The sequence below is a fragment of the Panicum hallii genome, chromosome 9 (assembly GCF_002211085.1).
Source record: "Panicum hallii strain FIL2 chromosome 9, PHallii_v3.1, whole genome shotgun sequence".
Lineage (NCBI taxonomy): Eukaryota > Viridiplantae > Streptophyta > Magnoliopsida > Poales > Poaceae > Panicum > Panicum hallii.
The window spans coordinates 3659956-3727296 of record NC_038050.1 but is presented as its reverse complement, the minus strand read 5'-3'; the positions used below and the strand labels follow the sequence as shown (position 1 = coordinate 3727296).

The window sequence follows — 67341 nt, the reverse complement described above, 5'->3', positions numbered from 1 at the left end:
CCTGTGATGACGGCAGTCCTCTCCGTCTTCAAACAGGCCTGGCAAAGACCTCGGTACGTCGCAGCAAGCACTGCCGATCCCCAGCTCCACCCAGGTACCTGGCCCGGCTCCGCATCCGCAATCGCGCGCGCGTATTGCATGAGCACCTTGTCCACGTAATTGCCGGTAGAGTTGCAGAAAAGAGTCCAGCCGAACAACCATAACAGATACGCCTCCAGGTATCGTGACACCTCGTACTGCCCAGCCAGAGGGTGCAGATCCTGAGCCTGTAATATATTTGTTCAAAACTTAGAGGTACTCACATATGATTCAATTAAATTAAATAAAAAATAACTGGACGTACCCTAAATTGTATTACCCAACTCTTGGCGGGGCCGGGCAAATCAGGTACGTTCACAACAAGTGGCGGGTTCGCGGGACCAAACCGCTCCTGCAGCTCCACCCTCCAGAAAGGTGGCACGGCAACCGGGCCAACAGCTTCACCCGCAATGGGAAGCCCGAGCAGGTACGACACGTCCTGCAACGTGGGGGCCATCTCCCCGCACGGCAAGTGGAACGTGTGCGTCTCCGGACGCCACCTGTCCGCCAACGCTGCAAGTAGAGAGCGGTCCAGCTGCATCCGCTTCTTCGCGCCACCGTCTTGACCGTCGCCGGCCTGAAGCATACGTGCGAGTGGCAGCAAACCAGCCTCACGTAACCTGTATATTTTGCATTATGGTTACAATTATCTTACACGCTATACATTAGTTTCGTAAAAAAAATATAAAGTATCACCTGTCAAGCCAGCGGTCGTCCAGGTGCAACAACTCCTTTGCTACACGAGGGCGCAACTCGTGAAGCTCCTGCCCCTCCACCGCAGCCAGGTACGACCTGTGCCGTTCATCGATGTGCGCGTCAAGGAGCTCTGGTGTCTGCGCCATATCTGCATGAAAAATATAAGTACCGTAAGACACATTCCTACGAACAATTGAAAATACTATAACTATTTATAATAGAACTAACCTAACAAATATTTGTAAAAGCTATTCAAAATACTGAAACCTATTCGAAATATAACTACCCTAAAAAATATATCTAAAAACTACTGCAATTATAAAAACTATTTAAAATATAACTACCCTAAGAAATATATCTAAAACCACTGCAATTATAAAAACTATTCAAAATATAACTACCCTAAGAAATATTTCTAAAAGCTATTCAAAATACCGAAACCTATCGAAATATAACTACCCTAAAAAATATATCTAAAAACCACTGCAATTATAAAAACTATTCAAAATATAACTACCCTAAGAAATATTTCTAAAAGCTATTCAAAATACCGAAACCTATTCGAAATATAACTACCCTAAAAAATATATCTAAAAACTACTGCAATTATAAAAACTATTCAAAATATAACTACCCTAAGAAATATTTCTAAAAGCTATTCAAAATACCGAAACCTATTCGAAATATAACTACCCTAAAAAATATATCTAAAAACTACTGCAATTATAAAAACTATTTAAAATATAACTAGCCTAAGAAATATATCTACCAACTATTAAAATACTCAAAACTATTTAAAACAGAACTATCCTAACAAATATTTCTAAAAACTATTGAAAATACTTAATTCTACGTATAACTACCCTAACAAATATTCGTAAAAATAATTAATAATTATACGATTATAATACCTCCAAACCGACGTGTGGACAGGGCTTCGCCGCTTCGCTCCTCTCTTCCTCTCCTCTCCTCCTTTTCTTTTTTCTGATTTTTGATGAATTTTATGAGAATTAGGGGGTGGGTGGGGGCTTAAATAGTGGGGGGGGGACATCCCGCCCGTTGGAAGGGCGGGATGTCGCCTGACTTTTCGCAAAAAGGCCCCTGCGAAGAGGATTTCCTCCCCCCGCCGACCCCCCGCCCGTTGGATGGGCGGGATGCCTCATCCCGCCCTTTCATTGGGCGGGAGGTACCCATTTTTCGAAATTTCCCAAACCGGCACCCTTTTTTTGAATTTAAATTTCTTTTTAACCCTTTTTTAAAAAAAATTCACATGTTGCCCATGGCAAGTAGTAATCCACAACAGCCACTGTGCATCACGCTGGCAGATATTACAAGTGGGCCAAAATGGCTGCAAGGCCGCGCATCTACTACGTACGACCCATCCATGTCTCGATCGAGCTGCTCAAGTTCTGAAGCCGAACGCCGTGTCAGACCCATCCCCATCTTGGCCACGGTCCTAGCCACCGTGGCGCAACCCGATCCACGTGTCGCCGCGCAGCAACTGTGATGATGGTGCCCGGTCCTGCACGGCGATCTCGATCGTGGCAGCAGCGCCAGCGCGACCGAGGCGAATCGAACGCGCCATGCCCTAGAACAGAAACACGTCCGGCTCCGTGAAAACCTGATCAACGTTACTTGGACGTGCTTCAGGGGTGCGCTGAGCATCGTCAGCTGTGGTTAAGACTTGAGAACTGCGACGGCGATTGCAACCGAAGGATACGTTCCCGTGATGCCACTCGTCCCCAAGTTAGGCAGCAGCGAATTGAAGTGCGGAGGCACGGCATTGAGTGCTTGGTGGTGAAAGAAATCAAAGATAAGTTAAAAGGAACGTCGTCGTCGAGGTAAAAGCAGAGCATGCATGCACCCAATTGCGAGAGCTGGACTGCTGGAGTTTGTCAAGTGAGCTGCTGGAAGGTGGCAGTTATAGCTAATACGTACTAGTATTAACTATTAAGATGATGCACTTGTTCGGTTATTGAATGGCAATAAGCTTGCTGCACATGGCTAAGTAATTATAGCAGCTTCGATATTACCACACAAAGAGAGAGATATCCCAATATGCACTGGATATTTAGGCTAATCACAATGGGAAGTTTCATATCCCTGTCTCCAAGAATACCACGTCAGCTTGGAGGATGAATGAAACACTATACCTCAATGGAGAGTTTCATTTCATTTCACTGTTTCCAAAGCTAACCAGTATAATTAAATGCTAGTTGATCTATTGGCGCACGGGATCCCCATGAAACAATAACAGTCATAGTGGTCGTTTCACGCCATTTCCAACGTCTTGGAAACAAGTTAGCAGAGTGTCGTGGGGATGAAACTGGTTCCTTCTCTCTCCTCGTTAAATCAGCGCCACATCATCAAAAATACTGATGTCATAGTAATTAATGTCATAAAACTCCCCCATGAAACCCCCATTGTGATTAGTCTTAGATTGTCATATCAATAAACAGAAAACAAGCACCGATGCACTCAATTAAGGCACTATCTGCTCTTGTATCCAAAATTACACCACGATCACCAATAAAATCGTTTATATGATTGGTCCATTCTGAAAAGAAAAGAAACAATCAAATCTCAATTTAGTTCCAAAAGAAGGCATACATGCATAGACTGAAGGTGTATAATAAGTTGAGTAAGTTCATGTGCATTTCTAATTTAGTATTCCCGTTCCAAACAGAACAGTCAAATCTCCTCTAACAGTTGGACGAGACTCCGCTAAGCCCAGCTTTCTTTGAATTTACAAGGAAAATTGTTGGAACATGTGTTGCACACGGTCAAGTAATCTATGGCATCTTCGATTACGAGTATGAGAGGACAAACCAATTTCGAACGACCTGCATCGACTGATCCGGCCCAAACTACTGGGGCAAGATCGCGGCAAGCCATCGCATAATCCTTCTAGCGCCTAGCCACCGCTGAGTCGCTCTCCTCCTGGAGGTTCAGCAGCCCTCAAACAGAGGGAGAGCGGGATGCGGCTGCCTCGATGTAGCAATCCGATCCAAGGATCACCGGTAGACTCGCCCACTGTGATGCCAGCCTCAGCGGCTGAGCCCGTCAGCTTGTGGGATTGTCAGGACCAGCGCGACTGAACCGATGACAGCATGCCGACAACAACCTCATCTATTCTGCCGTGCAAACCTAAGCTTGGCATTACAGCACCAATGTTACTTGGGCGTCTATCTCTCCTCTGCAGAGCTTCGACTGTGGTGCCGAACCGAACCAGATAGTTCAGAGGCGGAACATGTTCCACTGATGCCACTCATTCCGAAGGCAGCAGCAAAATGAGGATGCACGGCTTCCATTGAGAGCTTAGCTAGTTGTGGAAAAAATAGGTAAAAGAAACGACGAGGTAAACGAAAAAGGAGTATTCACCCGATCGCGAGAGCTGGTGGAGTGTGTGAAGTGAGCCACTGGTTGGTTGTAGTTATAGCACAGAGGTGGAACATGTCGTCTTGTTTTTGCCATTTATCTGTTTTTGTAGATAAAAAAAAGTTTTACACTTCAATTAATTGTTTGTTTGTTTGCTTTGGTGGGGCATAATTACTTCTGATGCGTGCCTATCAGTTGGAGCAGGATTTCTCTTATATTGTACTGAACAGCAAAAGATGATGCACCTGACCAAGTTCCCATATTATTGAAAGCAAAAATAAACTTGTTGCATATGGTTATAAGTAAGTATTTTATATGGCAACTTCTGAAGTTAGGATGAGAAAACGGGAAAGGGTTTGAGTTACAGACAGATGCGGTTCATGTTCCGGCTGATGTCTTTTGGCAGAACCATTGCAAAAATTATTGGTCGACTCATATGCAGACGTTAATTAAGATGTTTCCATTTAGTTTAGTTTAGTGCGTCGCTTCCTGGTAACAAAAACACAACCAAAACTTTTGGGAAGAATTGGATGAACCCATATCCAATTGCGGCCCCATCAGTGCACCAGTCGTTGTTAGTAGTCTCATATCGCGGCCAGGGTAAATCCATGCTCGAACATAGCATGCAGTTGGTCCCATAGACGTGCTTGACGAGGACAACGAGCACACACCATGGTGACGAGTGGCTAGAAGAACAAGACACAGTGGACTACGCTTTCTCGATGCCGCTCAATTCGAGGTTCGTGACATGCTGATGCACATGTCACGTTGACGTCCACCAACAAGCAAGTGCTACATTTATTTGTTTTTAGATAAAATGCTTTGTTGGGTTGTATCCTGAACAGATGAGAGATGAGGTAGAGAGAGTAAACTAAATGAGCAAGAGAGTAAATGGCCAAAAACCCTCCTCCAAACACCAGGGCTCTATATTTATAGGGAGAAAAATGGTTGTTTATATTTATTCCGTTGGTAGGACCGAATATTACAAAATGGTCTCTAAATCTTAGAACATGATCTTTAATCACTGCAACTAAGTCTCTAGACTTCTAACTTAGTCTCTTTTATACACAAAGGTTCCCTAGTCTTAGGTGGCCTATGACGCACCCCAACATGCTTTACACTTCAATCAATTGTTTGTCTGTTTGTTTTGGTGGCATAATTACTTCTGCTACGCGTCTATCAGTTGGAGCAGGACTTCTTTTATATTAGACCGAACAGCAAAAGATGATGCACCTGACCAAGTTCCGATATTGAAAGTAAAAAAAAAACTTGTTGCACATGATTAAGTAAGCAATTTATAGAAACTTCTGAAGTTGGGATGAGAAAACGGGAAAGGGTTCGAGTTACACACAGATGTGATCCATGTTCAGGTTGATGTCTTTCGGCAGAACCAGTGCGAAGCTTTTCTCTCATGTTTTCCTGAAGTTGGGATGAGAAAACGGGAAAGGGTTCGAGTTACACACAGAAGTGATCCATGTTCAGGTTGATGTCTTTCGGCAGAACCAGTGCGAAGCTTTTCTCTCATGTTTTCACACAAAATTTCAAGATGAGAGTAGCAGCGAAGTTACACTGGAACGGATGGAGTGTTATACTGTGCCAGTCATACAAATATAAAGCTAACATGCAAAATCACTAAGCAAGTTACAGCTATAAAGCTAATTTAGTGGCTAGCTTCCGATAAATAATGAAACTACATGCCAAGCCTCTGGGAAGAAAAGTATGAACCCATCCAAGCGCGGCCCATCAGGGCAATAGAGTTCATCAGAAGAGTCCCCATACTCGCGTTGCTGCTATGATTCTCAAGGGGGTGAGGATGACTACCGTCTCCGGTTTCTCTCTCAAGCTCTAGGTATTGTGCAGCTGTTCGCCGCCACGGTCTCATGAAGCGCTCGACGACGGAGATACGAGCGCAACCTAAGTCAGCAGACTGTCTGTGGTGCTTGCACCCTGGAGCTAGCGATCGACATGCTGATGCGCTTTTGTCACATTGACCTCCGATACACTGAGTGGTAGAGGTGAGGAAAATAGCTAGGTAAAATAGGATTAAAAAAAATGTGCCGCGTGGGAAGCAAGGCGAGTGCCGGTACAGTAGTTATATAGGAGGTAGCTTACACAAGCGAATATATAGTTTAATTTTTGCTACAATATTTAGAGATGAAAATAAGAGAGGTGACATAAATGAGCACTCGCTGCATCAACACTAGTTCATAAAAAAGTCTGAAAGAACTTTTGAGCCTTAAATTAAAACAGGACGTCTTGTAAGTTTATTATTCATGGGACTTTAATTCTAACCTCACGACAGAACATGTTGCACATGGCCAAGTAAATAATCCACAGCAGCTTCGATTACCATCTACGTGCTAGCCTCTGATGATATATATTTCACTGCATCATCAACTATCTCAGTGGGCGGGTGGTTCGGCCATCGCCAAGAAGCTCTCAGCTTGCAGGAAGCAATGTCAGGTAGATCCTCATCTTGCACCTTGGCTATGCAAAAGTTTCACAGCCGTGGAACGATCTGATTCAAGAATCACCGGTAAGCGCATCCACTGCGATGCCAGCGTCAGGCCCTCAACCCACGCGGTTGTCTCGGCTTCGGCAGGGATTGCGCGACTGCACCGAGCGCGCCATGCCGAGAACTATTCACTTTCTGGTAGGGTGTAAGCCTAAGGTCGGCACTACAGCATCAATGTTTGTTGGGCGTGCGTTCCGAGCATCAATTGGCGCTGAACCGTGCAAATAAAGTAACCTGGCAGTGGAATACGTTTGCCTGATGCCACTCGTTCCGAAGCCCCCCCGCCCGCCCCCCCACACACAAAAGACTGGCCCGGAGCCACTCCTTCCATTGAGTGTTTAGCTTATATTGGTGAAACAAAATGTAGGTGATGAAAACAGGAAGGTAAGAGCGAGGAGCTGCACCCAATCGCGAGAGCGGGGTAGCAGTAGTTGGCTACCGGTAGGGATGAGAGGGAGTGGAGATTATTAGTTTTCAAAGCTTGCTCTCGCGATTGCACCAGAAAAACATTGACCATACATGTATTATTTGTTGTTGCTATTCCCGGGGCAGCCACCAACAAGCGTGGTCGGTTATGTGCAGCCTGAAGCTGGAATGATTAAAGTGGCACAGACTAAGCTGAGCATCTGCCCCATTATTTCTACCTCACTTACTGTTTCACGTACTAGCCACAGAACAGTCAGATTTACTGGAGAGCAAACCCCATCGTCCAAGCCTAGCTCATCGGAGAACGATGAGTTCATTTGAGTTTCAGTGGCTCCGTTCTGGTATTTAAAGCGTAACCACCTAAAATATTTAAAAGATTCAGAAACCTATCTAATTTTTTATTACTCGTATTACTGTATCGAGGTACGTGCATATAAAGAAAGGGTATGATTCTCTAAGGACTAAAAATAAGTTCCAACCTAGAGACTAAAAAAAGTCCCACCATGTTTGGTTCTAGGGACTTAAATCATTAAATGTAATGGTGCAAAGTCAATTTTACCTCTAGTGCAAAGTTATTAAATAGGTCGGGAGGGATAGGTGCGGGATGGGGGTGGGGGTGGATCTTGGACCTAGTAAATAAGAGTATCCCATGATAAAAGCTCCTGTAAGCAATAGTTGTTTGACTTATGGGCTTGTAGACACCATAAGTTCCAATAAATTATTATGTTCGGCATTTTAAGATTTATTGGGACTTAATTTAAATCTCTAACCATAGGATCTTATATTATTAGATTTGAATAAAAGTAGTTATGACTTGTATATTAGTACGGAGGGAGTACGCGCAAGCAATGGATGAACGTATACCATATTTTTTGACCACTGAGGGTTAGTGGTGAATAATAAAATAGACAAGACAACTCACAGGGGGCACAAAATGGGCAAGCGTGCACGCATATCCAAGTATGCAACTATGCAAGAGCTGTTGTGTGGGGATCGAGGCGCATGTCGACGGTGGTACACGAGTGAATATATATGTACCGTTTCATTTGTATTTGGAATTTGCCAAAACCGATAGGCTTGTACCAGCTCCTTCCCCGCGTCGCTCTCTCCCACGGGCGACTCGGGGGCTCCTCGCCTGCGCCGCTAAGGTCCGCCCCGAGCCCTTCCGTTCCGTGGCGATCGGATCCTGTTAAATCATGATCGTGATTTTAATAATTGCGTGATAATATAATTAATAGGCTAACGAGTCCGTGAGCTCAAATGTGTAAGATTCAAGTTTATAGAATTTTTAGGCTATGTACAAGATAGTCCACATCGCTGTCAAAATACCCCAATTGCAGTGATAATGCCTAAATGATTGCAATGACGAATTGGAGAAGTGCCAGCAAAAAAAGAACGACCGGTTAAAATATTGCACCCAGTTGGTGCATTGGTGGCTGAAACAACAATCAAGTTCAGAACAACCTAATTACACCGGTTGAACCGACGCTATAAAAATAGATACGCCGGTGCAATGAGAAGATGATATGGCAATCAAGTGAAAAAAATAATAGAGGCACCGGTCAAATTGAAGGTACAAAAGAAGACGTCGGTGCAAGCGTGTTGTATTACTCAGTACGTATATTTTGGTGCCAGAAGGATTTCTAAGTTTTCGGCATCTGTTAAACCAACTGTCGTGGATGCATTGTATCGGTAATGACGTCAATAGAGGATAGTAGTTGGAGTTCAACGGCCAGTAGGCAGGCTGAATGTGACCGGTTAAACCAATGTGGCAACCGGTTTAACCGATGCTTTAAGCTTTTTGGCAGAAAAGTAAGTAACGGCTAGGTGTGGAATTCTAGCCTATATAAGATCTCATGCCGGGTTATTTGGGGTTGCTGCAGTTCGTGAGAACCTACCTACACTCTGAAGAAATTCTTCAAACCACCCAAGAGCTTATTGATTACATCCTTAAGTTTAGCACAAACTTTGAGAATATTAATGCTAGTATTAGCTCTAGAGAGTGAGAGAGCAAGGCGTTGCTGCTTTGTGTGCTGGTTCTTGAGTGAACCACAAGTTGTATTTTGATGTGCCGGCTTTTTGGAGTCTTGGTGGCTCGCCGGCAAGTCATCGACCCGCTTGGTGTGGAGCAGCGACGATGGTTTTTGTGCGGGGGATATGGAGACCCCTTCCTTCGTAGAGAAGCTTCTTAGTGGAGAAGGCATCGACGTGATCGGGAACTTGGCGAGAGCCTTGGTAGCTAAGCCTTATTGGCGAGTCAAGAAGAGTTCTGGAAGAGACTCGGTAACTGGAAAATAATACTCTTACTAAGTGCTTCAACAACGTGAACTAGAGGTGATTTTATATCTACCGATACCACGGAATGAATAAATCTTCGTGTTGAGAGTTTGCTTTCTCTCACCCCTTCCTTTAAACTTCCGCATTTCTTTCTACGAGTAGTATTTTGATAGGATTAGCTATAGGTTGCGAAAAAATTTAAGATGAGGTTTTCACACTAGTCGAACCCTAGTTGCACATCTAGATTATATAATTTAGCTTATTTTTATGCTAACTAGGTTAAAATTTTAAATTTGCTTAATTCACCCTTTCTTTTTAAAGATACGAGTACCGATTCTTTTAGCGCTCGCTGTTTGGTCGGCGCTAGCAGCCCTGCCAGTTTCTGGCCTCCCTTTTACCGCCTGCGAGGAGTCCCGGTCCACAGTTGCGCGGTTCCAAGTTTTACAATCTTGGGGCGACGACCCCAGGCTGCTGGGTAGTTTTCTTCGCTGGTGTCGTCGACGCGTCTCTACGCTCTACAGAGGTCGCTGTCGTCGCCTCGTCGTTGCTGCTTGCTGTGGTCCTTGTCACCCCTTGTTCTTGGTCGCCCCCGATTGTGTGTTTGCTGGTGCCGGCTCCGCACTGGCCATTATGCTCACCGTTGTCTCTGCTCCGTGGGGGTCTTTGCGCCGGTCGTCGTCTTCCTATTTGCTGCTCCGGGGAGTTGCTCGCCCTGCGTGTGTGCTTCTTATCATGACCATGGTTTGCCTGCTATCGTCGACTTGTGTTGGGTCTTCGCAAGGTGTTGTGTGGGAATGGGATTGGATGCCACTTTTTATCATGACCATGGTTTGCCTGCTATCGTCAACTTGTGCTGGGTCTTCGCAAGGTGTTGTGTAGGGATGGGATTGGATGCCACTAGCGATCAGCTCTGCCCGATATCTATGCTGGTGCTGGCAGCAGCTGCGTCCGCAGACGTAGCTTACCCTGTTGGGGGCGTTGTCATGGTCATCAAAGCTCTTTGGTCTCATCGGGTGAAAATTTAGTTGGCTATTGGAGCGGACGGACGACGGTAGCGTTCATAACGTCATATTCTTATTGAAGACGACGTCTTGCATGATCATCCTCATCTCCTTTTCGGTGACCATAGCTTTTCTTAGAAGTGGACATGATCTTTTGTTATCCGCAGTATGTCTTTAGGCTGTATTTGTGTGGGCAGTGCTTGGGGGTTTCTTTGATGATGTTTGATGTTGTAGTGCTGTGTTATGTGCCACCGTCTGTGTGGCGGCTTTGTAATACTGCGCTTCAAGAGTACTCTCGAAGTTACGTTAATGTAATTCTCTTCCCTTATACGTGCTCAGGCACGGTCACAATCATTTAATGTTTGTTTCTTTAGATAAAAGGGAGATGTGACATAAATTACCTCTACTGCATGTAGATTAATCAGAGCAGGATGTCATTTTAAAAAAACCACGGAACTTATTGCACACGACCAAGTAATTTACAATAGTTTTTTATTAAAATTTATAATAGCTTTGATTACAGAAGGTCTCATAAGAATAGAGACTTGTGAGTATTTGCGTTATCGGCTGACCCGAAACTAGTGGGCTAGAATGGGGTACCGTGCCCGCTTGGTGTTCGGCCGTTGATGCAAGCACCTGATCGCTCGCCGTGTCGTGTGTACCTGCGTCGACTGCCTTGATGACGCCCACAAGGAGATCCTAGTCTCTTTGCTCTATACTGCGTGAGCATTACTTTGGCCTCCCACTATGCCTCTTCATCCCCCGCTCCTCATCTGCCTACTCCGCCACCACCTCCTCGTCGTGCAGCTGCAGCCGGCCCTAGATCATCTCCTTCCTCCTCTAGTCGAAAGGAATGCGCTGAGCGCTGCAATACAAGATCGGCACGAAAGATCGCGTGGGACACATTCAATTTCCGTGATGCCTCTCATTCCCAAGCTAGCGAGATCGATGCAGATTCAAAAATATTGAAGAGAGAAGTAGGGAGGTGAAGGAGCCAACGCCCAACCGCAGGAGGTGGAATGTTGGGAATGAGCCGCTCGTTGATGCTAGTTATTATAGCAAAGAAGTGACGTGCCATTTTATTTTATTTTATTTTTACTTTGACTTGCTTTTTTTTTGGAGGGGACACTGTTGACTTGTTTTGGGACCAAAGTGAGAAAGCCGATGTAAATCAGCCCTACCAAATGCAAACTGGTTAAAGCAGGCTCCTTTCTTTTGAACCACGCACATAGTAGCGATCTTTCACATGGCGAAGTTATTCGCACAAGCTCCCAATACGGGTATCAGGCAGAGGTCAGAGCGAGAGGGAGACAGGGCAGCCATTTCTTTCTAGTTCCTTTCATCTCACGAGGACGACCTCAGCTCTTTCCATCATCAGGACCCAACATTTTTTCCCTTCTCTTGTCTCTGCACCAGGACAATTCGTTGCGAACCAGTAGGATCAGCATGTTGCTTCGTCGAGCATCTACTTTGCTTGTTTCCCAGGATTAGAGCATCATCCATGATGGCAAATTTTCAGCACTGACTAGGCCGACTAAGATATTTTCCTAACGCCGCTCATTCCTAATTAAAGCGCACAGCTCATTCCTAATTAAGCTTGGCAGTGAGGAATAATTAGGAAAAATCCGGTTCACACTTTCAAACTATCGTAAAGATCTGATTTTCAACTTTTAACTACAAAACCGGATAACATAGACCATCAAACTATCAAAACCGGGCAAATTTGGTACTTTGGATGGTTTCAAAGGTAGTTTTCCATTTTATGAAAATTAAAAATATTTAAATTTGAATTCAAAATTCATAAGTAATTCATTTAAAATAAAAATAATATGACATGGGCATCAAAAATTTTCTAAAAAATGTAACCTATCTATTGACACTCTACTTGTTAGTTATTCGAATCCAATTTTTTTATATTCATAATATTTGATTGCTTGTAGTTATGCCTATTATTCTTAAATAAATAAGATTCAAATAGAGCAATAATAGATAGGTTATATTTTTAGAAAAAATTATATAATAGTTTCATACTTTTCTAATTTAAAATGAATTAGTTTTGATTTTGATATAGTTTCAATAGTTGGATAGCCTCTGGTACCCGGTTTTGGAGTTGAAAGTTGAACGATAGTTCGAGAGTATAAACCGGATTTTTCCTAAATAATTAATAGGCAAAAGAGTTGATGCGAATAAAAGAGCACAAGAGCAAGCACCAAGATCTCAAAGTGCTGGGAGCAGGTTTTTTTTGTGAACGATGAACTAGATGCATGCGTACTGGTTCGGTGAGCCCTAGTTTGAAAATGGCAGGCAGAGGCAAACGTAACTGTCCTTCATGAATGCACTACCTACATAAAGCTGGGTACAGCGGAAAAGATAAGTTATTACAGTTACGGTTCATGTTCAGGCTTATGTCTTTTGGCAGAATCACTGCCAAGCTTCCTCTCATGCTTTCACCTAAAAAATCAAGATCAGAGTTGCAGAGAAGATGCACTTGCATAGGTGCGCTTGCTAGCAAGGCTAGCACGAGCACCAACCACACTTAAGCACTGACGGCTGACGGCTCCGACTCTCCAATACGTTTTCCCAAAGCCTCTCATTCCGAAGCTGAAACGACAGCGATGAAGAGCCTTTCAACCCGCGGTTGTTCGACATGGATGAGCTGACGGTGAGACGGCGACAGAACATGGTGGTGAACTGCAGAAGCATCAGGCCGTAGGAAACTGGGAATACGCTTTCCCGATGACTCTCGGTCCGACGACGCTAGCTAGCGATGTGCTAATGATGCACGCATTGACCTCCACTGGGTGTTAGTGGTGAACAAATCAAAAGAGGCAAGACAAGTAAGAGGACAAAAATGAACCGCATGGCTATGGTGGTTCACAGTTCACACGAGTCAATACATATATAGACCATGTCATTTAGTATTAATTTTTTTAGATGAAAGGGAGATGCCTGACATAAACTTCCTCTGCTGCATATTGATTGATCAGAGCAGGACATCTTTATTTAAAGCCTCAGAGCTTGTTGCACATGGCCAGTAAGTAGTATTTTTTAAAAAAAATATCGTGACATATATTACTGAACGTTCATGGCCAACAAGTAGTGATAGAACAAGGGACGAGAGAGAGAGAGAGTTGCGAGGACCTCCGCTGTGGGCCCATGGCCTGACCCAAAACTAGTGGGCTATGGGTATCCAGCCCGCACGTCCAAGTTGCTAAAATATATCACGTTGATCTAACAATGCAGTGCAAGTTGAAGCTATAAATGTAACATGCAAAATTTGTGGGTCAATCAACATGCAAATGCTAATTAAAATGTTTCTATTCAAGTTCAATTTAGTGGCTACCTTCCTAGAAACAAAATGCGGGCCAACCTCCTGGAAGAAAAGATGAACATGCATCCAAGCATGGCCCATCGGTAGAACAGAGCTTGTGTGGACAGTCATCTCCTCCTCTCTCAAAAAAAAAAAGAAGAAAGGACAGTCGTCTACACTCCGGCTGCGGTTATGATTCTCAAGGGGGTGACTGCAGTTTCTGTTTTCACTCATGTTTCAACTTAAATCTTTGCTCCAAATTCCAATTGGGATGTAGCTGTTCATGGAGCTGTTATTTACAGCGTGTATGGCTGCAAGCCGAGCCGTCGCAAAAGGCCACGATGGCCCTTAGAAGCTCATCGTCATCTCGTCCTCCCTCCTCCTCCGTCTCCAGCGGCTCTCCACAGCCAGATCCGTCACTACTATCGTACTCCGTTTTCATCTCCGGCGGTGTTCATCATGATGCCCTACCTCCTCCACCGTGTATTGATTGTCCTCCGCGGCTGGCGTCCCGCCGTCTCACCATCCTATCCACAACTCGTCACCACTGCCAGTCTGCCACCACCCATAAACCCTCCTTCTTAGATTGGAGGCTCACCGGAGGAGCCCTGCCTCTAGCAACCCTAATTTGAACTCTCAAGTTGGCAGCAAAGGCAAATGTTTAGCCAGTGGCAGAACTCGGGAGGGGGGGGGGGGGGGGGCGGGGTGTTCCAAAAAAAATTTAGTACCCCCAGCCCATGAAGGCCCGGTAGCCCAGCTACGTTGTTTTCCCTGAAGTTCAATTGGCAGCCTGGCAAGCTCGCAGCCCCCGACGTGCGAGTGTGCGACGTTTGGTTTCCAAATCAATCTACTATTTTCGCTTCCGCCTGACTCCTCACGACTCGCCGCCTCCCCGACGCGACGCCGCGCACCGCGCGCGCCGGACTGCCGACGACGTGCCAGGCGCCAACGACGGTCGACGGCGAGGAGGCAGCCGGCCAGCCGCGGCAACCGATGGAGGGAAACGACGACGGCGAGGGCGAGCAGGAGCAGGTCGCACTCGCAGACATCACGTCAGCCGGTGAGCACGTTCCTCATCCAACTCAAACCAATGTAAGCAAGATCCTATTTTCTTAATCCATATCCCCTAAATTATCTCCCCTCAAAATAGCATAGAATTTTTTGAAAAAATTATACCAAATCCCTGTAGGAAACCAATGCAAGGGCTAAAAGAAAGGTTACACTTTTTTCTTTCTACAAGAAGTCACATTTAGAAGAGCAAAATAATAATGATATGGTTAATCAAAAATCTCAATTAAAAGAAAATGAATTAGAAGAGGATCTAGCTCCAGCTCCACCCAAAGTTCAGAAATTAAATTCATATGCCAGTGTTCTGTTTGTAGAACGTGATCTTGGTTTACGTTGTTAAATTTAAGACTATCCTCTTGATGAACAAGATTAAGATCGCAGAATATACATTATGCATGGCCCGTTCCAATTCTAGTCCCAAATCTCAACGACGTTGCTTTCAATCACAATGAAGGTCATCGATGTGCATTTTCAGCAATGAAAATTAATAAGACTGGGCGACGAAACAATATGGAAGATGAATTTTTTAAGAAATTGCTTGGTAGTCTATATTAAAAGAGAGATTGCAATGAAGGTCACGACAGATTCGATTATCGATGCTTTCCATGCGGTGAAGAATCGCGCCGTGAAATTTAAATAAACAATTAAGATATATTGACCACTTTTGCAAATTCTTTGCTTTTGTATATTGCCATTGCGTAATTTATTACTATATTTTGCTAGCTAGTGTATGCTTGCGTGGATAATGAAAACTTTGGATAAATTATCAAATTCTTGAACCACTTATATTGTTTATCTGGCCGCCCTTAGTTTTATCCCCAGCTCCGCCGCTGGGTGTGGCGACGACGCGTGAGGGAGATGACAGCGAGCGGCGTTTCCTTGTGCAACAACTCTGCTGGCAGTCACGTGCGTGATAAATGGAATCAGCAGGGGTTCTCCATGGTCACGTGGACACGCTTGACGAGGGAGAACGATCACGATCCATGGCGGCAACCGTGAGAGACCCTTATGTGGACTACCCTTTCCCGACGCCTCTCGATCCCAAGCTGATTCACATGTACTAGGTCACATTGACCTTCGCTGAGTATTATTTGGAGGTTAGAAAACAGGTGAAATATATATAGGATTAGAAATGACGTGCGTTATGTGAGGCAAGGCGAGTAGTGCCAAACACTGCCGATACTACTAGGTATTTATATATAGGAGTAGCTTACAAGTGATGAGCACATCGTCTAGTTTCTGTCATCATTTTGAGATGGAATAGAGATAGGTGCGATGAATGAGCACTCGCTGCATACTTTTGGAGCTTAAAACAGGATGCCTTGCTTGCAAATCATTTATGGGATGACTTTGTGTTAATTTTAAACATCAGGGCGGAACACGTTGCGCGCATGGCTAAGTGATCCACAGCAGCTTAGGGCTATGATTCTTGGAGGACATTTCAGTTCACTGAATCATGATGAACTGTGTCTGTGGTGTGGGCGGGTAGTTCGTTCGGTGCCTCTCCCAAGCTTCCATGGAGTGTAGACGTACCGCAGGCTAGCTTGTCAGACCCATCCGAATCTATCCTCCTGTCCACGCAAGGCCGTCGCGACCGTGGAGTCGCGATCTGATTCGGGGATCGCCGCTGCCCGGTGGGCGCACCCGCTGCGATGCCGGCGCCTGTCCCTCGACCCACGCGCTTCTCTCTGATTCCCCGGGTAAAGCTAGGCTTGGCATTACAGAACCAACTTTTCTTGCGCGTGCATTATGAGACTCCACAGCAGCGACCATGGCGGCGAACTGTAAGAGGGTGCCTGCAGGTCGGATACGTTTGCCTGATGCCGCCCATTCCGAATTGAAGGCAGCGAAATGCTTCCGTCGAGAGCCTTTTTTTGTCCTGCTTTGGTGGTTGAAGAAAACAGGTGAAAGAAACGAGGTAGGAAAGAAGCATGGACCCGATCTTCAAGAGCTAGTGTGTGTCAAGTGAGCTACTGGTAGGACTTGCTTTTATAAGTAGTACAGGGACGCAGAGAAAAAAAGAGACCTCTATTGCGGCGCGTAATACTACCAAGTTCATAATACTTGGTAGTACGGAGTAGTCCATTAGAAGGGTAAGGTTGTCATCAGTAACTTAATTAATTTTTGTAATATTTTGTATTTTATCTATTGTAATTATTTTTAGCATATTATAACACTTTTAGATCGTTGCATGATGGGTGAAATCTTACAGTGAAATAATTTTTTTCATATTAGCTTTATACTATCTAGATATACTACCTCATACTACTGATCAATGTTTATCTAGATATATTACCTCATACTACTAATTAATGTTCCAGTGATATAGAAAAATCTTGACCGTCCGATGCTTACATACGAGTTCTTTTTATACGAGATTTTTTAACAGTAGTATATAGTCGTATTGTGCACCATAACAATTTAAAAAAATGACGCACATGAGTACCTGACAAAGTTCCGTAGCAGTCGCTTCGACTTATGATGATGATGGTTCAGAGACCTGACATAAACTGTCCATCACTGTAATCTTTTCCCAGCACATTCTCAATTACTTCTACTACGTACATACAGGAGGGTACAGCGGAAAATGTGAGTTATTACAGACAGATGCGGTTCATGTTCATGCTGATGTCTTGTGGCAGAATCACTGCCAAGCTTTCTCTCATGCTTTCACCTAAAAAATCAAGATCAGAGTTCCAGAAAATCTGGGGCGCGCTTGCTGGCAAGGCGAGCACGAGCACCAACCACACTGAAGCACTGACGGCTGACGGCTTTAACAGTTTAACCTGACTCTCCAATTGGCTTTGCATGGTTCATCAGGCCACGAGTCCGTCTTTTCAAGAACAGTCTTTGCACGATCGTTGGCTACTTTTTCTCTACAAGTTTCTAAGCAAAATCGTCAAACTCGAAATAGCACTGTTGTTCGACATGGATGAGCTGACGATGAGACTGAGCACAGAACATGGTGGTGAGCTACTGATGCATCTGACCGTGGAATACGCTTTCCCGATGTATCTCAGTCCGAGCTAGCTAGCGATGCGCTAATGGTGCACACACTGACCTCCACTGCGTCTTAATGGTGAACAAATTAAAAGAGTCAAGTTTCGTAAAAATAATAAAATAAAAGGGGCAAGATAACTAAGAGGACAAAAATGAACCGCATATGTCGATGGTGGTTCATGTATAGTTTGCACGAGTCAATACATATACCATGTCATTTAGTATTAATTTTTTTAGATGAAAGCAGGGAGATTCCTGACACAAACTATCTCTGCTGCATGTAGATCAATCAGAGCAGGACATCTTTATTTAAAACCTCAGAGCTTGTTGCACATGGTCAGCACGTAGTTTTTTTAAAAAATAATTGTTTGAAGAAAATTAAGAGGTATTGGGACCAGCAAGTAGTTATAAAGAGAACAAGAGAAGAGAGAGTTGCGAGGATGTATGTTGTGGGTCCGTGGGCTGATCCAAAACTAGTAGACTAGAATGGGTGCCATGCACGCTCGTCTAATTTAGCCGCGCCACATGCACCCTCCACTAGATAAACAACTACAATATAAGTTCTAAAACATGTCATGTTGATCTAAAAATATAGTGCAAGTTAAAGCTATAAATCTAACATGCAAAATTTATGGTTCAATTCACATGCAAACGCTAATTAAGATGTTTCAATTCAAGTTTAATTTAGTTACTAGCTGTTTCCTAGATACCAAACTCAGGCCGGCTAATCCTCCTGGAAGAAAAGATGAACCCATCCAAGCGCGGCCCATATCAGTAGAACAGAGCTTGTTAGGACAGCCGTCTCCAATCCGGCTGCGAACGAGTTCGCCGAGCGCGCCGTGGCGAGAGAACTATCATCTCCTGCTGCGTGCAGAGCTAGGCTTGGCGGTACAGCATCAATGTTTTTTGGGCGTTCATACCAAGGCTTCAGAGCATCAACTGCTCGCAAGTCAATTACGGGACTTTGTTATAAACATCAGGGCACAGCATCACGTTGCGCATGGGTAAGTAATCCACACAGCAGCTTCGACTACGATTCTCGGAGGAGATTTTCACGGAACTATCAACTGTATCTGTCGTGTGGGCGGGTGGTTCGGTGCCTCTCCCAAACTTTCAAGGAAAGTGTAGACTGATCAGCAAACAACACTGAAGGTCTGAAGCAGTATGCACTACTGTGCGTCAGACCGATCCTCGTATTGCCTTGAAAGGGACATTTTGCTTGCAAATTAGACGTGTATATTATATTATTATACACCACCACATCAAACTTCTTGCTAGCTTCTCCACTGCTTGTTACAGCATCAATGTTTCTTATTGGGCGCACATTGGTAGGCTCCAGAGCATCAACCATGGCGCCGAACTGTGAGGGGGTGCCTGCAGGTGGGATGCGTTTGCCTGATGCCGCCCATTCCGAACTGAAGGCAGCGAGATGCTCCCGTCGAGTGCTTTTTTTGTGCTGCTTTGGTGGTTGAAGAAAACAGGTGAAAGAAACAACTTTCGGGGGAGGAAAGGAGCACGGACCCGATCGCAAAGAGCTCGAGCTGGAGTGTGTGAAGTGAGCTGCTGGTAGGACTTGTTTTTATAAGAACGCAGAACAAAAAAAGAAAAAAAATGATGCACATGACCAAGTTCCGTATAGCAGCACTCCGATTTATGATGATGGTGATGGTTCAGAGAACTGCGGTGGGCTGGGCCGGTGCCCTGCATGCTGCAGCGGGACTGACCCCAAACTAGCGCGGGCCAGAATCGCTGTCCCTTGTGGCCCGCGTGCACGCGCGCGCGCTTCTTCAACCCATCTTGTCGGGCCGCGTGCACGCCCAACCCGTGTCGCCACCAGGGCCCACCGCGGCGCCGGCGCGCGCGCTCGAGGAGGAGGAATTCCGACCGTTGCGCCGCCCAGGTGCGCGAACCCGCTTTTCCCCTACCTTTTAAGGCCATCTCGCCCTCCCCCGACCGTTGCGACCCCAAAAATTCCCCCCTTCTTCAAGATCCCCCTCCCGTCTCCCAAGCCGCCGCCGCGCACGTGAACCGCTCGTCGGACCCGAGCGCCGCCGCCCATGGCCGACTCCAGCGCCCTCGTCGTCTCCGCCACCGCCCCCGCCCCCGGCGCGGAGGCGAAGCAGCAGCAGCAGCAGCACCCGCTGAGCCAGATCGCGGCGAGCGGGACGCACCGGCTGCTGCTGAAGCAGTGGGTCAAGGAGGAGGACCTGCTGGCGCGCCGCGTCGCGCTGCGGGAGGCCCGCCTCGACGGCGCGCGCAAGGAGATCGCCTTCCTTTACTGCGCCTTCTTCGCCTTCCACGCCGCCTCCGTCCTCCTCCTCTTCCTCTCCTCCCCCGGTGCCGCCACGGCCGAGGCGTGCAGGCGCTCCTGGATCCCCTGCCTCGTCTCGCTGCTCTCCTCGCTCGTCATGCTCTGGGCGCTGCGGTACAAGTCCGACACGGAGGCCGTCCTGGAGCGCCTCCTCGCGCGGGAGCGGGAGGACGCGCTGCTCCTCGCCAGGTGCGTCTCCGAGCTCAAGCGCAAGGGGCTCGACTTCGACCTGCTCAAGGAGGTGGACGCGCTGCGTAGGGCCAAGAGCCTCCGCGTCGAGGCCAAGGGCGCCGAGAAGCCCAGGCGATGGCAGGCCAGGGACCTCGCCGTCTTCGCGCTCTTCGCCGCCGCCTGCGGGGTGCTCGTACTCACCAGGTTCCTGCTCTGTAACTAGACAAGATCACAAAGGGTTGCCTGCCTCCTTGGCGCTGTCCTTGATTACCGTTGCTGGATGAAGATGAAGGCCCCACTGTCGTAGTTGCAGAACTGTTTGTTCTGCGAATTTTGGTGTTGGATTTTATATGTTTCATGTTTGTAATAAGGAAAATATGCGATGCGCCAGGTTTTATCTGTTTGTGTTTCTGATTGTAACAGAGAGTAAAAATGCTCTCCCAGTATTATGAGATACTACTACAAGGATGATCTTAATCCTACTTCGTTGGTCAAAATGACATACCGTATCATTGCCCAAGGCAGAATTTGCAATAGTCTTGTGAATGATTGTGGTAATTCTGACTTACCTTTTCCTCAGCGCAATGCGTGTCCTGAGTAAACTAGATCTCAGTTGTCCTTGATCCAGTACAAACTGGAAAGCCCATTGTTTACTTATCTGAACATTTTGATCACTTGTGCCAGTTTAGTTTCAGTGAGAATGATTTTTCTGGGGCTAACCTGCAACCTGCTCTACTAAAAGAGCTATGTTTCGAGGTCTAACCTTCAATCTGACTGACAGAAACCATCAAATTAACATGCCCCCCCTGATTATTAACTGGAATTAAGCAGCACCATCTTATGAAGAAGGAACAGAAAATGTCAGAGACTCAAGAGAAAACTCGAGATCAGTTGTTCAAGAAAAAGTGACAGCCGAGCTCCAGTTCGTATCTTCTGCTTGGTATGCAGCTGTGGACCTGTGGTTGCTTGCCTTTTCTGAGAAATTCCATCCCAATTAACTCCATCCAGAGAACAGGAAAGGGAACCATGCAACCAGATTTGCCAATCAATGAGAAACACTGATATTTTCACATACTGTGATTACATTATATCACACCGCATCACCATCTTTCCCCACAATAAAGTAACAAACACATGCACAAATTTCTTAATGTACACCATAACATTGCATCGACGAAAAGAATTAATTATCATTTAAACAAATCCAGAAACATCATCGCACTCAGACGTTCTCAGCCCCTTCTTTCTTCATGGCGAACGGCTCGTGCGCCGGCGAGGCCCCGCCCACGACGCCGGGCGGCGGCAGCGGCGTGCCGTAGATCTGCGCGCCGACGCCTGCCCGCATCTCCTCCCGGCCCCTGTGCTTGCCGAGGAAGTAGCAGCCGAAGCCGAGCAGGATGGAGAAGAAGATGAAGGGCAGAGAGATCACCAGCACGAACCCCATGTCGTCCCTCTTCCTGCTCCGGAATTCCGGCTGCCTGGAGGAGCAGGGGAGAACGGAAAGCAAGCGAAGCAGAGGGTGCTTTGAAGGGAGGACGGTGGAGATGAGGTGGTGCCTGTGCTTTGCTTTGGGAAGGGAGATGGAGGTCGGGGTGAGTTAAATAGGTGGGGAGACAGTGGAAGCTGCAGGAGAATCCTATGGAAGAAGGCGGCGGCAGCTGGAAGAAGCCTGTGGAGTGCTGCGGCGACAGCCTTCCGAGTTCCGACCGTTGGGCTGGCCTGGCGCTTGTGGGCAACGGTCGAATGACGAAAGCCCGTGCTGTTCTTTTTTTCTTCAGGTGTAGGAGTAGGAGTACTATGCTACTGGCTTACTGCACGTGGATAATTGTGGAAGATTATAAGCTCGGCTTTTGAGGTCACAGATCAACGTTGCAAAAGGAAGAGGTATTTTCAATTAAAAGGGCTCTAGAGTTAGTAGGATCTATTTGGGGTGCATAATCTTTTAACAAATTTCTTCAAGAAAGAACAAAGGGCTAATTTTTCAAGAGCGGCAAAAAATCATATGCAGCTTTTTCTCAGTTCTCACTAAATATGAATATGCGTGTCGGCCATGTTTTCATTTTTCAGCATACTGCTATCCTCTGACAATCAAAATGCATGCAGACATCATCATCACGTTCTGCATCCTACCAGCTCCCTCTGCTGAGAACTTCTTCAGACAGCAATGCGAGCTCTCTCTGATCTCTCTACCCCCTCCACCTGACATCCGAGGAGGAGACTGGGAACAACGAAAACCTTTCTCCTTCCTCCTGGACTCGGATCTGTCCAAATAAGAGTTTTGGGAATCCCTTTCCGAAAGGGAACTGCACGATGTAGACGCGTAACGAGATTCGTTGATGATTCATCTTCTACACTCCTCGTTTGGGCTTATAAAATTGTCTCATCATTCTCGGCATCCAAAAGTGACGGTGTCGGTTTGCCAAAGCAGTTTTTGTGCTTGTGCACAGCTCATACATACTCCTGCACGATACTCCAACCAGGACAGCGGAGGTTTGCCAAACAAGCTCTCTACTTGTGGACAGCTTACATTTTATTTTATAAGAGTGCCATATTGGTCTCCGGCTCTTTTTTTTAAAAAAAGAAATGGTCTCCGGCCACAAGTACCATAGGACAGTCTTAAGCATCTGTTCTTGGCTTCTCGCAGCCTCTGTTTTCAAAACAAGTGAGCCACGGGTGCAGGTGGCTTGTGTTTTTACTGGACTGAGATAGCACCGTTTTCCACAAAACAGAACAAAAGGTCTTGCTAAACAAAAGAAACTTCGGGCGTATTTGGAGACTCCATGCACGTTAGTTTGTCTCATCTACTTCCTCCATCCCCAATTACAATTCGTTTTGCAAGATATATAGTTTTTACTATATATTTAGATATAGTGTGCATCTAGATACATAGCAAAATATATGTATCTCCAAGACGAATTGTAATTTGGAACGGAGATAGTACTGGTCACCAGTTAAGCATGAGAGTTCCACTCGTAGAACTTTTAATGTTTATCTTGAAGAGGTGGTCATTTTATTTGTTCTCTATCCTACATGACTGTAATTCGCTAGTAGTACAATTAACTCAAAGTATTTGGAAGGAAAGCGTTAATTCTGAAAGTATTTGGAAGGACATGTACACACAGGATTATTGCTAACAAAGCAACCTAGCTAGCATATTCAGAAAATTCAAAATAGCTTGTGTTTCGGGTCATGACATATGATATTTGGCATACTCCAAATGGAGGTATTTATCGGTTTTATATGAACATGCGTACCTGGTAGGACCATCACCCCTGAAGTCTAATCTACTGCACGTCTGCACTGCGAGAAAGAGATTAAAAACAGATATCATTGATGCTCAGATGTTGATAGCGCAAATATGTAAATGGTTGAAACGCTGATGAAAGGTACATATTGGCATTAGGTAGACCACTGGAGAGACTAAGACAATAGTCGTAGCTGAAAGGGGCACAATCGCTAGCAATCCGTAAATACTTCTTATTTCAAATGTGTTTGTCAAACAATAAACTAGTTTCCATGAACCTTTGTTACAGAATCTAATGTGTATGCGTAAATATACTAACACGATATATGTATATGTCTATTGGCAAATCATTCAGCTTAGCCATTCTTGCTGATGGCATTGTTTAGTCTCTTAAACCTACTCCTAATTAACGAAACAATGTTTTCATACATGGAGCACATAGTAAGGAATTGTTTGCTTTTGAAAGTATCGTATGACACATCACTCTTGAATAAGAGCAATCTGACACCTTGGAAAGAGTTTCCTTTTTTCCTTACAACGAGTTTCCCTTTTATTATCATGACTTTGGTGGGCTTGGGTTACGACCTACAGGCTACAGTTGAATCATTTAGATATCCGTGCAGGAGTTGACATTCTTAGTTACAGACTCGATCAACAAATCTGGCTACCAAGTGAAAGGGTCATCGAATTAAGTCAAATATCCGTACAGGAGGACCTTTTCCACGAGATGGGATATCCGTACAGGAGATGGCATATATACGAAGCTCCAGACTCTACAAACAAATTTGGCATCAACTGAAATAGAATAACCATCGAATTAAATCAGAAATCTGTACAGGGACCTGAATACTTACATTCAAGTATTCATATGATAAATCTTGGATCCCAGCAATTTGACGCCTTAGAAAGAAATTTTCTTATCATGAATTCGGGTATGGGGGTACAATAAATCATTGAGAATTTGAGATATCCATGCAGAACAACCAGAATTATAGGTTTGAATTGAAACAAATGCCTCTAGATTAATTACTTCGCGTTTATTTTTCATTGATTCACCGTCAGTAATGGTTACTTGGTTAGTCCTCACACTCTTGGCAGATTCTACTGTCATGGGTGAAGCAGACAGCGGTTACTGCAAGAGGAAATCAAACGACAAGACAATAAACAAATGCGTAAACACAATCCTGCCTACCGAGATCATCTGATAGTATTCAGCCATCACAACACGCAAGCATTCATTATATAAGCAAGACGCCTGAGAGTAACTACTGGGCTAGCTTCTAGCGAACCAAGTGTCAAACACGGATCAGAGGAGGATGGGGAAGAGCGTGTCAGCTCAGCGAGGGCACATCCCGGTGATCGTCGGCGAGGGGAAGGAGTTACAGAGGGTTCTGGTGCACAGGAAGGTGCTTCATCACCCGTACTTCACCGGGTTGCTGGAGCTAGCAGCAATGGAGTTTGGGCATGATCAGAAGGGAGTGCTCAGAATCCCTTGCGACGTCAAATGCTTCCACACAATTGTTCAGCTCATCAGAAGCAGCACAAGGAGGAGGAAGGTGACTATTTCATGCCTCCTTGTCCCCAAGTTGATGCAACAGTCAGAGAGAGTAAGAGGTTAGGATCTGAAGTTTTCACTTTTCAGTCACCTTCTCCTTCTGTGTGCCCTCATCTTGCTCTATCCTAGGCTCCTAGCTAGCCATCAGTGTAATCAACCTTACGGGGTGTGTTATATCCTCTATTTTTTTTTCCAGCTTTTACAGATAGAGGAAATATGCGTCATCTGTACTATCATCATGAGGCATAATGCTTTGGACGATTAGTACAACAGATACATCTGTCATGCACGCGTTTTGTCACAATCATTGTCAGAATATTTGCTTTGTTCCCTGATTCTTCAAGTTCTTTGAGCAAAAACGAAAGGGCGGGAACCCGTGAACCTGGAATTGAGCAGATGAACGCCTCAAGATTTGTTTTGATTTCTTTTTTAGATAAAGGCACAAGTGCCGTCACAAAAAGGAGGGCATGCCAACTAGTATGACCATTAGATGAGGCAACTGTCCTGACAGCACCGATTTGCCGCGGAAAGTTCTCTGTGGAGAAGAAATGTATTGCTACTGAAGTGGGCGATTTGGATGCAAAAACAAACCGCGAGCAGCTTGATGAGGTGAAAACATATACGTACCTGCGTAGCGCTGGCGCTTGATTCCTCCGTTGTCCTGGCTACCTCTTCTGCAGCCCCCACAGACCGCACTCTGCTCGCAACGTCTTTTCGCCCTATGTATCCACCTCGGATCATCTCTGCCGTCAATGGCAACGGTTAGCAGGAAGGATGCGCACTCGTGCGGGCCCTCTCTCCTTTATGAGAGAAGGAGCGGCGGCGGTGAGAGCCACCAGACGACGATGAGCTGGTGCCATGGTTGGCTTGGAGCGGCAGGTGCCGGTTTTTCTCCGAGGGCGGCGATCAGGAAGGAGTCGGCCCCCCCGAATAGGTGAACGGTGAGCCGGTGCCCGGTCTGGCTGGGTTGGGTGGCAGCACCGCAGCACACCGCGCCCAGCGTGACGAGCTGTATGGACGCGCAGTTGCCGGCGGAGGCGTATAGCGGCGGAGAGCAGCAAACTGTGTCCCGAGCAGAGCTCGAGCAAAACGGCCTCACAGACAGTAACTATCAACCCCCAAATAACAGGCCCCGGTTTGGCTGATGTGAAATCACACATGCGCACATGCAGATTGCAGCCATGAATTGAAAAACGGAACAGATTCCAAGACAAAGGATTGGCCAACATGGGGTAAACTTTGGCACCACATACGTTAGCGCAAGTCGCTAAGAAGATCGGACCAACCAGGCCATTTCCAAGCAATCCACAACTAGTACTTCCAGTATCATTACCACAATACCATGAGTTGCAAATGTTGCTTCGTTTACAGGCACAAGATCTCATACAGAAAGACCATCGATAGCGCTTCACCAGCTAGGGTCATGCATCGCGACTAAATCATACGCTTACAGGAACTTATTAACAAATACCATGGCAGGAGCATCATTGAATATAGAACTTGAATCTGGCTGAAGTTCCAAGGCCCTCCACAGGTCCCTTCATAGGTAAACCAGCTTCAGTGAGCCCGCTCCCTGAGGACTTCGATGTCCACCTCTGATGGGTCGGTTGCCTGGATCTCGTAGTGGAACCCATCAAGCTCATGCTTGATGCGGTCCTTGGAGGTGGAGTACAGCATCTTTGCACGAATGCGGGAAGTCGATGGGGACCTGGAATAATTGTTGATTGGGTGAATGTTTCAATAAGTGAAATTAACAGAACAGCCAGAGTGGGATGCACTGAACATGAAAGGATATGGAGGGCATCACATGGTACATATAGTGGCATCCAAAAGTCAATGTCAGGATTTACATAAATTAACAATTATTGCCAAGAATATTCTTTACTGTTGCACCACATGCATTGTTATTCCTCTTTGTCAGAGCTACTAAAATTGCTAGTTAGCATGGGTTACCAGCAAATAGTAGTATAAAGTAGATCCCATAACAAGATTCAATCCATATTTATAATTTAATACTCAGTTCCTCATGCTTGAAAGGAGTAAGGAACTACTCACAACACAAAAACAGAAGGAACCACTAAATCGTTAGCATGTTGCGGCTCTCTGGGCTGCGCTGTTTGGTGCATTAGATACATCCAAGTATTCTTACTAGATGAATATAGATTCCTAACACATGACTAACTCATTAAAAGTTTACTTGTTTAACTATTTTTCAACAGATCTCTCATTCATTGGCAGAAACAACATAGGTCAATGTAACTACTAGAGATGAAACAGAACAAAGACTGTGATTATGAAGCTCACCAGGCAATGAAAAAGATCTTGCTTTTCTGCACGTTCTCCCCCGTGACGAAGTCAAAATCATACAGAGCGTATCTGCAGTCATTTTCTGGGAGGGAGGCCAAAAAGTCATCGTAGCTTTCAGTAGTAGCGCCGGTCTTCTCGACAACCACCTGCTTTTGCTTTTCCTCAATTTTGAAGATAACATATCGGAACGCCTTCTTCATCTGAAGCTCGACGAATGTCTCCCTGATGTTAGGAGCAACTCCCATGCCGGAAGATGCATTTGACTGCAGAGAATAATCAACTCATTGATAAGAATATCAGGGGAAGAAACTGAAATACAAAATAATCTGTTCGATTTCCAATTCTTTCAACATTCAAAGCCAATATGCATCAAGGTTAACCAGAAAATAACCGCTCAACAACATTCAAGAGGCCGGTTATATGAACTGCAGCTATGTAGCAGCAATTACATAAAAGTTGCAACATTCCACAATCCACATACAGGAAACCACACACAAACCTTGCCCAAGGTCCAGAGTAACACTACAACAGTCAGAGGGTACTCAAACAAGCTTGCTTCAGCAAAATTACACATATATTGCTTCCATGCAACAGAAAAATCGTCCAGTCACTATCCAGGAATGAAAATTGAAATTAATTATGCTTCGTAACACGTAAAGTCACTAGCACAGATGATTGCACAATAATGGACAGGTTTTACCTGGTACCTAACAGAAACCCAATCATACATGCTAATTCCATTTCATCAATCAAACCCAAACTAGGGAAGGCCAATTGTTGTATTGTGCATGGCAAGATCGATCCCTCCCTCCCAATAACCTAAAAAGCCAACTAGGATATCCAAGGAATTCTTCAGCGGAAAGAGGCATACTACAAATATCCCAACTTAGCGGAAGCAGGGATATGACTATTGCCCTCCATGGCTATCCCTCGATTGAGGAAAAATCTATATGCATGTCAACACAAATGAATGGATGGTTTATAAAGTGGCCACGTTTTAATCCAGCTGTTCGAAAAGAAAAACTGTGACAGTTCCACATTTTGACCAGCAAATTATCAACACTGGCAGCATTTCATTCAGGATGAAGGAACTAATTCTTGCCTTGCAGGAATGAGCTAGGAAGAAAAGCTTTAACTCATACTCAAAAGTTATCTCAAGTTATTGTCTAGACTATGTACTCACTTTCAGTCCTACAGATCAACTCCATTTTGACCCTGAATTTCCCACAGCTTAAGCAATCTAGCGGAAAAACCAGCATACATTCTCAATTCAGGTTCTGAATAAATAGACACTTGCCAATTAGATCGCTATTTGGTTTTACAAATACATGTACACGATAAAGGCAACGAAACCCATCATTTTAATCAGAACAAATGAGCAGCAAGATAAACCATCTAATCAGTGCTAATTCCAGTCGTGATATTTCCAAAACAATTGATAGTCTTGCTGGGATCAGACACAGCTATCGTCTACCCATCTACCTCACAAACTGGCGGATACAAAGCTCTCAGCTAAACGCAAGCCCACCTTACCAGAACATCCACTATTCAAAACCAAAAAAAAAATCCACTACTCAAGGCACCACTGAAGAAAACACCGGGACAAGCAGCAGACTGACTGTTGACTAAAAACACTGCGAGGTCAGATCAAACCCTCCTAGCGAGATCTAAATCGGCATCCCTCTACGAACTCGCGCACCCGGATCACGCCGCGAACCAGCCCCAATTCGTAGACGGATCTACACCGCAACGCGCGAGAATCGCCACGAGCACGAGCGGATCGACGAGAGGGAGGGTGCGGGGGACTCACGTGCGAGCGCATGAAGGCCATCGGATCGGAGACGGGGGGGTGGCGGTGGCGGTGAGCGCCCGCGCCTCTCTGCGTCGATCGCACGCAGACGGGAGGCGCAAGCAAGGCGAATGGATTATTCTTCCTGTGTTGCTGCGGGGGGTTCTCTTTTTCTATTTTCCGCTGGGCTGCTGGCTGCTGCGGATTTTTTTGGTGTGGTTGGGGAAATTCTGCGAATCGGTGCGCGTTTATACGCGGACGCGCCGCTTCGCTTCGGGTGTGTGGCGGACGGGACGCGTGGTCACGGGAGAGGGTGACATGTGGGGCATGAGCCGCGTGGGGCCGGGATGTCGATGAGGTGATCGGGTTTGTGATGCGATGTGGGATGTGGGACCAGTGGGCGGGGGACGGGGAGAGGTGTGGGGGCTGGGCGGCGGTAGATTGGACGGCCGGGATGGGTTCGGCGGGCTGGCTCTGACTGGGCCGGTGGGCCCTCCCGCGGAGCCGTGATGAGCTCGGGCTCTTTTGTGATGAGAGGAATATAAAACGAGGACAAATTCGATAGAGACATAGAGAAAAGTTTGAATTTGGAGAGTCGGTCTTACACGCGTGGATGAAATGAACTGGTCATTCTCGTGGCCTTCCTTGCGTTTGCGTGTCAAAAATGCGTGGATCGGGGAGGTACTGATTATGTAGAGATTCTCTCGACGCATGTGGCAATAGCATTTGCTAGAGAAGGAACAGAGACCAAGTTCAAGCCTAGTGCTCCATCAGTACCCACCGAGCAAGTTCTCGTTAGTTTGAGTTGTACATGGAGCTAAAGCTTATTGAAGCTTGGCCAACCTTAACGTGTTGCCAATGTAGAGGCCGAAACCGAGGTGCCCAAATTGGCCCACTCAAGTTTAGACCAACACGTACCTCTACAAGTAAGCTACTCCACGAACAATACAAAAATTGTTCCTTATCAAGCCTTTGACATCTGAGCGAAATGGTGGCCGACCTGCTAAATTTTGACGAGACATCTGAGCCTTTGCTTCAGGAGCAGTAGTGGACATGTGTTCTTTGTGCTAGAAGCTCTCACTGCTCGTTGGAAGCTAGACTTCTCCTGGCTTTGTGGACGCAGTTCTTCTTTCTGTCTGGGGCTTTTTTTTTAAATACACTGCAGACGCAGACGTTTATTTACACGCAAGTAACACTTGTGCCTATAAATACGCGTACTAACCATACCATTATAAGCATCTCCAAGACTAAGCCGACGGATCTTTAAGATTGACAAATCACAACAGGCGACTTGCCGTTGACGAGAACATCACCTACCACTAAAAGAATAGCGCTAGTTAAATTCTAAAATAAATCCAGAAAAATATGAGCACATGTACCGAGTTGGAAACTCGAACTTGGGTGGACCCATGCTCAATTCACGGTGATGGTTTCATCTTCATTCTTAGTTCGCCGCCAGTGGTTATCATCGTCTTCATCCACATCCAACTCAAACCTTCGTTGTGAGGTCCTTCCACACTGCCCCCAAGCATCATTTCATGGGTCGTGTTGGACGTTGATACCTCTAGCAGCCCTTGCCGGCTACGCTCTTGGCGGTGACAATGGTGCTCTGCAGCTGTGATGCGTGGTCTTCTTCGTTGCCGGCTTCACGATGCGTGTTGACGTGCATGTCTCTTTTGAGGAGTGGATTGTAATGGCACCTCTGTTGAGGGCATGTCTGGCTCTTTTAATATTTTAATAGATCATACGGTACTCGTAAAAAAAACAGAGACAACCAACATGACTTTGCGCAAAAAAAAACAACTGTATCATCAAGGCCTATATTCGTGGGTCATCTGCAAAATAGTGGCCCATATTGTCCCGGCCCAGCAGTGATTTGCAACCACTGACAGAACGGCTGCGAAAAGGCTGGGCCCACGTGCCATAGGGGCATCATGCGCGTTGCTACCCGCCAAACAAATCCCTATCCATCGATGGAGCAGAGCACAAAAACAGCGCGCCCCGCCACGCCTCCCTCCATTCCCACCATCCCCGCCGCCACCGCCGCCGCTGCAGCCAAAACCCTAAAACCCACACCCTACGATGGCGGCGAGCAGCGCGGACCTCGCCGACGACGGCTTCGCGGCGCCGCGCCTCTTCTCCAAGGGCGTCTCCTACACCTACGATGACGTCATCTTCCTCCCGGGCTACATCGGCTTCCCCGCCGACGCCGTCGACCTCTCCACCCGTCTCTCCCGCCGCCTGCCGCTCTCCATCCCCTGCGTCGCGTCCCCCATGGACACCGTATCCGAGGCCGCCATGGCCGCAGCCATGGCCTCGCTCGGCGCCGCCGCCGTCGTTCACTGCAACACCGAGCCCGACGCCCAGGCCGCCATCATCCGCGCCGCCAAGTCCCGCCGCCTCCCTTTCGTGTCATCCGTGCCCTTCTTCGCCCCGTCCTCCGCTCCGACGCTCAAAGATTTCGCTGGCAATGAATACGCCATCGTCACCGAGCGCGGGGATTCGCTCTCCAGGCTCGTCGGCGTTGCTGTTGCAGCCGATGCGGCCTCTCGCGAGGTTCCTGCCCCTGTCTCGGAATACATGCGGCCCGCTCCCCGCTCAGCCTCCGCCTCCTTTGACTTCGAGCAAGCAGCAGCCTTCCTTGCCGACGAGGGTTTGGATTACGCCCCTCTCGTATCCGACGACGGCGAGGTTATTGACCTGATCACCGCCAAGGATGTCGAGCGCATCCGGAGCTATCCCAAGCTAGGCAAGCCATCTCTGGGAGCGGATGGGAAATTCGTAGTTGCGGCCTCCATTGGGACCCGTGAGGATGACAAGCTAAGGCTGGAGCAGCTAGTTAAGGCGGGGGCAAATGCTATTGTGATTGATAGTTCGCAGGGGAACTCCATTTACCAGCTTGACATGATCAAGTATGCAAAGAAGATGTATCCAGAGGTGGATTTGATCGGAGGCAATGTGGTGACAATTGCGCAGGCGCAGAATTTGATTCAAGCTGGTGTGGATGGATTGCGTGTTGGAATGGGTTCTGGGTCAATTTGCACTACCCAGGAAGTTTGTGCTGTTGGAAGGGGACAGGTACAGAACCATTAAAATTCTCATTAACTCTTGTTCTCTCAGTAGTCTAATCAGATTGCTGTCAGCTTACTTATTTTAGCTTGCTGTCAAATTAGTTAGTTACCTTGGGTCCTCTACCATTAGTAGGATCAGCATGCAGCGGTTTTTATTTTGTCGCTCTCTGAACTGTTGGATGCTCTGAAGTTCGTTTAGATGGCTGTGACCAAGTTGGAAACCAATTTTCTGTTTTCTTACAGGATACTGTAAACATCCTGATATGTTTGCTATATTAATCATAGGCATCCAATTCTGATTTGATGACATCAGAGCATCTACTGAGTTTGCTTTTCTTAGCTAGGCAGGGAATGTGCAGTCCTTGTTTTGTATGCTCAGAAGACACTTATGGATACTTGGTCTAATTTTAAATTACCTTTGAGCTTTTATGAAGTATATGTTAGGATACGAAAAGCACTGGAAATTTGTATTAGGTGATGTACCCGTCCACTCGTATCTTTCAAGAGTATTAGATTTGTCAAGACCTGCTGCAGTCGCTTTCCTTTTCTTTTCGGAAGTACAGTTTGGCGTGTATGGAAATGTTCCTCCTTATTTCCTCACATAGTCTTGGTAGTCTGCATATGGTATATGGTAAATTAGTAATACAGACAAAGAAGTTCAGCACTGCTGCTTGTATTTGATGCTTCTTTGTATTGGTGCAACAGGCTACAGCGGTGTATAAGGTTTCATCCTATGCCAAGGATCACAATGTACCAGTTATTGCTGATGGGGGAATTTCAAACTCTGGACATATTGTGAAAGCTCTGTCACTTGGGGCATCCACTGTTATGATGGGAAGCTTTTTAGCCGGCAGTCATGAAGCACCTGGCACTTATGAGTACAAGGTATACATATTGTATTTATATTCTTTACAATTCTGGAGCAGGGTTAAAGTTCTATTATTGCTTTTTGTTTAATATGTTTACCATAAACAGAAGGTTCGAATGCCTTTTGGGCTTTGTTGTTGACTGTCAAAGTCCCTAAAGCCCTGTAGAAAGTTAGAGACTCGATCCATACTGAAGATCACATGCCATGCACATGCAGATGTTCACCCCATGTGATCACTGCACTGAAAAGTTCCTTTATGCATAACAACAGCTCAATCTAATTAGATGGCATTAAAAGCTAACAAGAGTGCAATAAAAATTTTGTGTATACAATGACATGGTGGTACTCGGATGTTTTCTTCTAAATCTTGCATTGTTCATGGGTAACCACATAGCTAGGAATATCAGTTATTTCAGGCTGCAAAGACTAAAGTAGAAACCCATTTGATAAACTGTGGAACGAATACGTCAATAGTGTTTTACAATCTGGGCTTCAGATGAGGTTACTATGAACCAATAGCCAGTGGATACTCAGTATAGTTGTACTTTTTTTTAAATTCATTTTGCCTATTACAGTCTGTGCTGACGAAGTAACCAGCTGGCTTTGTTAGCTTTCTTTTAGGGAGCATATCTGGTGCAAATACACCTTATAGGTCATCAATTTTATTTTTGGAACTGTTGGAACTAGTAGCGTGGATAGCTGCCTTAGGTCTCTGTAATTTATTGTTTTAAGGTCATATATAGTATATAAGCCTCACAGCTAGATAACGCCATTCATTGTCTGGTAATGTTTTTGGAGAAAGGCACACTTTATCACCCATTCCCTCCAATGTTAGAAGTTCTGTTAGTTTGGCCTGAACCAGGAATGTTGAAAAACACTTGTAATAATGGATTATAGCTGCTACCTGTGGCTATGCTATGTTACCTGATTTTGCAATGTGATATATATGGGTTGTTAGGACCATGGACTCCTGGAAAATAATTAAAATTAAAATCAGTGAGAACTCATTTGCATTTTGTGTCTATTCTTTTACTTTTGTATCTATCGTATAAGTAGTTTCTAAAATTGGTAATTAATTTTGATCTGCTATGAATTTGTGCTATTCTATTTAACTGTACATGCAATTGCACTTGCTCTTTCATAAAAATGTTGAATTATAACTCTTACGATGTTTCTTTTAGGACGGCCGTCGAGTAAAAAAGTACAGAGGCATGGGATCTCTTGAAGCGATGACAAAGGGGAGTGATGCAAGGTACCTTGGTGATATTCTGAAGCTCAAAGTTGCGCAGGGAGTTGTTGGAGCAGTAGCTGACAAAGGTTCCGTTCTGAGGTTCATTCCTTACACAATGCAAGCAGTTAAGCAAGGATTCCAAGATCTTGGCGCATCCTCACTGCAGTCAGCTCATGATCTTTTGCGATCGGAGACTCTTAGATTAGAGGTATGTTCATGCTGCACAATAGTTTTCTTCCAACATGTTTTAGATTTTAATACCAATCATCTAAGATTGGAGAATTTCATCTTTTTCATTAACAAAGAGATTGTTAAACAACTAAAGTTAATCTTTGCTACTATTATGTGTATTTTGGAACTGGCTCCAAATTTAATAGATTTTTTAATGGTCATTAAACCATATGAATTATAGAAAGGCCAAAATGTTGGAGAAATGGGTTGGATAGGAAGAGAGAGTCCGTGTTATAGTGGATGGAAATTGGGAATGCTCCTCACGGAGTCTCATCTCTACTTGGCGCTGTTTAGTTCCAGAAAGCAAACTGCCTAATTTAGCCTTTCCCCTGAAATGGTTATGGTAGTTCTGTATCCATCTTTATTTCTGAAAATGTCTGAAAATAACCGAAAGTTGAGCATCTACCTAAGAGGTGGAAATGAAAACAGTTTTTTTTCCTATACCGATAGCAGAACTGATTTGATCCTTACTGGTTGTCCTTACCAGGTGAGGACCGGCGCAGCCCAGGCTGAAGGAGGAATCCATGGGCTGGTCTCATATGAGAAGAAGGCATTCTAGTTCCATAACCAAACATGGAAGAATTGGAACAAGAGTGGTTAGCTGCGCGATATGGAAGTTGACAATGCTGTTGATGATCCTACCTGGCAATCTTTAAGCTCAGCAGCTTGCCAGCAAATCCTGTCGAGTTGGGCAGCAAGTGTACCATCTATGTAGCGTGATAATAATCCTTGATCATAAAAATGGTCATATGAACTCTTAACCGAGCCCCAAATTTTGCTAAGAGGAAGACTGGTATTTCATGATTGGATCTGGTGATCACCGTACTTTTTCCTGCCGTTTTGAAGTTATCATCATGTTGCAGCCCTCTGTTTGAAAATATAAAATGCGGATATAGTGCATTTTCGTTGTTTTCGTCACTAATTTGGTGAGAATAAGAGAATGATGTCATCCTGGTACAGAGAGTGTGTGGTGTGCCATGGACACTTCAAAGGCTTTGATTCGACAGATCTGAAATGATCGACCAGAAGCAAACATCCTGAGTTGCAACTGAATACGCCCTGTTTATTCAAAGCTTTTGAGCAAAAATATCTAATCTAGTAGAATAGTTTTGCCAAAAGAAAAACTAGGAATTTAGCATGTACGGCTACAAAAAAAATTGACATAGTGGGAACAAAACAAAAAAAGATGTAGCAGTTGTATTTTCCTTCATTTTAAAATATTGTCACTCCACATCTTTCCCTTTCACGTGCTCTGCAGTAGGCTTCTTGATCACACTAGATGCGCGGCACCAGACTGGTACGAGGAGGCGGCCATTCCGGTTCTATAGACCAATCAATGGAGAGCCGGGACAAGAGGAGTGGTTAGCTACATGGTATGGAAGGTGGCGATGCCGTTGATGATAACATAATAACATTATCCTCCTACCTGGCAATCTTCACGCTCGATCAGCGGCTTGCCAGCCAGGCCTGTCGAGCTGGGCAGCAAGTTTTGTTAACTGTAGCATCAGGCCGAAGTGAACTGTTTGCTTCTCCGGCTCTCCCCCACAGTTTTGTTAAGAGCAAGGCTACTCCTGCTACTCCCATGATTGGATCTCCCTGCACTTTTTCTGCCGCTGCTCAGCCAATCATGCCGTCGTAGCAAGCAGGTAATGGAGACACTTCCATCGTCATGATCAAATGTTTAGCTTGTACTTGCAGCCACTCCGCCCCCAGCCATTAGTTGGTTAGTGCTGCCACCCTCTTGCTTCCCTACCGGAGGCCCCAGCCACATCAGGGGTGTAGTGGGGTGCTGCTGGTAATTGGTCCCTGTCACTCCTCGAAGCAACAGCTACGTCTGTTGACACCCAGGCGCTTGTTTGCTTGCATTACCGGTGAAGCATCGCCATCCGCTGCCTAGATAGCCGCCATGAACAGGCATCTGCTACTGATCGCTGTTCCTTCAGCGTCGCTGGAAAGAGGAATCCACAGTGTTCAGCTCAGCCAGCAGCTCAGCTCTGCCCCGTCCGGTCCCTACTACTCCCTACGCAGCTCGCTCAGGTAGGTTTGTCTCGCTGCGGGTGGGCCCAGTTCGGTTACGCCAGGCTGCCACGTGGGCCCACGGCCATCTCCCCACAGCGGCGGATCGGAACCACCGCAGGTTACCGCCAGCCTGGACCCGATTCGCCCACAACAGAAAAATCCCAACTAAATCGAGATTAAACGCAACGTCCAGAAAGTTCCCTGGAGAAAACAACGAGAGACCGGGGCGAACAAGACCTTCCAGCCGTCCGATCACAAGACGCACGGTGTAGATGGACCGCAGGGCGACCCCACAGCCAGCCACCACACGTTACTTCCCACGCTCTATGCAGCTGGGGCCGAGGCCACATCGCCCACTGCGACTGGTCTGCCCGCGGCCCAGCCTTATTTTAAGTAGTTATTTAAATAGTGAGGAGCACTGGTCTGTTTCAAAACATGATCCTTAGATTATCTAAACTAATTTTTTTAAAAAAACCACCCACGCCTGCGGCGCTAGCCATCCGAGCTACGCTCGGTTCTCAACCCGGGCCTTTCCACCCACCGGGCGGGCGCCCACCACAACCCTCTCGAACCCCACGCCAACAGCATAAAGCTCCATTTCAAATCGGTCCTCGCCCAAAGCACAAGCACACCAGGCATCCGACCCCGTCCGTGCGCCGCTCTCCCCTTCCGCTTCCCCCAGCCCCCGACCCCAGCCGCTCCGGCGAGTGTCCACCAGCGAAGGCGGCGTCAGCCATGAGGGAGATCCTGCACATCCAGGGCGGGCAGTGCGGGAACCAGATCGGTGCCAAGTTCTGGGAGGTGATCTGCGATGAGCACGGCATCGACGCCACGGGCCGCTACGCGGGGGACTCGGACCTCCAGCTCGAGCGCATCAACGTCTACTACAACGAGGCCAGCGGCGGCCGGTTCGTGCCGCGCGCCGTGCTCATGGACCTCGAGCCCGGGACCATGGACTCCGTGCGCTCGGGCCCCTTCGGCCAGATCTTCCGCCCCGACAACTTCGTCTTCGGCCAGTCCGGCGCCGGCAACAACTGGGCCAAGGGACACTACACCGAGGGCGCCGAGCTCATCGACTCCGTCCTCGACGTCGTTCGCAAGGAGGCCGAGAACTGCGACTGCCTCCAGGGTATGGTTCCACCTAATCCCATCCCTCGCGCTCTCTGATTTTGTTTGATTTTCCTTTGGGGCTAAGGGAATAGCCGGTTAGGGTTAGATCCGGGAGCGTGCGCACATGTGGGAGTTCAAAGCTAGTCCAGATCTGGGGTTCTGTGTGTGTTTGTGAATGCAATTAAAATCTGTCTCGAATTTACATTTCGGCGAGGTGCCCTTTATTATGCACCGCTGGCCATCTGTAGTCGTTTTTGTCTTCAGTGTTAATGTTGTGTTAAATGGTCTGACCAAATCGCCAAGCAATGTTGTGCTGGTTTGTTAAGCAGTTAGCCTCTAGGTAGGTTGTTAGAGCTGTGAATGAATGGAAAGTAATTGCTGGTTGTTTGGATCTGGTTAATTTTCTACATGTCATGATGAACTGACGATTGGTCATATCTGTTACTCCCTCCATTCCAAATTACAGGTCATTTTGACATTTCTAGGTGCATAGTGCATAATTTTTGCTATGCACCTAGGCACCTAGAAACGTCAAAACGACCTATAATTTGGAACGGAGGGAGTATTCAATAAGCGCTTGTACAGCCCAAGTCAGATAACTTGGAAGGGATATCATAGCTTTAGTAGCTACACTGTTTTTCCTATGATTTATTTGCAGTTATATTGGCACTGTCAAGATAGAACTTTGTAGAGCTGTGCTAGTCAATGTGTTGATCTCAGTGATATGCTCTGATTCATGTTTCGATTGAACTCCTGTAGCTTCTTCTAGGCTAAGTAGCTGGACCGACATCAACTGTCGGCAGGATGGATATTTTATTCCTGTAACCTGAGTGATGGATGTGTTAGCATGGAGTTCCACTCTGGCACCCTACAACTGCTAATGACCTGTTTCTATTAAAAAAATGAATTAAATATTGTGCCATAGCTGGATTGAATTCTTTGGCCAAACGCCGGTCAAGATGGGTTCCTTGTCTTCATGGTGAATAAATAAGGGCTGAACTTTATTTCTTTGTAATCTAATCCCTATGGTTGTTTATTGTGCTATAAACTATGGCATGCCCAAGTGAAATATTATGGTACCATGTCAAGATGGGTTCATGCGGCTACCAAAGCATGGTGGCAGGATGTTGTGATGTTGACTAAATTCAAATATCACTTAAACTGCTGTAACATGATTGATGATTGCACCCAGACTCTGGTCTCATTTAATGTGTTGTGGTTCTGACATATTGCTAGCTCTTTGACACCTTCAGTTGCTTCTGTATCTTTTGAACCTATTACCTATTTAGTCCAAGGCTGCCTTTTATATTTGCATGCTAGAATTCTGCTGGTTTTTTAGATAATTTAATGATTCATTTTTGATTTACATACAGGTTTCCAAGTTTGCCATTCCTTGGGGGGAGGCACTGGATCTGGCATGGGCACCCTTCTCATTTCTAAGATCAGGGAGGAGTACCCTGATAGAATGATGCTGACCTTCTCTGTATTCCCGTCACCAAAGGTTTCAGATACTGTTGTGGAGCCATACAATGCTACACTTTCGGTTCACCAACTTGTTGAGAATGCTGATGAATGTATGGTGCTTGACAATGAAGCTCTGTATGACATATGCTTCCGGACACTAAAGCTCGCCACCCCTACCTGTAAGTTAACCCTCACTAATTCTTTACTTGCTATCCATGATACCTCTTGATTTAATATTGCTGTAATTTTATTCAATTTGAAAAGTAGGCACTGATAGTGGGCTGTAACAATGCAGTTGGTGACCTGAACCATCTTATCTCTGCTACCATGAGTGGCGTCACATGCTGCCTGAGGTTCCCTGGTCAGCTCAACTCCGACTTGCGCAAGCTTGCTGTGAACCTCATCCCGTTCCCCCGTCTCCATTTCTTCATGGTCGGCTTTGCGCCGCTGACCTCACGTGGATCCCAGCAGTACCGCGCCCTCACTGTCCCTGAGCTGACTCAGCAGATGTGGGATGCCAAGAACATGATGTGCGCTGCTGACCCCCGCCACGGCCGCTACCTCACAGCCTCAGCCATGTTCCGCGGGAAGATGAGCACCAAGGAGGTGGATGAGCAGATGCTCAACGTCCAGAACAAAAACTCATCCTACTTCGTGGAGTGGATCCCCAACAATGTCAAGTCCAGCGTGTGTGACATCCCACCCAAGGGGCTGAAGATGGCAGGCACCTTCGTCGGCAACTCCACCTCCATCCAGGAGATGTTCCGCAGGGTGAGCGAGCAGTTCACCGCCATGTTCAGGCGCAAGGCCTTCTTGCACTGGTACACTGGCGAGGGGATGGACGAGATGGAGTTCACCGAGGCCGAGAGCAACATGAACGACCTGGTCGCGGAGTACCAGCAGTACCAGGACGCCACCGCTGAGGAGGAGGAGTACGAGGAGGAGGAAGATGAGGCGTAAGCGGTGGCCGAATAGCGATAGCTCTGGTGCCCTTCCCAAGGCCACCGTCTGCCCAGGTTGTGTCCCTGTGAATGGGTTTGTCTTCTGTGCTTCTCGTGGCTTTGCATGATGGATTTTGATCACGTACGTTGTCGTCGTTGAGGTTGCGTCTGTGCTCAGGCTGCGGTCACTGTAATGTACGTACTGTAATGTAGTAGGTTGCCGTCAGTTTCTGTTCCGCATCCTTGGTCAAGTCGCTTATGGCTTTGCACTGCTAGTGCTCACCTTGAGCTGGTCGCCTGTAATTTCTGACTAGTATTGGTAGTGAGTGATTTCTTCTCATATCTGTTAAGCCTATGTCAATCTGCATCAGCTTCGTTCACTCTGTTCTTGTGTGTCCAAGAGAAGGCATTCCGTTACAGGTTTGTTCAACTGCTCAAGATCGCGCCCATCAGGAGTCCATCTGAATCGGCCAGAAACCAGTGTCTGGTAGGATGGCTGCCCCATATCCTGGCCTAGAAAACCTCAACAGGCGAGACCAGATCGGATCTCCTGATCTGAACCAGTAATCATCGGCCGGTCGAGCGCACATGCAGTGGGCGGCCCAGGCCCCAGCAAAACCGCCTTGCCCAAGGCCGGGATAGCTGACGAGTGACGACGACCGAATTTGGGCCAAGGAATCGTCTCCGGGAGGGGATTTTAGCTCTCGCTGCCGCTTCACGTGCTCCGCCACATGTGCCGCACATGCCCCTCGAAAAGATCCAGAAGAAACGAGGATCTCAAGCCGGGCGTACAACGCATGAAGATTTTCCCGAGCTCCCAACGTGCCAGTGAAATTTAAAAACCGTCAAGCATCTGGTGATCTTGCCAGTTGCCAGAGCTTTGTTAGCCGTGTCTGTTCGCCACAGCTGATAGCTCACTATGCACTGTCGCCCTCCCATCACAAATTCGCGCACAGGGCAGCAGGGAACAGGCCACGGCCAAGCTGGCGGGCGGGCCCCACCCCACCCCATTAGCGCCCCCCCACTATTTGAGAGAGCGAGAGCCCTTGGCGGATCACCAATTATATACGCGCCCCCGCAAAAACCCGCTATTTGCAAGACGCGCGCACAGCTCAGCGCGGAGGTGTGGGCCCGGCCGTCCGGCTGCGGCCTGGCGGCAGAGAGACTGCAGGGGTGGGAGGCCGAGTCATTTTGTTTTGCCGGATAGCCCCCCGCCTTCCTCTCTTATTCGTGCCCCGCCCGCCCGCTCGCGGCATCCGCAGCTGCTTCGTCGTCCTTCGCCCCTTCCTTCTCTCTCGCCGCCCGGGGAGGCGGAGGGCTCTCCCGGCTCCGGGGAAGAGGCCGCCATTGCTGGTGCCGGTGAGGTCTCCTGAACCCCTCTCCCGATCCCGTAGCTCTGTTTCGGGTTCCGCGTGATACGCATCGCGGCTGCATTGGTTGTCCGCGCGATGGCGCGCGCTGTTCCGTTTCGGTAGATGTAGGACATTGCGGGGATTTTTCTTTTGGGATCTTCGTGGTTCAGCGATGGTGACTCGAGGGTTGTGCCCCTTTTGACCTGAAGTGTTGGATCTAGGCCGAGGTTGTTCTGCCCGCATTTGCTGCGACGTTGCTGTAATTCTGTTCAGATTCGTGTCAAACATTTGCCTGCAAACATTTTTATGAGAAAAATCGTATAAACACTAGAAGCACACTCGTGTAACACTGAAGTATTGGTTGCCAAATTCGTCTGGACATCCACTGTGGTCGGTTAAGTAAGGAGATAGAGATTGCCTGTTGTGTGCTGGAGCCACATGCTGATGATTGCTCAGTCAGAGGAACTTTGTCATGGGCAGGGGGAAAAGGTGGTCATCATGATATCCGCACTTGTGTTTAGGCCTGATGCTTGCTAGTAGCTTCACACGGCTATCCATTGTCATTCACTATTGTTTTTGGTCATCACCTGTCTCGTCGTCGTCGCGCAGGAGTTGCCTCTGTGCTGTAGGAGACTGTATTTTCCTGAACCCGACTTTAATCTTGACTGTTGTATTATTTGGTATGTGATGTGGAATTTTCTGCTGCAGCTCTGAGTGGGGAAGATGGTTGTCCAGGAGTTCATAGTTGATCTCAACAAGCCTCTTGTTTTCCAGGTATGTTTTCGCTCTTAGTTGCTTCACTGCGACGTCGTTGTTGGTCTTGTGAATCTTAGTTTTCCGAGATAATTCGTGAAATTATCATGTGCACCTTGGAATTTTAATTGCTTTTGAGTTTGTTCAGTGCAACGTTGGGTATTTGACAACCAGCTCTAATGTTAGATTGTGTTTTCTTTCTTAGCAATAATTGTGGTAGACATGGTGCTTATGTATATTGTGAAAGAATCTCATGTAGTTGTAAAATCCCGAGTTTCTGACTAGATGCGCAGTTGCTTCACAGCTAAAATAACCTTGTTCTGCTTGTATCTTAATTTTGTGGATGAAGGTTGGTCATCTTGAGGAACGTTACCAGGAATGGGTTCACCAACCTATTGTCAGCAAGGAGGGTCCACGTTTTTTTGGAAATGATGTCCTGGAGGTAATGGTGCATTCCATCATATTGATACATCGAGGGTTTTGATACATGAACTGTATTAACAAAACCTTTTAATGTCCAGTTCTTGACATGCACGAAGTGGTGGGCTGTGCCAACCATATGGCTGCCTGTTGTTTGCTACTTGTTCGCGAAATCTATTTTGATGGGCCATACCATTCAGGAAGTAGTTCTGATGGCTCTGTTTGGAATATTTATTTGGACGTTGATTGAATATACTTTGCACCGCTTTCTATTCCACATTGAGACTAAAACCTACTGGTAAGAATACTTTCAACTTTCAAGTTGGCAATGTCTTATAATGTCTTCGTTCTGCTTTTCCAATTGTTGTCGATGCAATTTGCAGGACAAACACTGCACATTACCTTCTTCACGGATGCCACCATAAGCACCCAATGGACTCGCTCAGGCTTGTATTTCCTCCTACTGCAACAGCGATTTTGTGTTTCCCGGTATGGCCCTGAAACTGTCATACATGCAACAAAAGTACTAGCACTAAACATTGAATTGGATTTGTTGAACTGGAACTTTTGACCATTTAAAAGAAACATGACCAATTGAACCGAACTGTTCATTATTTTATTTTTCAGTTCTGGAACCTTGTTGCATTCTTTGCAACTCCATCTACCACTCCTGCATTATTTGGCGGTGGTCTATTGGGATATGTGATGTATGATTGCACTCACTACTACCTGCACCATGGACAACCATCCAAAGATCCAGCAAAACATCTCAAGGTGAGGGCATAATAGATAATACCACTTAAATTCATGATTTATCCAGCTGTTCCATTGAAAAGCCCATAGGTTTTGATTCCTCTCAACTTCCCTTTATGCAGCGGTATCACCTCAACCACCACTTTAGAATCCAAGACAAGGGCTTTGGCATCACCTCAACGCTCTGGGACACTGTTTTCGGTACATTACCACCATCGACAACCGGGAAGAAGAACTGACGCACATAGCACAATTCTTGGCATGAGATTCTAGGGGATTTGTAATATATTCAAGCTAGGTACAATTCTAGTTCTGTCTTGGTGTGATGGGTTTCACATGTCCATTCAGTTCAAAGTTCCTGTGTACTGATTCTGTTGATCTATTCTAATGTGAAGTGATTTTGTTGGCTCAACATTCTATGCAGTGCCAGCGGTCTACAAAATCACCTGTTAGGCTCTTTATTCTTTCTGTTTATTTCTCAAAATCGGATCATTAGATACTTGCAGATGCGAGATCCCCTCTTTCCCCTCCTTTTTTCCCCTGGGTCCCCATCATGAGTTGTCTGAGTCTGACAGCAAGGAGCGTTAGTTGGAAGAATGGGTATATCTGATGGATATTCTGGGTCTGCATTTACAGATTCAGAAGAATGCCCCACTTGTGCATGTGAGAAAAGGTATGAACAGCTTTGGGAAGAGTCAAGACCACACACACACAAAAAAAACATTTCCATGTACCAAAAATTCTGTAGTTTGACATTATGTTAACTCAAAATTACACTTCGACAACTGCTTCAGCACTGTCCCAAAACGTTAAGATCAAGTTAAAATGCTCATTAACTACCACATTTGCAATCAAAACCACTGCTACGCTACTGATAGTGCTACTTTGAGCTATACCTATTATGCTAATCAAAAGGGCACAGGGCAAATGGAAGGCAAGAATAAGATCAGCATCTCGAATCGTATATAATTCAGAAATTTGGAATTTGTAACGGTAAATCTGGAGAAGACACAGTTAGGAGATGGGACGGTGAAGCAGGCAGGCATTTGATTCAGAACTTCAGCACATTCCTCTCAGAATAACGTGAACATGCACCCCACATAGATCATGTATTTCATCAGTAGCCAGGTGATACAACATCAGTTGACATTTAGAAGAAAAAATTGATCTCAAAGAAAATTTTAGCTTGTACAAAAAATAAAATGTATATGAAACAAAATTGAGACTGCAAAGCAAAACTGATGTCCTAGAAACTTTGACGCTAGCCAATACATGACCAGACAAAAGAGTTGGCCCATCAGCCCACTGAACGGGCATTTTTCAAGAGCGGATCATACGAGGTGAGTTTTTAGGTCGCCTTCTCTTTCCACTGTTCTGTATTTTTGGTTGACTGGTCACAAGTGCATACATTTTGACAGCAAATAGTTCCTCCGGAAGCTCCTTCTGGTCCTGTTTCATTCGCAGGATTAGATGAATGATGGGAAACATAAACAATGTAATGTAACTAAATAACATTGACACTTTTGAACATTTACCTTAACACTGAGGATATATAATCCACACTTTTTAAATAGCTCCCTAAAGTATGGATCGGATCTAGTGACACTGTTATCCACCTTGTCTAACACAAATCCTGAAAAACCAAACATTTTGTTCTCTGAGAAACATCAAGCATATGGTCATCTAAAAGAAGTATAATATTAGAGACAATGCCATGTAGCAATTTCTAGATGAGTATTATAGCAATTTTCTCAAGAAAAGTATGCTGCGGTAAATAGACAGACTATTTGGTACAGCAAACTCACCATTTCTTGCAATGTTCTCTTTCAGAACAAAAAATCCATCAGGTTTGAGCCCAACCTGGAAAGAACGTTACAAGTGTATGTTTAATTAGAATGCATTGATATTAGAGCTATGGTAATAGGTGCAGAAACAAGAATAGTTGGAAGGCTTCATTCAATTGAACTGTAATTAGGCCTAATGTAAAAAAAAGTAGGATTGCAAATTGTATGGCGTCTAAAGGTGGACTGGCGTTATCTTAGAACAAAGTTTGATATCCAACTAGCAATACAACATTTGTCCAGGTAATGTCTGAAAAATACACAACAAAATTATCTACCAGTGCACAAGAAGTTCCCCTGCAAGCCATTATTTCCTCAGAAAAAATCTGTAAATCTAAAACTATGGTATATCACTTATTTGTCTATACAAGTGTTAAGATTTGCCCAAGTAACACCAAATATTTGAATCAACCCAACAGAAAAAACACTGTAGGATTGAAAATAAATTAATCAAGTCACCTTGGCACGATTGAAAAATGAAATAAAATCATCATCAGGAAGTTGTCCTATGCACCACTGAATCCATATCACATCATATCTTCCTTCCTCAGGAGTAAAGTCCTGAAGCAATAGGTGAACTAGATTATTCACAAAGAAGTGCACAACTTTTCAAAGACATCTAACCAATGATAATGATCTATGGGTACCAACCTGAAGAGGCACACAGTAAAAGTTGGCAGCCTTGTGTGAGTCTTCTCCTTGGTCCATACATACAGTAAGATTTTCCCGTGCCACTTCAAGAAAATGAGATACTGGTTCAACAAGATCAACCTGAATAGCCAAATTCCAAGTTTTCAAAAAGGGCCAAAACATACAAATAAGGCACAGCACAAATATTACAGATGGAACATAAAAAATTAATTCCGTATACAGGAGAAGAATGGAAGTATGTTGTTTCTTGCCAGTGTCATGGTATGATATGCCTACAGCTACAAGGTGCTGCGGTGTGTGTAAGCATTTATCTTCAGAATGAAGCATAACCACAAACCACCAAAGAGAAGATAAGTTGCATACCTCATTGAAATGCCTGAGAAGAAAATTCTTCGTAACACGTCCAATACCTGAGCCACAATCTGCACAGTTTGAAAAATGACACATAAGAACAATGCAGATTGCACGCACATAAGGACTCTATAAACTGAACATTACACAGTAACTTTCACAGAATGAATTCAGTACAACATAACTCAACAGAAACAAGCTTTACCGACACTAGTCATAGCCTCCTTGCAGTAATAAACTCACCAAGGGCCACAAGATGACGCTTCGCGGTGCCGAACCGCTCGGCGAGGAGAGGGCGGAGGAAGGCGTCGCTGCCCTTGACGTCCGCGTCGTTCACGCACCCGTACCCTCCCAGGACCCCCTCTGTCGATGCCTCCACGCCCTACGCACAATTTCGACAAGTTTTAAGCTAAATTATCAGCGATGACTACGGCTTTGGAGAGGGGGGGGGGGGGTTAGGGTTCAGGGTCTCCGGGAGGAGGAAGAGTGGGTGCTTTACTTGCCAGTAGGCGATAGCCTTGGAGTACCACTCCTTTCGCTTCCCTTCGCCGCTCGCCTCCTCCTCGGCGCCACCGTTGCCTGCGGCGGCGGTCGGGGCAGCTTCAGCTTCCGCGGTGGCGGAGGTCGTGGCGGTGACAGTGGAGCCGATCTCTTCCGCCCACATCTCTGTTGCGTTGGAGAAGACGCGGCCGGCTGAATCGAATCCGCGGGAATCCATCCCTCCGGCGGCGGCGGCGGCGGCGGCCAAGCGAGAGCTGCTTGCGCGCGTGCTGGAGTAGGGAAAGGGTTCAAATCTGCCTAACGGTTTTTGCAAGGGCTTTTTAGCATATATACACCCGCTCTGCGGTTTCTTCTTTCGTCGTGTCCATTTTGTACTAAAGACCTTGAGAAAATACAATTTTGCAAAAAAAGAAATTTCTACAGGTCAAATGCCATTGCTTCGACCAAAGATGAGAGAACATAAAACCTTTTCGAAAGAAATAGGGGAACATATATTGATAATTAAAAGCTCAGCTTCAGAATACATCCGGTAAGTAATTGATATCTTGCAATATATATACCCCTGGCAAAACTTCAAGCATCATTTAAACATAATACTGTCATGAAATTGTCACAAGTATAAAACATTCTGCGTGCACTTATCGAGAAAACAATAAGTTACCTATATGGAGTGATCCATAAGGACACAACAGGGATTCTTAGACAAGTTACACTGAAGAACTCTTGCATGGTATATTTCTCAAAATGTGACGGATGATACTTAAACATTGGATCATGGTTTGCTTTTCCTCATAAGAAAAGTAATAATGCCGGTACATGAATAATCATGTCATAAGGCCAAAAAAATTTGTCATAGTATGGGCAAATTATATTATGCCAATCTGTCTTGTACAAAATCCCAATATTTTGAAGCTTTGTGCTACTGTCACACGTTGAATCTGAAAAGCATGACATCGCCTTCCTGCACAACATAATCCTTCCCTTCCAACCTCAACTGCAGTCACAGTGACAGATTAAACAAGGAATAAACATGTATTTAACTGCACGTTTCAAATCACTGAATGTAAAGTTGTAGCAACGCAGATTTGTTTACCAGCCCTTTCTCCCTTGCTGCTCCGAGAGAACCAGCTGCCACAAAATCATCGTAGGATACCTGAGGTTTGGAAAGTAATCATTGTAAAATGAGTAGTAATATTTAACTAATTTGCAGGTAACTATATACTCTCCAAAGAAAATGAAGTATCCATAATTGTGACAGATCATAACATGCAAACTGAAATCTGGACATTAAATTCTTATAACTTTGTGCACAACTTACAGTTTCAGCTCTGATAAATCCTTTCTGAAAGTCACTATGAATAACTCCAGCTGCTTGAGGCGCAGTCATGCCTACATGTAAGGTTACGTGCAGTTATAGTAATTCCTAGTTTCCTGCGATCCTTGCAATTATTACAATGAAAGAATTTTAAGGAAGAAGAATGAAACCTGAAAGAATAGTCCAAGCTTTCGTTTCCTGATAAAAGTATACGCAGTTAAAGGTTTGCATTAACAGTCGGGGGAATTGAACCTTTAACAAGACAAAAGATGCACCTTATCTCCGGTTGTGAAATAAGTTCGTAGTCCCAATAGGTCATATGTCGCTTTTACCAAATTGCCTAGTCCGCTTTCAGCAACACCAAGAGATTTTAGATATTCTACTCTCTCTTCCAAAGGTAGCTCAGCCAGTTCAGCTTCAACCTGTTATGCATTCTATGATAGAATAAATATAGATAGGCAACATCGTTTTGGGGGGGGGGGGGGGGGAGTAATCTCAAAGGCATTTCTTCAAAAGCTTCATGTAGTTTAGATGCATACAACAAACCTGAGCTGATATCGTAACCATGCCAGACTGCAAGTCTGATGCTGCTTTAGCCACCTCTTTGACATGAGGATTGCTATCAGGTTCAGCAAGATCTGATTCTGTGACATTAGCAACATAAATGACAGGTTTCATAGTCAGGAGACAAAGATGCTGTATAGCTTCTTTCTCATGGTCCGCCAAATCAACCGATCTTGCAGGCCTTCCATCCATAAGCGCCTCCTGTATTTTTTCCAGTCCTGTTTTCTCTGCTTGTTCCTAAATAGTGCAATCTGTTAGAACATAGATGAGAAGGTTAACAAAAATGAAATGATCTGTATGTCTTACCTTCACTTTTACTTGTGCATCTTTAGTTTTGCTCTTTTTAAGCTTATCTAACCTCTTCTCTATCTGCAGTTATTGCAAAAATGTTAGCAGTTGGTCAAGGTCATAGATAGCAATAGAAATATTGTGTCACCAAATTACCTGCTCAAGATCTGAAAATATCAGCTCTAGGTTGATGACATCAATGTCAGACCTGGGATCAACTTTGCCATTGACATGAACAATATCATCATCCTCAAAGCATCGCACAACCTGAGGGTCCAGTCATAATGAACAGATGACTAGTTATTCCTAATTTCCTAGAGCCTGAGAATTAATATCCTATAATGTTTTGCAATCTCCAGCAAACAAAAAAAATGACAATGGGCCCCAGCAGTGAGTGGCAGTGCTGGATAAGAAAGTGAATGCAATTTCAGTTCACATATCACCAGCAGAATGGCGCATGGTAATTAACAAACACTAGGTTTTGACAAATATATGAGAGCTTAACCATATGTAAGTACAACAAGTACTCACCTGAAGTATGGAATCTACTTCACGGATGTTTGAAAGAAATTGATTTCCTAGTCCCTGATGTCAATAACAAATTTAATGCCATCAAGTATAAACTAATCGGAAACCATATAAACTTTGGCCAGCGAAGTTGGAGCTGTCCTGCAGGTAAACTGAGGAGAATGACGAAACTAGTACCTCTCCTTTGCTTGCTCCTTTGACAAGACCTGCAATGTCCACAAGCTCTATGGATGTCGGGACTGTTTGTTGTGACTTGCTTAATTTTGAGAGCACCTGCAGGCGAGGATCAGGGATAGCTACCACACCAACGTTTGGGCTGATGGTGCAAAAGGGAAAGTTTGCAGCTTGTGCCTTCCCATTTTCGACCTAAAAACATTGAGAACAGAATTAGCATTTCATTATTACAAAGAATGACCTACCATGTCCATGTCAAATCCATTTCTCCATTTGAAACATCTTAATTCAAGAAGTCAAGAACCCAACTTGTGCAGCAGCAACAGAAGACAGAAACAACGTAGAAATCGGCGAAGCCTATTCACTCTTATACGTGCCATCCTGTTGACAACCATATCTATGTGGCAAAACGTCGAACACTTGGCGTCCACCGACATCCACCCAACATGCACGGCTACATTCCACCCTATACAAAGCCAGTGCACGAATCCAGAAGACCATATAGAGAGAAGAAGAAACCGATACCCAATTCTCTCCTCTCTAGCGATCTCTGGCTAATAAATGTTCTTGACAAACACGAATTCCTCCTCAGGAAGCATCGAAACAAGCAAGCTTAGTTACTCACAATGGCGTTGAAGAGGGTGGACTTGCCAACGTTGGGCAGTCCCACAATTCCTGCGCGGAGGCTCATGCTAATCCGTGCCGCGCGGCCGGACGAGAATTGCCGGGCGCGGCTGGCCCGGCTCCACTGCCAGTGCCGCAGTAGCGCCGACGAGCCGCACGGGGAGTGCAGGGTCGTCGTGGCGGGGGTCCGCGTGAGTCCCGCGAACGCGGAGCCGAGCGCGCGCGACGCCGTCGTCATGGGCGCGCCGGGGACGAGACGGAGGAGTGCGTGGGCGGCGCGGGAAGGCGGTGGGGGCGAACGGTTGTCGGAGACGAGAGCTGCGAGATGGATAGATGGGTGGCACGTGAGCGGCGCGTGAGGGGTTCAAACTCCAAAGGGCACGTGCGAGAACTGAAGCCGCGAGAGCTCGAATCAGACCGCACTCTTTGGTCAGTCAGTTCGCCGCCGGCCCGGCTCGGCTTCCCTCCTCGACGCGACGAGCCTCGTCGGCGTCGCCATGCGCCTTGTTCACCGCCGCCTCAAGCCTCCGCCGCGGCCATGCCGCTCCACTACCTTCTCCACCGCGAGGGCCGTCATGAATGCCCCCTCCGCGGACCGGTTGCTGGAGCTCCTGCGCGGCTGCGTCTCCGGGTCGCACCTCCCTCTGGGCCTCCAAATCCACGCGCGCGCCGTCGCGTCGGGCGCCCTCGCCTCCCACCCGGCGCTCCAGACCCGGCTCATCGGCATGTACGTCCTCGTGCGCCGGTTCCGCGACGCCGTCGCGGTGTTCTCTGCGCTCCCGCGGCGCGACGCCGCATCCGCGCTGCCCTGGAACTGGCTCATCCGTGGATTCACAGCGGACGGCCAGCACAGCCTCGCCGTTCTGTTCTACCTCAAGATGTGGAGCCACCCCGCCGCGCCGCGCCCGGACGGACACACTCTCCCCTACGTTGTCAAGTCCTGCGCCGCGCTCGGCGCGGTTGCCCTCGGCCGCCTCGTGCACCGCACGGCACGCGGGATCGGGCTCGGCCGCGACGTGTACGTTGGGAGCGCGCTCATCAAGATGTACGCAGACGCTGGCCTCCTCAGAGACGCGCGCGAGGTGTTCGACGGAATGGCGGAGCGGGACTGCGTCCTTTGGAACGTAATGATGGATGGGTGCATAAAGGCCGGAGACATTGATGGGGCAGTGAGTTTATTCCGGGACATGAGGGCGTCTGGTTGTGAGCCCAATTTCGCTACACTGGCATGCTTTCTGTCTTTGTGTGCTGTGGAGGCTGACTTGCTGTCTGGGGTGCAGCTTCACTCTCTGGCAGTGAAATGTGGTTTAGAGACAGAGGTGGCGGTGGCTAACACATTGCTGTCTATGTATGCCAAATGCCGGTGCTTGGATGATGCATGGAGATTGTTTGACCTGATTCCACGGGATGACTTGGTAACCTGGAACGGAATGATCTCAGGATGTGTTCAAAATGGGCTTCTTGATGAAGCATTGGGATTGTTCTGTGAGATGCAGAGGAGTGGTGTTCGACCAGATTCAGTTACGTTGGTCAGTTTGTTACCAGCTTTGGCTGACTTGAATGGTTTCATGCAGGGGAAGGAGATACATGGTTATATTGTCAGGAACTGCGTGCGCATGGATGTCTTTTTGGTGAGTGCTTTGGTAGACATCTATTTCAAGTGCAGGGATGTGAGGATGGCACGGAATGTTTATGATGTGGCTAGGGCCATCGATGTGGTTATTGGTAGTACAATGATATCAGGTTATGTTCTTAATGGGATGAGTGAAGAGGCACTGCAAATGTTCCGGTACTTGTTAGAACAGTGCATCAAACCAAATGCTATTACTGTAGCTAGCGTCTTGCCAGCATGTGCTAGCATGGCTGCTATGGCTCTTGGTCAGGAGATCCATGGTTATGTTCTAAGAAATGCATATGAAGGAAAATGTTATGTGGAGAGTGCACTAATGGACATGTATGCAAAATGTGGCAGACTTGACCTTAGCCATTATATCTTTTCCAAGATGTCTGTGAAGGATGAGGTTACATGGAACTCAATGATTTCAAGCTTTGCACAGAATGGAGAGCCAGAAGAAGCTCTTGACCTTTTCCGTCAAATGACTATGGAAGGAATAAAGTACAATAGTGTAACTATATCTTCTGCCCTATCAGCATGCGCGAGTTTACCAGCTATATATTATGGAAAAGAGATTCATGGTGTTATCATAAAGGGTCCTATAAGGGCAGACATATTTGCCGAGAGTGCCCTGATTGACATGTACGGTAAATGTGGGAACTTGGATTTGGCTCTTCGTGTTTTTGAATCCATGCCCGATAAGAATGAAGTGTCATGGAATAGTATAATTGCTGCCTATGGGGCTCATGGTCTTTTTAAAGAGTCAATGAGTTTATTGCATCCTATGCAAGAGGAAGGATTCAAGCCGGATCATGTAACATTCCTTGCTTTGATATCTGCCTGTGCTCACGCTGGGCAGGTTGAAGAAGGAGTTCGACTGTTTCAATGCATGACTAAGGAATATCAGATTGCACCACGAATGGAGCATTTTGCTTGCATGGTTGACCTATACAGTCGTTCTGGGAAGTTAGATAGAGCTATTAAATTTATTGCTGATATGCCTTTCAAGCCAGATGCTGGCATTTGGGGTGCCCTTCTCCATGCTTGCCGTGTGCATCGCAATGTTGAGCTTGCAGATATAGCTTCCCAAGAACTATTTAAGTTGGATCCTGGTAATTCTGGCTACTATGTCCTCATGTCCAATATCAATGCAGTTGCTGGGCGATGGGATGGTGTATCAAAAGTTAGAAGATTGATGAAGGATAATAAAGTCCAGAAGATACCTGGATACAGCTGGGTAGATGTTAATAACAGCAGCCATTTATTTGTTGCAGCAGATAAAAGCCACCCTGATTCTGAAGACATCTACATGTCCTTGAAGAGCCTTCTTCAAGAACTAAGAGAGGAAGGCTACATTCCAAGACCAGATCTATGTCACCCCATGCACCCAGATAATAGCACACAGGTCAGCATTGATAGTTCCGGAGTTTTTTTTATATGTTATGCACCTTCATTCTTTGTTTAACCTAATGAAAAAACTTATCTTGCATGATGTGCTACTATTTTGCCAGCTCCAAAATCCTATTCCTGCCTTGCTGCTTATCTCAAGCACAAACTTGAGCCATCGAGGATTATTTCATTATTCTAGCAAGTGAACAAAATGGCAGCATCTTATGTTTCCCCTTAAGTGATTATTACAGAAAATTAATAAAATGGCAGCATCTTACGTTTTTCCCTTCGAGTGGCATAAAACTAGCTCAAGGGGATGCCATTCTGGTAGATATAGTGCCTATCTGCTATTAGTATGCTTTTCTGACATTGAAGTAGAGCTACACCGTTTTGTAGGCATTAATCTATTCTGTTGTGCTGTTGTGTTATCTTGAATTGCAGGTTGTATTATACTTGCAAGATATATCCATGTATAACCTCAGTTTTCTCCATTGCAACTTGTTTATTCTTATGTAATTATTTTGTTGTAGGTTTTGACAATTTGATTCCCCTGTGGCACTGATGCTCTTCTATGGAAAATCAAGGAAGAACACATTGTCATACAGACAGCTGTCTGTTGAACAACAGTATATATTGCAGTTCGACATTTTCATGAGAAAAGTGGTGAGTATAAGTTGACTTTTTTGCAACTTTGGATGCTAAATAATTCATACTTAGACTTAATAAAAGGCGTTCCAGACCTCCTTTTTTTGGCAATTCATTCACGGCGTCTGAACTTTGCCAGTCTCATTTATGACATGGATATAACTAGAAATTATCAGCAATAAAATTTCCGTTCCTTTTTTCTTTCTTCTGTTCAAATGCTTCCACAGAAATTTAAATGGTTCCATGGCATGCTGACAGGCCCATGTTTTCCCTACATTCCTTTTGCACTGACATGGTGCCTGGATACCAGTGTGCAAGGTCATTTCATTCATGGGTGGTCAATGGTGAAATTTTTCTGTGCAAATTCTGCAGTTTAGCATGTATGCTTCTCTTTGGTGAACATACAGTACTTATTTTCTATTGCGCTTCTTGTTTTGCCAATCCTTTCTCGTTAACTGAAGCAACATACATCCTGTGGCCTGTAGGGATATATACCTGCTCTCAAGCATTAAAATTTAAAAGATGTGGAAAAGCAAAGGAAAATTTGAGGAAAGATGTTTGATATTAAGATTTTCATGGAGAAGGTTGACATGTTCAGATGTCTTCCTGTGAGGCTGTGATAATTGCCATCTACTGCTTCAGTTGCTACCTGCAAGCACTATGAAAGTTTAGGCACAAGTATGAAGGCATATGACGTACTCTTCAGCTTCTGCTGGCTATTTAATTTGCCAAATCATTTGAGCAAAGGTAAGCCTGCACTTTATTAACTATTGTAGTATATTGTTAGTTATTGTTGGGGTGCGCCTTAGGCCATCACCTAAGGCTAGGGAGCCCTTTGTGTATAAAAGAGGCTAAGTTAGGAGTCTTAAGGGCTTGTTTGTGAGGTCTAGAGACTTAGTTGCAGCGTCCAGTGACCTGTTTGTAAGTTCTAGGGACTTCTTTGTAAATCCTGAGGACCTACTTGTAATATTTGACCCCACCAATGAAATAAATATAAATAATCATCTCCTTCTCCCTTTAAATAGAGCTCTAGGGATTGGAGGAGGGAACTTTTGCCCATTTGCTCACTTGCTCACATAGCTTGCTCTCCCTTTTACTCTATCTCATCTCTCATCTGTTCGGGGTGCAACCCTAGTAGATATTTGCAATCTGATATCCAAAAGTACTTCAGAGTTCAGAGAAATGAAATTACTCCAACTACTTATATATTTGATATATGATATTAGCCGATGCTCTCATCCATAATGTGAATGAACCTAAACAATAGCAGTCTCACACACTCAAGTTGTGGATTGTTATTCACAGTACACATCATGGTCACTTTATACAACACAAACTGTCACGTTTCTTCAACTCTTGTGTTTTCCGCAAAGAGAGCATGCATCATATGTCATCATCCAAAACTTTCAGGCCATTTGCAATCCTTCCACTTCGTATTTGTGCAAGACTCTGAGGATTCCTTATCGCATCCAGCATCCTGTCCAAGAACTGAATGAACTGGCGGTCTTCGTGAGCAACCTGGGGGTCTGAAAACCTGTCGAGATGTGGCTCGTGGTCCTGCACCGTACATTGCAAACAGGGAGCGTCAGAGAACTTTTCATCAGAAACCATGGATATTTGGATAGGCACACATAGAATAGAACAGAAAAGATATCAACACACGCACAACTGATACAGCTAGCAGAAATTATCCGAACGCATTTCTCCTTCGAAGGTATGCACAACTATGAAGCTTGCCAACCGATGGTGAACCAGTTAATTCCAATATTTAGCTAGAGCTGGCTCCATGATTCTGGAATTGAACTTGGAAAGGCAGAAACAGGAACAAACCGTGATCCTGGCGTCCGTCTTTATTTGCCCATACGCGCTGCTGCTGCAGACCGACCGAACGCCCGCCGGTGGAGGAGGACGGCGGAGCCCCTCGCCGCCGCTGAAGCCGAGCAGCTGGCGCCGGCCATGGCCGCTGGACAGACGGCCAGCCGACTGGATCCTCCCAAGCAACAGCCGCGACGCCATGGTTTCCCGAAGCAAGAGGTCAGAGGGTCGCGTTGGTTTGGTTGATGATTCCCTCGCCTACCTTTCCCCTCCGCGCAAGTATGCAGGGCTGCTCAGCTGCAGCAGAGCGTGTTATACAGACGGGGACGCAGATGAATGATGATGACTTGAGGGAGTACGCACGCGAGGTGTGGCGTGGCGTGGCGTCGGTCGGACGGAACGAAGCCCCCACCCAGTCATGGAAAGCGTCGACGGCGTCGTTGCTTACTTGCTTTCGGTGGTGTTTGGACCGGACCGGCGGCGGCATAAGGAGTTGAATTTTGAGTCGGTTTGAAATTTTTTAATCGGCTGGGCACGCGTCGTACGAGTGACTTCTTCTAGAGGGTTCCTGCCTGACCGTGTCCGTTTCGTTTGCTCGTCCACGGTTCATCAAGTGATCGAGAAGATTCGTAGTTCACGATCTGGGTTTCCAGTCAGCTGTGGAGGAATGGTTTGAACTACCGAAACGTCCACGCGTTTTGGTTGGGAAGATCAGCCTCGAGTGCGGTATGGTCATGGTGTCATACTTGGTTTGCTGGCCAACTACTTTCCTAGACCTCGATTCTTTCTTTGTTTTTTGAAGAAATAGACGTCGATTCTGATCAAGCTGGAAGATGCCCTCACCTAACTCTGCCCTGCCCAACAATATATCATCACATGGTATACGGTGGACGGTTCGTTTCAAATCAAACAAAAAAATTGTATACGGTGAAAGGAGGGGTCTATTTTTAGGAACCATGGTAAAAATCTGTATATTTACCTGCAAAAGAAATATACGTATGTCTCAAAATTGTATTCGTTTTTCTATAAGATTCGATCAGTCGAAGAGCTAACCGTTCGAGTAGAGGAAATATTTAAAAGAGGTATCCGAGAAAGAATGCAACTCTCGCTTCCCGACAAGTCAAACAGTTTCATGTTTGACTAAATTTATACAAAATAGTATTAACATTTATGTTACAAAATAAGTATCATTAGATTAATTATGTAATATATTTGCATACTATATTTTTTTTAGATTGATATATTTTCATACTAAACAGGACAACACTGCATCTGATATATGGGCCTCGGGCCCCCAGGAAGCTAGCTGGGCTTGATCGGTCCGTAACTTTCTGGAGCCCACACTCGCACACCAAGTTTACACATGTTTGCCCCCCAAACTCCACGGAAAAAGAAAAACGTGCTTGCCATTCGTCAACTGCCTTGCAGAAGAGGGGCCTTCCTACTGCTCCTCCATGCGGCCCACGAGAGGATAAATGTGGCGCCGGGCAGGCTTTTGGTCGAACAGACCAGGCCAGGCTTTCCAAATTCCCTTGCCCATTCCAATATTGGGCCGAAGAGGGGCCTTCCTAGTTCGTGACGGCCCGAGCGCGTCGCTGACTGCGCGGTGCGCCAGTGCGTGCGCGTTCACCCCTCTTCCCATCTCTATTTTTCTCACCGTGCAGCTTCCTCAGACTCTCTACCCCCCTCCCCTCTCTTGTGGCCTTGCGGCGCCGACTGGGCGAGCGGCGACGCCCTTCGACGCGTCTTCGCCGGGCTCGTCGTCGCCGACGACCACCCACCAGGTATGCCCGCGCCCTCGTCTCTCTTCCCGCTGTGCGAAACTGGGCGCCCCGAACCCTGAAGTAAGCTATTCCTATTCGGATCTGACCCGGCGAACTGGGTCCGCCCCTGCTTGGGGGCGTCTGATTTGCTTGCAGCAGCTCGCAGGCAACTTCTTGAAGAGGAAGATTAGATTTTCCTTGGAATCAAACAAGTAGTTTTCCGTTTGCTAGTTCTCCCCTTGCCCAGTTAAGATCGAGTTTTTTTTTCTCTCTCGTGCTAGCGGTGTTTGTTTGGGTGGGGAGGGAGAGCCCCTTGCTTCGTGTGATGGGAAAGAGATTTTTTTTGATGAATTTTGGGGCAAGATTTTGCTCCGATTTGAGGGTTCACCCTCCTCCTCTTCCCAAAAGCCACCGGAACTTTGATCCAAATTCGCTCCATTCGCTTCAGTTTCTACTTGGACCTAACTACCTGTGTTCGCTTTCAGGATACGGATGGATCAGGAGGTGAAGGACTCAAGGCCCTCGAGGTCTCCCAGCGAGACAAACCTCTTCCTGCAATGGGGGAGCCGGAAGCGGCTGCGCTGTGTCAAGACGCGTGATGACGGCTCACCATCACCCTCGCCGTCTGAAGTTCTTAGGCGTGCTGTACCCCGTGCGAGTCGGCCTCTTCTCGGAGCTGACGTAGCACCATTTCGTTCGCCACGCCGCCCAAGCACCCTTCAACGCAGGTACATTCAGTTTATTCAGGCTTTGTTCATATTGCCTGCTGCAATACCAGCAAGTGCCCTAATGGAATGCTGAAAACGCCTTCTGTGAGCAGGAAATCGGATTCACAAGCGAACGAGTACAAGCAGTCAATGGCACTCTCCCCGGAGAAGGACCGGTATTACTCCACTAGGGGTTCACCATTCCCTTTTGAGGGGAATGGGTTTGATTTCGGTGGTTTAACAGAGGAGAAGGGAACCACTGCGTTGCCAAGATTCTTCATTGCATTGTCTAACAAGGAGAAGGAGGAGGATTTCATGGCAATGAAGGGCTGCAAGCTCCCACAGAGACCAAAGAAAAGACCCAAGCTGATGCAGAAGTGCTTGCTTGTAATGCTCGAGCTCAAAAACTTGATTGCAACTTCTTGTCATCGTTGTTGTTATGATCATGCTCTCTTTTTTTTTGACACTATTGTCTGTTTCATTTTGTGGTACAATCACAGATGGTGAGCCCAGGAGCTTGGTTGTCAGATCTTTCACATGAGAGATATGAAGTTCGAGAGAAGAAGAGTTCAAAAAAGGTAACATGGATATATCTAATTTTGTTTTTCTTCAAGAAGCACTTATTGCACTTCTCTGTTTCAAATTTAAATAGTTCATTCTGCTGAATGCCTGTTACTTACATGAGCAAAACATCCTGCAGAGGGCTAGAGGCTTGAAGGCTCTGAGCCTGGAGAGTGATTCAGAGTAAAGGCGGAGGAGGGTATGAATTTTTGGACATTGACTTTAGCTGGAGGAAGAAATTTCTAGTTAGGTGGCCATGCTGGTTCTTCAATTAGACAAACCTCAGAGGGGCTATCAATGGCTGTTCTGCTCTACCTGCCTTCCTGTTCTCCCCTGTTGTACCTCCATTCTCCTTTGGTTGAAGAAATTATCAAAAAGAGCTATGCATGTTAGCAGAAAAGCGTATATGAGCCCAGTTTCTGATAACAAGATGCAACTTGAGAATGGGCGTTGTCTGGAAACCCCAGGATGTTCGGTTGTTGTAAACATGTTGTGATACAGTACTATTGACCAGTTTGCTGGAGGATATAATATGGTGGGTTGGTGCTTGGTGGTCATTCAATAAAATCGATTTGTTGAATTTGCAGTGTGGACTACTGGACTTGCTCAGGTTGCAGCAGCGCTCAGGGTCAGGGATTCCTGAGCTCCTGAGGCTGGCGAAGATTCCTTGTTCTCATCCCAGCGAGGACCTTGTCATCGTCATATGCGTAGTATGAGTCGTTCAGTCGATGCTCCGTTGGTTGCTGCTCGGTTAAATAGTTCAAGCCACCATTCCTGCCAGTAAGCACATTCCATGTACTCTCTCAATTCAGTTATGATCGCTGTATTTCCAAAATTGAGAAATTCAATATTGATTGCTGAATTTAGTCTCCGCCTCAGGTTTCCGCAAAGAAGCCTGTTCCACTTCGTCGTCGCAGTAACTCCAGCGCGCCACGGGAGGACGGAGAGGCAACGGTTTTGCCTCCTGGAGATTAAAATCGGCTGCCCACATCCCTCCTGATCCTTTCACAAGTTCACATCCACCGGTGACGTGTCACCGGCGACTCGTCACTCCCACGCGCCGCCGCCGCTGCAACCTGCTCGCTAGCGCCTCACGCCGTTCCATCTCCAACGCCTCCTTCGCCTCTCCTCGGGTCACGCTGTCCCGTCGCCAGCGCCTCTCCTCGGCTCGCCGCACCCATCAGTAGCGCCTCGCCATGGAAAACTTGGAGGACAGCAAGCACCATGGCGTTGAAGGGGTCATCTACGAGTCCGACGAAGTTCATATTGTGCTCGATACCTTCGCCGGCGAGACACAGGTTTCTGATTCCCTCAGCGCCGCGGATGTCGAAACGGTTGCCGTAGCCGAGAGCGAGGTCGACGTCGCTCATGCCCTAATGCTTCTCGTCAAGACTGAAACGAACACGTTTCAAGCGGACAAGGAGACACGTTACGTGGCAAATTTGATGATTCCTCCGCTGGTTTCTTGCTTGTACATCATTCGAACCATGAACGGCACAACAAACGAACACCAATAACTTCATCAGTTCACACAAGTCATAATCGAGTTCATGTGCAGGCCCTTCCCACTCGCCAATTTCTTCCCAGTCTATGGGCACCATTGCTACTGAAGTTGGTCGAGGGTAGCAGTGGGTAGGAGAAAAGTTGCGGACTGCCTCACATACATGGCGATTTATATAGATGCATCGCTCAGTTTTGAATTTTGGATTGAAAACGGAAGCCCGGGCATTAGAGCGCGCCATTTTCATCAAGCGATGCCAAAAAAAAGCAGCGGAGGAAAGGAATTGGCGCCCGCCGAAAAGAAAAAAGAGGCGCGCAGAAAAAGAATTAGGCGCGGAAGAGAGAATCACGCACGGAGGAGAGAAAAACTCGTGGGAAACGAGGAGTCCGGCCGAAAAACGATTGCAGAAACGAGGAAAGGATGGTTAACGTGATTAATGAACTGATAAGCATACTTGCTGCCCTTGGTCATTGTGCCATGCGAAAATATTGCGATCCTAACTGAATGGAGGGAGTAATTCAATATGCAATAGATTAAGCTAGCAATGCGATGGGCCGGTCCAGGAACTGTTTGCAAGGCCCGATTAGTAGGCCCCGTGGGCTGCCAGCCTTCCAATTCTTCCGTGGGCTGTTGCCCTCTTCCGCGTTCATCACCGACTTCCGGCCCCTCTCTCGCTCGGATAAAATTCCCTCGATTACCAAAATGTCAGACCGTGCCTGAACTTTCACGGCATTTTTCAGTCGGTTCTTGTTCCGAAATGCACGGCGATCGAGACACCTGAATCCTAACCGGGTGTGCTTCCATATAATCCCCGCTCAGATCACGCCGCCCGATCTCGCCGCTTGAACCTAGCCGCACCCTTCACCGCCACCGCCAGCCATGGCCGCCGCCAACCCTCACCCCCTGCCTCTCTGGGTCGTCCTCGACGAGTACCTGGCAGTGAACCAGTCCGCCACCGTGCCGGAGCGCGAGTGGGCGGTCGTCGAGTGCGCGAGCAGGACGGCCTACTACGAGCTGGTCGTCATGGTGCAAAGGCGCGCGCCCTTGCCGGAGGAAGAAGGCTACGCCACGCTTGAGGACGTTCTCTGCGTGTGGACGCGCGGGTTGCCTACCACCAAGCGCCAGCGAGTTCGCGCACGCAACAACGCCGCGGCGGTCGAGTCAGCGCCGCCGTTGTCCATCCCGCTCGGACATGGCGACCCTCGTCCGCTGCGCCGCTCCCCTTCAAGGCTCAAGCCCGACCGCGGCGCCATCCTCGACCCAACCTTCCGCCCCCGCCGCCTCGCCTCTGGCGCCGGCGAACGAGAAGCCAAATGAGCCACCAGCAGACGGAGGAGGGCTTATTTGTAAATTGTAGGGGTCAGTTGCAAATAATGGGATCGATATTAATAATCACGATCCAATTTAGGAGTTTTTATGTAAAATATCGGTTCGCGATTTATAATCGTGATCCAATTTAGGGGTTATTTTGTAAATGAGTAGGGGTGTTTCTGCAAAATTAGAGACTCCGGCCGGGAAGGCCGCGCTGCGCCGCTGCCGCCGCCGTATGTCAGCCGAACCCCGCCCCGGCGCCGAAAGTGAGATCTAATTGCCCCGCCGACTTCGGCACTGCACGATCTGTGGCCGAGTCACCGTCGCCGCTCCCCCAGTGCTGCTCGGGTCGCCATGGCGGCAAGCGGAATGGCCGCCGCCCTCCTCTCCGCATTGAACACCAACATAAGGTGGCCGACCAGGGAGGACGGGCACCTGATTCCCGCTCGATGTTTCCCGACGAATTCAGAGACTGGGGGCCTGAGGGGGCTAAAGGAGAGGAGCGGCACCGTGTTTCTGCAGATCAGCAGATGGACGGAATGGGGGGCTTGTGCAGCTCAACCTGGGATGCAAAGAAGCCTTCGTCGTCAGCCGCGACAAGTTCAATCGAATTCGGAGCTACCCGGAGCCCTTTCGGTTGTGCTTGCACTAGATAGAACTGGCAGCTTGCTTCCGGTCCGTCCATCCGAGGAAGAACAGGAGGCCGGCATCAGCTTCCACCTTCCATTTTCGTTGCACTGGAATCGATTTTTACCATCAGTCACTGAAGTATTTTGATTGTGATATCACAACAGAGCACAAACTCTGGAGAATGAAAACGATGAGTTGCTGCTTGCCGTCATTAGTAGAAGCCTGGTTAGCAGCACACAAACAAGAAAAGTTACATCATTTGCTTCTAATCATTCAAGTATCTCAACTTCATTGCATAATTGATTGTAAATGCTCCGCATGACTAAGCAAAAACATTAGGCTCCACCCTGTCTGGTTATTGTTGCTCTTTTATAAGGCTGTCTCCAGCAGCGTTCTGTAAAGCGTTCTGTACTCTATATATAGAGAAAGATTCCGTTCTCTATTGCTCCAGCAGCGTTCTCTAAATGGTCCTCTAAAATAGAGAACGCTGCAGGTTTCCTCTATATATAGAGATTCTCTCTCCTCTTCTCTATTTTTTCTTTACGTTTCAAACACTGAATTAAATAAAAATAAAATATGTCCATAGCGTTTGAGGTATGATAAATACGTACGTACAAAAATTTGGAACAAAATACGTTTCTAATATAGGGTTTAATGTATAGAGAACGAGATTTAGAGAACGTTGTTGGAGAGAAATGAGATATAGAGGAGAGAATCTTGTAGAGAATTCTGTAAATGAAGGATGTAGAGGATGGGATTTGGAGGATATCGCTGGAGACAGCCTAAGTGTCTCGCTTTGTTAGGTAGGCACGGCATCAGATTGACAGTTGACTCGTGGTCTGTGTTTCCCACGGGTCCAGGATTTGTTCCTCTGGAGTCGGGCTGGAAGTTGATTGGGAGGGGGAGCACCTGAAAATAAAAAGAAGATCGTTCCAATGGAACGAAGATATACTTTATCAAGGAAGTCCTTACTTTCATCTTAATGATCCAGATATGGATCAAGATAAAGGCATTCTACGACTACGGAATCCAAATGGAAGCAAGCCCTCCTTAGTCACCCTATCCACTCTCGTCCTGTTTTCAGGTTCCCTTTCAGGGGATGAGGATATTTCGATGATTTCTCCCTCCGTAGGTGGAAAACGTGTGGGTGAGTAGAGTCTGTGCTTTGCTTTGGGGGGCACCGGCAAGAAGCTTCTCGGCCACCCTACTCTAACTTGATTAGCTACTTACTAGTAACTAGGATCGGTCAAACGGTCAGTCAGCAATGCGTACTTCTTTCCTAGTTGAGTGGATCTGCGTAGCAGAGCCCAATCTTCTACCACAAGCTCTGACCTGACTTGTTGTACTTGATTCACCCACGTAAATAGACAACTGGGATAAGAGCTTTCATCCCATAAAAGAGAAGTGAGTCCGCATGTCGGCAAATGATTTGGAATTTAAACTGGCCACAGAGGAAACCGAAGCCCTAACTCCCCATTCTTTCTATCTTGCATCGCCATCGAGCCCTGGCTGTAGAGTCACAGGTTTCTAATTGCAATGGATTTATGTTTTCTTTGGCTTTTCCATTCGCTTCGTTCAACCCTGATCTGGATAGATAGCTCGGCTTCTATTAGCTGAGAATGGTTTTGTCAAGGAAAGGTTTCGCTATACAACAACAATGAACTCACTTCTGATCAAATTGGATGAATCGGTAATCTTTCTCTGTCTTGTGAGAGAGAGTCACTTGCTGTATTGAGAGCGGGTGGGTGACATGCATTAAGCGAAATCAATTGTTATGTTTTTGATCTTCTTTGCGCGAGAAGATCCTTGACTGAGGAGACGTGTTTGGCTTGGATGATGCCGCTATGCTCCTATTCACTTTCAGAGACCGCTCTGAGTTTGCCGGTTTTGCGGCAACCCTTTCACTAAGAACATTTTCGCCATTAACGAAATGCCACTATTCCACAATGCTTCTTTGATTTATGTGTAGGAGCGGTAGTAGTGAAGAAAATGGAGGGAGAAGAAAGAAAGCGATGTGACACGAGAATAGAACACATCCGACAGCCAACCATGCCATTAGATAGATCCGCTCTGAGTCTTCTGCAGGATGAGATCCGCTTGGTCTTGTGATAGGGGCTTGAGGAGGAAGAAGAGGGGATTTCTGAAAAAAAGAATGAATCTCCTTATTTATAGGGAACAGGACGTGTGACTTCCTCAAACGAAACGAATGTGGCTTTCGTAATAAGGCAAATCCTTCGTTCGGTACAATCAACATATTGAATCTACGCTCGCACGGCTCGGTGCTGAATGAACTCCTTCATTGATTCCAAGCTGCTCATAGGGGGACTATGAAAGCAAGCGTAGGAGATAAAAATGTGAGTCCGATGGGTAAAAAAGGGAAGCAGGAAAGGGTTCTGATGTGAATTCTTCTTGTTTGTATATCTATCTCAGCCCTTGCTTGAAAACCTAAAAATTGACTTGCATCTTCCCTTATCACACTACACTTTCTCTTCCTTATTCCATTTAACTGAGCTAAGCAACACTTTTTCACGTATTCACCCGAGATATTAGATAAATTGGTCATATTGATCTGTCGTCTTGTTCTCGATAGGAACTTGCTGCTGTCTTGGTTGGTTTGAGAGCAGGCACTGTCTATATATCCAAAACCGGAGGAGGGTTTGGATCACAGACGATTGGAGATTTTGGATTGAGATGGATGGTAGTGCTTGAAGTTACGAGTCGGGTAATGCTAAGTTGAATCGGCTGATCCATTTCATCCTCTTTCGGCAAAGGAAGTTGGACTTTAGTTAGCTAAAAAAACTGTATCAGCAGCCTGTCTGTGCCCTTTGAGTCTATAGCCGCCAAATCTAAAGATTCCTTAAGTTTTCGTACGGCTTCTTTTTTCAATGATCGGTGACAATGAATGCTACGAATGTTCGCTTCCACTAATGTCGTCTAAGAATTGTAAGGTGCCCATAGCTTCCCAGAAGAAGAAGAGTCATTGTCGTTTCCTGACCGATATGGATGCACATATTTACCCTCGCCTCGGGAAATACCACCAGTAGAGTCTGCGGAAGGTGCCGTTCAGGAGAGATGCTGGGCTCTAGATATGCGAGTGAGATACCCGCCCTCGGTCATGACCTGGGTTGAAGAAGGAATCTATGTTCTTGGAAGCAAAGAAAGAACTTCGGTATTCCGATCTTAGATTTTGGCTCTGTAGGGGCTACCCTATGGGCTGTTATCTCAAGGTCCTGGTTAGGCTCTTCTTGTTGTCTCTTAGAGGCTAAAAAGAATTGTCTCTTGTGGGAGTGCCTGATAAGGATGAAGAGACCTGGTTATTTGAAGCTTTATAAAAGAATAGTGAAAAGGTTACCTAGCCTATGATCCTCCATATCCTCCAGAGATTGACTACGAGCCATACCCAGTGGGATATATATTGCCCAAATTTCACCTAAAAGATGGACCGTGGGAAACTTTCAAATGAGTAACGGTTACCAGTCCATTATTCAAACAAACCCTTCGATGACTTATCGGCTTCCTTGCTTGAGGAAGAGTGTCACTAAAACGGAGACGAACCGGAATCACGTCCGATCTTGTTTCTTGATTGAGTAAAAAAGGGATATATGAAGTTCGTTTTCTTCCTCTGTGCATCTCCATTATGGGTAAATCCCCATAATAAAGGGACAACTTTCGTGTAGTTTGTGATTTGATGTTACTGTTTATATTTTCTCTCTGAGAAAGATTTCTTTTAGTGGATCTCCTATTGTTCCTCAAGCTTCGGAGAATGCGGCGTTGGATTAGAGAAAGTTCTCTGTTCCGAACATTTCCTGGAAGTAGACGACACGTTTTAAATCTTAATGCTGGCATATTTCGTTGAATCAGTCTTTTTCGCTACATCGCGTATAAAGGGAATCAAACCCAACTCTTCCACGAACCCCCCACGAATGGTCCTCCCTTAACTCAATGAACTTTGAGAATTCCTTTGCCTAGTTTTTTTCTTTTCAGTTCTCATAATTCCTTGATATACTAGCTGAAAATCAATATTTGACCGACTGCGTCACAGTGCTCAGGTAAGGTGGCAGTAGTTCGAAAGCGTGAAAGTGGGAAGAACTAAGATAGAAAGGTTTTGCAGGTGAAGTGAAGGATGCACTGAACACTAAACAAGATCTGGTTTTTGCGGGACAAGTGCACTTCCCAATCTTGGATTCTCGTCTCGTTTCACTTGCATTTTCTTTCGTTCAGTCTCGCTCTCGTTCATGAGTGGAATCGAACCACTAACTCCGTTTGGATTTACAGTCCAAAGGGCCCAGGCCCAGCGAACGAAAGAGGATTTACAGTCCCACGCCCACTGCCCCGCCAGAACCATTAATACAGGGATTGATCCACTGAACACCCACACAATCTCAATTTGACACAGCAACACTTTCCGAGATGGATCAAAGGCATGGAAAGGGAAGAGATAGCCCTACCCTTCAGTGAACCACTCAAGGTCAACCTACGCCTGATATCCACGGTTATTATACGATGCAGTTCGTGGATTGGCAAAACATGGATGATCAAAGCATCTATCTATGGTTGGGGGCTTCAAGATCATCATAACATGTCACAGTAGAGTCATCTAGCTTATAATGGGAGGCTGAAAGCGAGGGGAAACGCTTTCTCATGTGGGTATTAGCAAGGTATGAGACAAAGAGAGTCGTTAGTGGGATAGGTTTTTCTTGTAGGAGAGAGTTCGGGAATCCAGACAACAGGGCTAGGGTTTGAGGCTAGTGCGGATTAGTTTGGGCAGAAAGAATTGAAGAGAGGAGAAAGCCATGACCGATAGAGCTCGGGTTGGATAGGGAAAGGAAGAAAAAGGGGAGGGCGCTAAGCAGAAGTCTAATTTTGAGCACAATGCGAGGGTGTCACAATCCTTGTTCGGAAGGAGTCAAAGAACCTTTGATTCGAGAAAGGAAGAGCGGTCATACTTGACCTTCTTTACTATATAGAATAGAGTAGCGGAAAAAGAAGATAGCTTCCTTCCTATCATCTTCTTTTTTCAATTCAACATACTTGCGTCAATAGTGTGCTTGCCGAAAAGCTAGCCTAGCTATGGACTCTGGTTCCTCATAATCTGAATCTCGTACGTGGGTCTCCTCAAAAACAGTAAGCTCAAAGTCTATCTATCGTTAGTAAACAGTAAGCTAGCAGGTTTTATGATTAAAGGAGAGCAGTGTTCCGTAATTGTCTTCCCTAGAGTCCATTTAAGG

At 46.2% G+C, this 67341-nt stretch overlaps 10 protein-coding genes across 13 annotated transcripts; 6 read left to right on the top strand and 4 right to left on the bottom strand.

Annotated features, from left to right (window-relative positions):
- Positions 1–19727: 19727 nt before the first annotated feature.
- Positions 19728–20630, top strand: LOC112877343. Its single transcript, XM_025941639.1, has one exon. The coding sequence runs from the start codon at positions 19807–19809 to the stop codon at positions 20452–20454; it is 648 nt and encodes a 215-aa protein (XP_025797424.1). The 5' UTR covers positions 19728–19806; the 3' UTR covers positions 20455–20630.
- Positions 20631–26298: 5668 nt separating this feature from the next.
- LOC112874609 (actin-depolymerizing factor 2) lies at positions 26299–29352 on the bottom strand. Its single transcript, XM_025938039.1, has 3 exons — positions 29148–29352; positions 27335–27600; positions 26299–26738 (listed from the first exon to the last, which is right to left on the bottom strand). Exons 1-3 carry the CDS (start codon positions 29166–29168, stop codon positions 26588–26590), a joined length of 438 nt encoding a protein of 145 aa, XP_025793824.1. The 5' UTR covers positions 29169–29352; the 3' UTR covers positions 26299–26587.
- Positions 29353–31124: 1772 nt separating this feature from the next.
- LOC112874608 (inosine-5'-monophosphate dehydrogenase-like) lies at positions 31125–35372 on the top strand. The gene is made up of 4 exons (XM_025938038.1): positions 31125–32204; positions 32903–33082; positions 34247–34504; positions 35015–35372. The coding sequence occupies exons 1-4, from the start codon at positions 31209–31211 to the stop codon at positions 35084–35086; spliced, it is 1506 nt and encodes a 501-aa protein (XP_025793823.1). The 5' UTR covers positions 31125–31208; the 3' UTR covers positions 35087–35372.
- Positions 35373–37093: 1721 nt separating this feature from the next.
- LOC112874607 (tubulin beta-7 chain) lies at positions 37094–40411 on the top strand. Its single transcript, XM_025938037.1, has 3 exons — positions 37094–37675; positions 39030–39299; positions 39416–40411. The coding sequence occupies exons 1-3, from the start codon at positions 37282–37284 to the stop codon at positions 40078–40080; spliced, it is 1329 nt and encodes a 442-aa protein (XP_025793822.1). The 5' UTR covers positions 37094–37281; the 3' UTR covers positions 40081–40411.
- An 852-nt stretch (positions 40412–41263) lies between these two features.
- Positions 41264–43856, top strand: LOC112874591 (dihydroceramide fatty acyl 2-hydroxylase FAH1-like). Its single transcript, XM_025937990.1, has 7 exons — positions 41264–41420; positions 42122–42187; positions 42516–42608; positions 42688–42884; positions 42970–43075; positions 43214–43360; positions 43462–43856. The coding sequence occupies exons 2-7, from the start codon at positions 42137–42139 to the stop codon at positions 43576–43578; spliced, it is 711 nt and encodes a 236-aa protein (XP_025793775.1). The 5' UTR covers positions 41264–41420; positions 42122–42136; the 3' UTR covers positions 43579–43856.
- Positions 43857–44384: 528 nt separating this feature from the next.
- Positions 44385–47134, bottom strand: LOC112874589 (alpha N-terminal protein methyltransferase 1). The gene is made up of 8 exons (XM_025937986.1): positions 46682–47134; positions 46426–46564; positions 46195–46253; positions 45832–45951; positions 45640–45741; positions 45145–45199; positions 44875–44972; positions 44385–44788 (listed from the first exon to the last, which is right to left on the bottom strand). The coding sequence occupies exons 1-8, from the start codon at positions 46898–46900 to the stop codon at positions 44660–44662; spliced, it is 921 nt and encodes a 306-aa protein (XP_025793771.1). The 5' UTR covers positions 46901–47134; the 3' UTR covers positions 44385–44659.
- A 262-nt stretch (positions 47135–47396) lies between these two features.
- Positions 47397–50521, bottom strand: LOC112874588 (ribosome-binding ATPase YchF). The gene is made up of 11 exons (XM_025937985.1): positions 50178–50521; positions 49556–49744; positions 49382–49435; positions 49007–49117; positions 48869–48931; positions 48545–48799; positions 48274–48420; positions 48169–48196; positions 48002–48072; positions 47777–47836; positions 47397–47677 (listed from the first exon to the last, which is right to left on the bottom strand). The coding sequence occupies exons 1-11, from the start codon at positions 50412–50414 to the stop codon at positions 47609–47611; spliced, it is 1284 nt and encodes a 427-aa protein (XP_025793770.1). The 5' UTR covers positions 50415–50521; the 3' UTR covers positions 47397–47608.
- LOC112874586 (pentatricopeptide repeat-containing protein At4g21300) lies at positions 50522–54829 on the top strand. Of its 3 annotated transcripts, none has more exons than XM_025937983.1 (4): positions 50522–53196; positions 53711–53843; positions 54136–54205; positions 54311–54829. In XM_025937983.1, the coding sequence occupies exons 1-2, from the start codon at positions 50674–50676 to the stop codon at positions 53723–53725; spliced, it is 2538 nt and encodes an 845-aa protein (XP_025793768.1). In that variant the 5' UTR covers positions 50522–50673; the 3' UTR covers positions 53726–53843; positions 54136–54205; positions 54311–54829. The 3 variants fall into 3 exon arrangements, with proteins under 3 accessions (XP_025793768.1, XP_025793767.1, XP_025793769.1); XM_025937982.1 differs by having other exon boundaries at positions 54084–54205; XM_025937984.1 differs by lacking the exon at positions 54136–54205.
- Positions 54830–55004: 175 nt separating this feature from the next.
- LOC112874593 lies at positions 55005–56086 on the bottom strand. Its single transcript, XM_025937993.1, has 2 exons — positions 55656–56086; positions 55005–55382 (listed from the first exon to the last, which is right to left on the bottom strand). The coding sequence occupies exons 1-2, from the start codon at positions 55839–55841 to the stop codon at positions 55209–55211; spliced, it is 360 nt and encodes a 119-aa protein (XP_025793778.1). The 5' UTR covers positions 55842–56086; the 3' UTR covers positions 55005–55208.
- A 1181-nt stretch (positions 56087–57267) lies between these two features.
- LOC112874592 lies at positions 57268–59257 on the top strand. Of its 2 annotated transcripts, none has more exons than XM_025937991.1 (5): positions 57268–57424; positions 57889–58131; positions 58224–58497; positions 58611–58688; positions 58808–59257. In XM_025937991.1, exons 2-5 carry the CDS (start codon positions 57896–57898, stop codon positions 58856–58858), a joined length of 639 nt encoding a protein of 212 aa, XP_025793776.1. In that variant the 5' UTR covers positions 57268–57424; positions 57889–57895; the 3' UTR covers positions 58859–59257. The 2 variants fall into 2 exon arrangements, with proteins under 2 accessions (XP_025793776.1, XP_025793777.1); XM_025937992.1 differs by having other exon boundaries at positions 57269–57424; positions 58811–59257.
- The last annotated feature ends 8084 nt before the right edge of the window (positions 59258–67341 follow it).

Excerpts from the sequence above, each read along its gene's own strand:
- LOC112874592 (XM_025937991.1), top strand. The coding sequence starts at position 57,896 with ATGGATCAGGAGGTGAAGGACTCAAGGCCCTCGAGGTCTCCCAGCGAG. Across the intron at positions 58,132-58,223 it reads CCAAGCACCCTTCAACGCAG|GAAATCGGATTCACAAGCGA; the intron begins GTACATTCAGTT and ends TTCTGTGAGCAG. Across the intron at positions 58,689-58,807 it reads AGAAGAAGAGTTCAAAAAAG|CAGAGGGCTAGAGGCTTGAA; the intron begins GTAACATGGATA and ends CAAAACATCCTG.
- LOC112874589 (XM_025937986.1), bottom strand. The coding sequence starts at position 46,900 with ATGGATTCCCGCGGATTCGATTCAGCCGGCCGCGTCTTCTCCAACGCA. Across the intron at positions 45,952-46,194 it reads TTCTCAGGCATTTCAATGAG|GTTGATCTTGTTGAACCAGT; the intron begins GTATGCAACTTA and ends TTGGCTATTCAG. Across the intron at positions 45,742-45,831 it reads TTTACTGTGTGCCTCTTCAG|GACTTTACTCCTGAGGAAGG; the intron begins GTTGGTACCCAT and ends CTATTGCTTCAG.
- LOC112874609 (XM_025938039.1), bottom strand. The coding sequence starts at position 29,168 with ATGGCCTTCATGCGCTCGCAC. Across the intron at positions 27,601-29,147 it reads TGGCCTTCATGCGCTCGCAC|TCAAATGCATCTTCCGGCAT; the intron begins GTGAGTCCCCCG and ends TATTCTCTGCAG. Across the intron at positions 26,739-27,334 it reads AAGATCTTTTTCATTGCCTG|GTCCCCATCGACTTCCCGCA; the intron begins GTGAGCTTCATA and ends CAATTATTCCAG.
- LOC112874586 (XM_025937984.1), top strand. The coding sequence starts at position 50,674 with ATGCGCCTTGTTCACCGCCGCCTCAAGCCTCCGCCGCGGCCATGCCGC.
- LOC112874593 (XM_025937993.1), bottom strand. The coding sequence starts at position 55,841 with ATGGCGTCGCGGCTGTTGCTTGGGAGGATCCAGTCGGCTGGCCGTCTG. Across the intron at positions 55,383-55,655 it reads AGACGGACGCCAGGATCACG|GACCACGAGCCACATCTCGA; the intron begins GTTTGTTCCTGT and ends TGTACGGTGCAG.
- LOC112874608 (XM_025938038.1), top strand. The coding sequence starts at position 31,209 with ATGGCGGCGAGCAGCGCGGACCTCGCCGACGACGGCTTCGCGGCGCCG. Across the intron at positions 33,083-34,246 it reads CTGGCACTTATGAGTACAAG|GACGGCCGTCGAGTAAAAAA; the intron begins GTATACATATTG and ends TGTTTCTTTTAG. Across the intron at positions 34,505-35,014 it reads CGGAGACTCTTAGATTAGAG|GTGAGGACCGGCGCAGCCCA; the intron begins GTATGTTCATGC and ends TGTCCTTACCAG.
- LOC112874588 (XM_025937985.1), bottom strand. The coding sequence starts at position 50,414 with ATGACGACGGCGTCGCGCGCGCTCGGCTCCGCGTTCGCGGGACTCACG. Across the intron at positions 48,932-49,006 it reads TATTTTCAGATCTTGAGCAG|ATAGAGAAGAGGTTAGATAA; the intron begins GTAATTTGGTGA and ends CAATAACTGCAG. Across the intron at positions 48,800-48,868 it reads ATGCACAAGTAAAAGTGAAG|GAACAAGCAGAGAAAACAGG; the intron begins GTAAGACATACA and ends TGCACTATTTAG.
- LOC112874607 (XM_025938037.1), top strand. The coding sequence starts at position 37,282 with ATGAGGGAGATCCTGCACATCCAGGGCGGGCAGTGCGGGAACCAGATC. Across the intron at positions 37,676-39,029 it reads GAACTGCGACTGCCTCCAGG|GTTTCCAAGTTTGCCATTCC; the intron begins GTATGGTTCCAC and ends ATTTACATACAG. Across the intron at positions 39,300-39,415 it reads AAAGCTCGCCACCCCTACCT|TTGGTGACCTGAACCATCTT; the intron begins GTAAGTTAACCC and ends GTAACAATGCAG.
- LOC112877343 (XM_025941639.1), top strand. The coding sequence starts at position 19,807 with ATGGCCGACTCCAGCGCCCTCGTCGTCTCCGCCACCGCCCCCGCCCCC.
- LOC112874591 (XM_025937990.1), top strand. The coding sequence starts at position 42,137 with ATGGTTGTCCAGGAGTTCATAGTTGATCTCAACAAGCCTCTTGTTTTC. Across the intron at positions 42,188-42,515 it reads ACAAGCCTCTTGTTTTCCAG|GTTGGTCATCTTGAGGAACG; the intron begins GTATGTTTTCGC and ends TTGTGGATGAAG. Across the intron at positions 43,076-43,213 it reads CAGCGATTTTGTGTTTCCCG|TTCTGGAACCTTGTTGCATT; the intron begins GTATGGCCCTGA and ends TTTATTTTTCAG.